This window comes from Phaethon aethereus (assembly GCF_964289735.1).
Source record: "Phaethon aethereus genome assembly, chromosome: 15".
Taxonomy (NCBI): Eukaryota; Metazoa; Chordata; class Aves; order Phaethontiformes; family Phaethontidae; genus Phaethon; species Phaethon aethereus.
Window position 1 is genome coordinate 9,501,626 of NC_138591.1, and position 54,610 is coordinate 9,556,235.

General features: G+C 46.6%; 3 protein-coding genes across 3 annotated transcripts; all 3 read left to right on the forward strand.

Moving 5' to 3' along the window:
- Positions 1–449: 449 nt before the first annotated feature.
- On the forward strand, positions 450–15,690 carry TMC7 (transmembrane channel like 7; the record flags this gene model as incomplete). The annotated part of the gene is given in 17 exon segments (XM_082006656.1): positions 450–924; positions 926–1,016; positions 1,019–1,295; positions 3,919–4,067; positions 4,400–4,567; positions 4,751–4,836; positions 5,362–5,507; positions 6,114–6,261; positions 7,726–7,896; positions 9,346–9,503; positions 10,438–10,555; positions 11,115–11,212; positions 11,526–11,709; positions 12,526–12,656; positions 12,930–13,085; positions 14,553–14,631; positions 15,631–15,690. Coding segments are annotated over 17 exon segments (2,382 nt in total). The 5' UTR covers positions 450–762.
- A 1,493-nt stretch (positions 15,691–17,183) lies between these two features.
- On the forward strand, positions 17,184–22,260 carry COQ7 (coenzyme Q7, hydroxylase). Its single transcript, XM_082006824.1, has 6 exons — positions 17,184–17,346; positions 17,531–17,730; positions 18,182–18,296; positions 18,408–18,547; positions 21,111–21,179; positions 21,877–22,260. Exons 1-6 carry the CDS (start codon positions 17,271–17,273, stop codon positions 21,952–21,954), a joined length of 678 nt encoding a protein of 225 aa, XP_081862950.1. The 5' UTR covers positions 17,184–17,270; the 3' UTR covers positions 21,955–22,260.
- Positions 22,261–42,511: 20,251 nt separating this feature from the next.
- On the forward strand, positions 42,512–44,683 carry ITPRIPL2 (ITPRIP like 2; the record flags this gene model as incomplete). The annotated part of the gene is made up of 2 exons (XM_082006773.1): positions 42,512–42,827; positions 42,946–44,683. The coding sequence occupies 2 exons, from the start codon at positions 42,512–42,514 to the stop codon at positions 44,445–44,447; spliced, it is 1,818 nt and encodes a 605-aa protein (XP_081862899.1). The 3' UTR covers positions 44,448–44,683.
- Between the last annotated feature and the right edge of the window lie 9,927 nt (positions 44,684–54,610).

A 54,610-nucleotide genomic window follows, 5' to 3' on the forward strand; every position in this document is an offset into this window, starting at 1 on the left:
GGGGAGTTTGGGCCCGCGACCTCACGGGAGCTGACCAAATACCAGAGTTTGCACGAAGTTTTTACAGCACCCAACACCTGCACAGACAGAAGACACTGAAACGAAGCCTATGTCTAAGCCAAACGTGTGCAACAGGCACCGGGCAGTCGGAACACCCCACCGCCCTGCACTTGGGGTGCTTGGGCCTTGCCTCGTTCCACCGGAGAGGGGGGTCTGCTAGTAGCGTGCACATCCTGCCCTGCTTCTTCACGGTATTTTTAAAGAAAGCTCTGGACAAGAGGAATAGAAAGACTCTGATGTCCCCGAATCTGAAACCCGTAGTTTACACCTACAACTTTATGGATACAAAGCGATGCCCTGGAGGGAGGGGCCCAGGGCTGGCGGCGGGGCGCTCGGTGCGGGAGGGAGGGGGCCCTGCGCGCCTCAGCCGCTCCCCTGCAGAGGGGCGACGCACGCCGCGCGCCCGAGAAGCCCCGCGCTGAGCGGGGGACGGGCCGACCTCCGCCGCAGCTCCCGCCTCCCCGGGACCTGCCCGAGGGGCGAGCGCGGCCCCGCTCGCCACAACCGCCAGCGGCGGCGGGGGCCGGCGGCGGGCGCCCCCTGCAGGCCAGGCGCCCTGGGAAGGCGGCCCCAGCGGGGAGCCTGGCCCCCGCCCCGCCAGCGCCCCGGCTCTGCGGCAGCCGCCGCCCCACAACTCCGCCGGCTCCGTAGCGCCCGGAAACGGCAGCTCCGGCGCGGGGCTGCGGCTTCCCCCGCGCAGACATGAGCGGGCTCGGGGCCGCGGCGGAGCCGCCAGGCTGGCGGCTGAGCAGCAGCGGTAAGGGTGCGGGGGAGGCAGGTACCGAGCGGCGCGGGGCGCGGACGGAGCGGGGAGCACTCACCGGCGGGCCCCCGCGGACCCGGCAGGTGGCAGGGGGAGGGAGAGGCGCGAGGGAGCGGCGCCGCCCCCCCCCCGCCCCCCTCAGCGCCGCGGGGTCCCGCGGGGCGGCCGGCCGGGTGCCATGTTGTGGCGAGCCCGCTCCGCAGCCCCTGCGCTTCCTCCCGTCCGCAGGGCTCTGCCTTCCCGAGGAGCCGCGCGCCGCCGCACCTGCGGCGTTCCTGCAGGAGCTGCCCAGCTACCGCTCGGCGCTGCGGCCACGCGCCGCCGCGGGCGGCTCGGAGCGGCGGGCGGCGCCGCGGGGCGCCGCGGGGCTCCGCGCTGCAGCGGCTCGGGGCCCGGAGCAAGAGGGAGGCGAACCGGCTGCTCGCCCTGCGAGAGAATACCCCCTGAGTATGGCGGAGAAGAGGAGATTAAGGTTAATCTTTACATGTTTTTTTTTTTCCTTTTTTTAAATTACTTTTTCCTAAACGCGACACAGGTGCGATGGAAGTCTGAAGCAGAATTGGGTTTATCTGTATCTGTTTCACCCTGTGGCACGAGGTTTTGACAAGAAGTTGCCCGGGTTCTCATGCCAAAATGCAGCAACCCCAGCCAGGAGCGTGGCCTGGGGCTCGTGGGTGGTGTGGGGGGGGTGGCTGACTGGGGGGAGGAAAAGGTTGAATTGGAAGAAGTGAGTGAAAACTGGAACTACCCGCAGCAGCCAAATCCGTTTCCCACTAGCTTCCCCCCCCCCCTTTTTTTTTTTGCCTCAGGGTTTTGTGCTTTCCCGGGGCACTGCGGGTCATCTGCCATCAGCAACCCCCTCCTGCTGTGCCAGCGCCGCTCTCCTTGGCCTTCTCAGCAGTTCTTCCAAAACACGTTGCGCTCTCTCTGGTGTGGCTCGATACAGGTGGAAAGAAGCTTTCCACGACGGTTTCCTCTTTCTTTTTTGCTCCATATCCCTTTTTAACTGCTCTTTGCTGCGAGCTGTAAGCGGTTCCTGCCCCCCGGGTGGTAACGCAGCGGGGGGGTTGCGGCGAGCAGGCTTTGCCCTGCCTGCCTTTGCTTGTTGTCTCGGGTGGTGCTGCGGGGCTGAAAGCTCCTTTGAGGAGGGAGGATACGGTGCGTGTTTTTACATGGTCGGGGACCAGCTGCACCTAGAAATCAGGTACTTTGTAGTTGTGGTTGCGAACCAGGAGAGAGGTGAAAGTACAATTAATGTCTGGTGCTCCACAGAGAACAAGAGTCACTTGCTTGCAAGAGCAGTGGGAAACGAGTTACGGCCTGACCCTGGTGTTGAGTTTAACCCTACAGCCTGTACACCAGGAACAGCAGAAGATCTAAGTCACGGTGAAGGAAAGTGCTCAATACATTGAATTTTTATTTGAAGTTGGGTGTCTAAAGCTCAGTCCTTCAGGAAAAAGGCACTGCAGTCCTGTGGCCATGGTGCACGTTAGGAACAAAGTTGGGATGTCCCAAGCTTGTTTAAACGTTTCGGTGCCGAGAGATTCTGGTGGGGCTTCTTGGCATTTTGAGAACATTGTGCAGCAGCTGTCAACAAAAAATGCTCCATATAAATGTCCTGAAAGCTGAACACTAAACTTCTGTAACACAGATGAATATGCAGCCCACGCCTCTATTTAAAATGCAGACCAAACGCGGGCCACATAGTTCTCCAAAGTGTCTGCTTAAAAACGTTACATGCTGTAGCCTGTAGAAATCTTTTGAGAGTAGCTGTATTTACACTTGAAGATGAGGTCATCCACTGCCTGTTTGATTGTTGCATATAGGGTTTAATTCGACTTCCTGCCAAAATGCTAATTTCACGTTCAGCCAAGAAGGATATGGAAACTTTGTCAACATAGAGCACACGTGGCAGTGGCACGGTGTGGCAGCGAGTCACTTACGCACGTCGGTAGGGTTGCGTACAAAGTATTTTAAAACTGAAACCTTTGTCTTCTCTTCTGGCGTCTCGTCCTCATGGGTACTCAACTGCTGCCCTTCTTCAGTGGCATCAGAGGCTGGAACAGCATTTGCTGCATAGAAGTCAATCTTCAAGCTCTGTTTCCAGGAAATTTTGTCTGTTTTTAAGGTTTCTTAAAAGAAAAAATGAAATGCAAACTCTGAGCCAATCAGAATTCTCCTTGATGCTGTTGCTGACCATGCAGCAATTTTTAAAATGCATGTATATGGTATGAAAATCTATAAGTGAGAAGTGATAAAAAATTACAGACAGTTTGTGGCACATCTTTGGTGTTTGTTTGCAGCTTTACTATTAGAACAATACAGGCCCACACATGTTGGCAAAGAAATACTTTCTCAAATTCATTGAGTTGGCACTGTCCAGTGGATTTTTTGAAGTGCTATAAAAGCTGAATAATTAAAAATTAATAACTTTAGTAACATTTTTTCTATTATGTACTAGAATGTGATCTAAAAGTTAAAATTATAAAATCCAAAGGGAATATTTAAGCCTCTTTATAATGCTCTCTGTATATTTTTTCATTTTTTTTCCCCCAACATATTTTGCCATTTCATTCTGATTTTGAGATCTGTGAATTTTATACAAAAAAAAAAAAGAATAATCTTCTATTTTGAACAGCTACATTTATAACTTTAAGAAAGGAAAGCTAAGTATTTTAAAGAGAGGAATTTTTTAAGAGCCTCTTGGTGAAGATGCTCTGGTCAGAAGTTTTGAGGAAAGAATCTTCTCTCCCTTTTCCTGCTACTTGTAAATATGAACTCATTAATGGCAGCTTCCCTGAGATCCCACTGGGAAGTTCAGCTATCTGTGTTGTGCCGATTCTGTGTCAATTGGATTTTTTTTTTTTTTCTCTCCCAGAGAAGCAAGTGTTTTCTGTGAGAGGACTTTCTATATTTGAATTAACTTGACGTTGCAGTTACCAGGAGGAGCAGATGGGGACCGGTAGCCTGTTACCCCAACTTTCAGCTCTGCGCTATCCCGCTGAAGGCTGCAAGCAGGCTGCATTGTGCTAGGCCCTGCTACACGTAGTGAAAAGTATTTCTTGTGCTCTGTAACTGTATTTCTTGATTCTTAGGGATTGTCAGCAGGCTGATATAAAATATTTATCTGAGTGGAAGCAGTGGAAGAGAACTAGCAGTAAATCATTGAAAAAAGTTCTCAATGAAGTCAAGGAGTTGTCCTCTTACCTGGAGCTTTGGCGACATGATATTCACAGCATAGAAGGTATTTATTGCCTCATGTTGATTTCTCCTCTTTAAAGTTGCTTCTGTTATTGGTAGTTTTATGTGTGCGAGTGTAGTTTCAGATAAAGCTTGTATGTGTTTAAGAAGGTACCTTCTTCCCTTATTATTGCTGATGTAAAATCTATGATGCGGTAGAAGGAAATACAGTGGAGAAAATTATTAAAAAGTCACATTTCCATTTTGCTTATATTGCTAAAAGCCTGCAGTACTTAAAACTAGCTTTAGTAATGTTTCTTCAGTTAACTTAATGTAACTGAAATGATAATCTGCTCATTCTGTGTTTTTATTGGCACGTGTTTCTTTTATTCCCAGGGAAATTTGGTACTGGCATCCAGTCCTACTTCTCCTTCCTGCGTTTTCTGGTCCTGCTGAATTTTATAATTTTTATCCTGATGTTCAGTTTTGTTACCCTTCCCAGCATCATTTCTAAATATGGAATATTCAACAGTAGTTTTGCTAAAATTCCTCCAAAGAACATAGGTAAACATCTTCTCTATGCACTGCTGTTGTTTGTAAGATTCCTCCTTTCTATCAGCTTCTCTTCCACCTCCCAGGACAAAGAAATACTTTTTTTATAAGAACTTGCCATGGTTGAATTAACTTGATCTTGCAGTTTAATGGGCATTACCATTTGAGTGACTTTTCTTGCCTTTCTTTTGACAGAGCTTCACTGCACAATTTATAAACCTAGTGGTAATAAGGGACTTATTTACTTCTACACTTACCTCAAAGATTTGCTCAGTGGCACTGTAAGTAATTAGATTTTTTTAATTAAGTTTCTGTGTCTCGCATGACATGTAAAATGTGAAAACATTTTACTTGGGGAATGAAGCTTTGTTAATTCTGAAAAATGGTAAGGCATATGCACCACTGAGGTAAAATTAGCCTTTATCCGTCATCTGTGAGAAGGGCAGTTTTCAAACTGACTTTTACTGAGCGTCCACAAGGCCGGGTTGTCCATGTGCTGCAGCCTGCGCCGCTCCTCCCCAGCTGCTAAACATCACATATTCTGGAGCACGCTGCCTGTTGTGCTAATGTGTGTCCTTGTCACAGAGCTCTTTGGCTGGAGCGGGGAGGGATTTGCGGCACGCAGTCTCTGCGTCACAGTTTGGTAGAGGCAATGGCAGTATTTAGAAGCTACAGACTGTTGTAGCTTGCTGGAGGACCCAAAAGTAATTTTAGATTTACAAAATGATTGCTTAATTCCAGGTTGGATGTAACTGGGCAGTTGCTGCTACTGTTACAAATTCTATTTAAACTTCATGTTTTCACAGGGGTTCCTTGAAGTGACAAGTTTGTTTTATGGCTATTACACGATAGATGCTGCATGGCTCAGTATCCTGAGGTACAACTTGCCACTAGCATATCTGCTGGCTACATTTGCCTACCTGGCATTAAGTCTCCTTTGGATAATAAAAAGGTAAAGATGTTGGTATAGTTTATTTATTGCTACCTATTGCACAGTTTGCATTGCATTCTTACTTGTAGGGAACATGCTGTATTCTAGAACTGTTTTATATGGAAATGGAGAATCTTTTGCTTGAGGACGCAGTGCAGCAGTAGCCTTTGTCTGTGTTTGGGGAACTGAGCCGGCAAAATCAAAAAAACTAAATAAGTATGAAGTATTAGTTTTTCGTATGTACACATACCTATAAATAGAAGACCCTCAACTATACAGTAGTTGTTGGAGGATTTTCTTTTGGGTTTTCTGTGGGTTTTTTTCACCATCTTACTTTCCCCGACCAGCTCTTTGCAGTGTCAGAGAAGCACTGGGTGAGGTGAGAAGGTATGGCTGTGGCTAAGTGCAGAGGGAAGTCATGGCTTCAGCTGACTCTGGTTGCTGCAGAACCTCACACTGAAAGCTTCCCGGACACTGGCTGACATAAAGCAACTGTGGCTGTTCGCTTATCGTGGGGGTCGTTTAGTCTCTGATGAGCCAGGTTGCTTGAGATGTGGCTTTTTATTTCTTTTTCTGTGGATAAAATGTGTCTTCCAATGAATGAAGTAAAATTGCATTTTTCTCTAGGTCTGTGGAAGGTTTTAAGCAGAACTTGGTGCATGGTGAAGATCAATTTCAGAGTTACTGTAACAAAGTCTTTGCAGGCTGGGACTTCTGCATTACAGATCCAAATGCAGCACGGCTAAAACATCGCAGCTTGCAATATGAGCTCCAAGTGAGTAACTTTCGTTTTTCTATTGTTACGGTTTCTTATGGCTTAGATGGCTAAAAAAGAGAGGTGTATAATCTTGCAGATAATGGAATAAGGATAAGAAGCATTGAAGTAGTTTATATTGGGCGCAGGGCAACCCGCATCCTCTTGCATGCTTTCTAGGTGCGACGTGAGAAGGATTGACACTGAGGTTGACGGCCGTCCCCCCATACACTGGGGACTGAAGCCAGGCTGTTATCTGCTTGTATTATCTGCCTCTTCCTCACACTCCAGTCCTGTTTCCTGTCTTAGTTTCTACATGATAGAATAGGAAAAGCTACCCCAGCTGTGGGCAAAACCCTTGTACTGTCAGGAATCAGTTTGAGTATTCTGCATTGTAAGTCTACAGTGTGGTAGGCAGTAGGTTGGGGAGGGATGACATTCAGATGGTACTCTTCAAACAATTTGAGAGCATGTGGCAGTAAGAAGATACTGAAACTTTTCCACGGCATTTCTTTGACACACATGCACATAGAAAATGCTGATGCAGCTAATTAGATTTCCCAAATCATAAAGCTCTCTGAAAAGAGAGTCTGAAAGGATTTCTGGTGAAACCAGTGCCCTGTTTTTGCTCTCTGCACAGTGGAAGCAGAGATTTGTGTAGTGAAACAATTACGTCTGGAAAGATATTTCCACTTCAAACCACAAAGCACTAATTACAGATTTCATAATTACAGTGAGTTGCTTTCTGCTCTAGTAAAGTTCACAGTCATCTTTTTTCATCATATAACCAGAGCCTCCTTCACGTACCACACTTTTGCCTCTAGAACTCACATCTTAGAAGAACTTGCCCCTTAATATTACTGTTTGATGGAAATAAGTCCTCAGAAAATACCTGGGTAATATGTGGGTTTGCCCAAGTTAAATTGCCTTCACAGGCAATACTGTATTTTCACATCCGCTAATGTGAAATATGTCAAGTTTACATGACAAGCTGCTCAAGACTGTACTACTTTCTCTCTGCGCCATCCCCCAATTTTCCTTCACGAAGAGTAAGAGAAGGAAGTTTGAGCCATAGTTGAGGATTTGTTGCTTACCTGCAGAAGAAAGGAGATGAGTGGGCTGATTTACCCATGTCAGAGTTTAGTACCAAGCTGACTGAGATCAGGCTCTCACGATAAACAGGCAAGTTGTCTTTCATCCTGAAGGAGATATGTTACTGATAGAGTAGAGATAAGGTGATGACAGGACCTCAGCTACAGGGCCCTCAGCCCGAGGGCCTGAGACTGAGCACACAGTGGCTTCCACTCCTGCGTGGACCTGCTTGTGTCAATGAAGAGGCACTCTCAGTTCAGTGTGCTTGAGCAGGCAGTGGAGTGACCCTCCTAGAACAGGCTATGGATTTGCACACCCCAGAGGTAGAAGACATGGTCTCAAGTGTTGTATGCTGCACCAGAAAACTACACATCCTTTTTCTTTTGTTTGTAGACGGACTTGGAGGAAGAAAGACTGAAGCGAAAAATAGCCGAGAGGACAATGAAAGAAAAGCTACGCATCTACTCTCTGAGAATATTTATAAATATAATTGTCATTGCAGTTTTGTCAGGATGTTTTTACTCTATTTATAGAGCAACTGTGTTCTCTCAGGAAAACTCCAATGTAAGTATCAGACATGACATTAGGAGGGATTCAATTTGGGCTGGTGATTACAGCAAGAGGAACTGTTGTGAAAGAGTTGAGTATCTTAATATAGCACCTTTCATGCAAGGGATCTGAAAACGCTTTCTACAGACTTAGAATTTTTTTAGTAGGAGAGACTAAGAAAGATTGAGAGTCACGTGCAAAACAACCTCAGTGCTGTCCGCCTTTGATGCAGAGGCTTCAGTGTTGTTTGCCTTGGAGCTACTGCAGACAACAAGCAAAGCAGCCCTCACTTCCCTTCCCATGTAGCTGTCCTCACCTCTCTGGGATCCGCTAGTACAAGCGCTTGTGTGTCTGGGCAGGGAGCTGGCTGAGGGAACTGATCTGGATAAAACAAGCTTCATCGTGATCAGTTTCTGGATACAGTTCACTGCTCAACTGCAAAAACTAACGGCAAGGGAGGGACAGAGTAAAGATTATGATCTGTATTGTGGCTTGAGTTACAACTGTGTGGGGAAACAGGAAGGCTTTGAACATGGAGTGCTTTGCAGAAGAAAAGGTTCTTGCATCAGTAGCGGGAAGAATCAGGTTGGGTGGGGTTGTTGCCCCCTGGCAGGACAAGCAGATGGGAAGGGTGGTTCAGAAGCAGAACGACAAGAGCAGACAAGAGGTTCAACAGTTTTGCAACAGTAATTTACTTCTCGGTAGGACCCCAGGGTTGAATTAGCCTGATGTGAATGGGGACCGCACTTTGTCTCTCCGCTCTGTTCATTGGTGATGCGATGGGCGCTGGCTGTGTACGGGGAAAGTTCTGCTTGTGGCGGACCTAACTCTTCGCTTTTGTAAGCTGCCAGGATTGCAGAGAGAGAAGCAGGAAATGGGGACTAAAGAAGTGTTTGTGTCAGAGGTATTGTTTGAGGGCAGAGGAAGAGGATAGCACAATACTGAACAACTTGAAAAACAGCTTCGCTTACTGTGGGCTTTATGTATAAGGGCTGATATCTTGACCTTCCCTAAATGGGTAGGTAGAGGAGCTTGTTAAGATGGTAGGAAGGTCAGGGAAGCTGCTTGGCACCAGTGAGAGCAATTTGAAAAGTGTCTGCACTTTGACATATGTGTAAAAGCTGGTAGCCTTAGTGCTGGGTTAGATGACAATCAGAACAAGCCTTGCTGAGACAAGCCTCTTCAAACAGAAGCTTTGGGGAAGCACAAAAATACTCCTACTTGGAGGTGGAGGCAGTTACTGGTGAAGGGAGCAGGAGAAAGCTAGGGTGTGGCACAGCAAACTGCAGAGATAGATAGCAGTGGTCAGGCTTGTAGTTCCAAATATAGGTGGAGGATGAAGACAGAGTAAAAGGTGCTACCTGAATCCTGGATAAGAGAGGCTGATGGGTAGCTGGAGGGAGCATGATGTCAGGAAGTTGTCTTTCTCTGAGTGTTGTCTTTCTCTCATCTCCTCCTGTACAGGACATCAGTGATATGAACTTCCAGGCTAATCTCTTAGTACAGTATTTGCCTTCCATGGTGATCACATTGGCCAACTTCATTGCTCCTCAGATCTTCTCATTTCTGATCAGATTTGAAGATTATTCACCAGCCTTTGAAATCAGGCTGACACTCATGAGGTAAAGACATTTTTATTGTGGCCTTGGATGTTTCAACAACTTGTTCTTGGTAGGTCATAAGTATTGTAAACATTGAAATATCAAGAAGCACAGAGGTTGGATTCTATGCGCTGGAGGACCTGGGCACTAGAAGCCAAGCAGGCATTGTTTGATTTATGTGTAGTTGGAAACTCTATTTTTTTAAATCTGGAAACAATCTCCTGTTTTGATGACAGTACAGTGCAGTCATTTCAGTGTGCCAAGTTTTCATCTCAGTCCCATTTAGCTGTGTGGTCTGGATATCTTCAAAAACCTGCATAAACAGTCAGTAGAGAAGTTGTGGCTGCAGAGCTGTGGATTCACACTGCTTTGTGTGCAGCAGTTCCTTCAATGAACAAATGTGGGTGTACAGCAGTGACTGAAGCACAGCTTTGCTCAAGGCGGAAGTTAAAAGTTTTGGGATAAAAGGTATTTCAATGTGAGCGCATGAAGAACTAGCATTTGGCAGCTTAAGGCAGTAAGGTCTGGGTTGAAGCATCTGAACTCTGTCAAACCCCTGTGCTTTGTATTTTTGATTTGGCTAAGTGCCTCTGAAGGCCTGAAGACATCTCAGAGGGCAATGTTCCACACAGAGTTGTCGCCTGGCCTCTCAAACTGTACTTGAGAGATTGCAGCTCATTGGGGTGTCAAGATCTGCAACTGAAATGACTGATCTAGGAATAATACTGCGGAGGAAAAAACACAAGGGACTGTAGCCTAAAGCAGGGAAGCTGAAAAGCAATTTAACTTACTACTAAGGAAAGAAATGTGTTTATTACCCAGCTGGCTGTTCCGTTAAAGCTCTGTATTGACCCTTTTGTGTTCAAGCCTTCCTTGGACTCCTGTGCAAGTTGAGCCAGGTGTTAGAACGGCTCTTTTTTAGCAGGTTTGGAATGGGGTTTTGCCTTTCTTCCAGGTGTGTCTTCGTGCGGTTGGCCAATATCGGTGTTCTTTTGTTCTCGCTGTGGAGTCAGATCTCCTACTGTGCCACAGATGAGTGTAAGGCCTGTGGATACAATTACAAACTCTATCCTGTAAGCAGATTTATCTTGGTCTTTAATCATCTGAACTTGTGAATAGAGATTTGCTTTCCATGAGACTTGCTTGTCCAGAGGTATTCAGAATCAGACCTGGGGTTGCAGTTCATTTTATACCTGGTGCTGATTCTTACTGTTCAGTGCAAACCAGTACAGTTCTTATGTATATCTTTCGTTTGTCTAAAACTCTGATTAGGACTAGCCCAGTGGCAGATTATCATTTAGCATAGACTTTCTGACTACCGTGAGGAATGTTTGAGGTAGCTGTTTTGGAGACCATTGTTTTACTGCCTTTGCTCCAATAAGGCAAATGGTCTTTCCTCAAAAAAAAAACCAACCAAAACCAACACCAAACAAAACCCAACAAAACAAACTTAACAAAAAGCTTGGTATGGGAGCTCTGAAATACTTAAAATATTTTAGGAATAGGAGCTAATACAATTTGAACTTTATGGTGTTAAGTGACTGAGACATTTGTTGCTGTAGTGATTGAGAGATTTATTTTTCACTTGTTATTTAGACCCCTAATCTTGTTTTTCCTGACTTGTTTTTCTAGTGCTGGGAAACTGAAGTTGGGCGGGAAATGTATAAGCTCATGATATTTGATTTTATTATAATTCTTGCTGTGACCTTGTTTGTGGACTTTCCTAGAAAGTAAGTATCTCTGCCTTTAGGGCATACTTCTGCAAATAATGTATGAAACATTTTCTTTTTTGCTGTTATTAATTCCCCATATTTCTAACCAGATTACCAGTTTTAAAATAAAGCGTAAACATATTTCTGGTGGCTTGAGCACTTGTTTGCTATTCAGATGGCTGTATAGTTTTTGATGTTTAAGTCTTTCTCTTTTTTCTTCTGTTATGTTGTCTAATGCTCAAATGCTAAATATCTGTGTGTACCAAATGTGTCATAATTTAGCTAAGCTCTGTAACTTCAATTTTGACCTAATGATATTCTTTGTTTTTAGGTTGTTAGTTACTCACTGCTCTTGCAAGCCAGTTCAATGGTGTGGATTGCAGGAGTTTGGAATTTCTGACAATGTCCTAGAAATCATTTATGGGCAGACTATCTGCTGGATTGGAACCTTCTTTTCACCACTTCTCCCTGCAATAGCAACTATAAAATACTTCATCATCTTTTACATTAAAAAGGTAATGAAGGTGTGTGGTAAACAAACAAAACTGAGCACACCTCTGTGGTTTTTGTAATATAGGTATTCAGTTGATTTAAAACAAACAAAACCCCCTAAAACACCCAGCGGTATGGCATACTGGAAATGAGGTAATGGTATTGCATTTTCTGTAGGTTTTTTGCTTTTAAGAGAAGGTAGAATTTTGCTTTGAAATCAAACAAACCAACATTTTAATAACAACATCTTTGATTATTTGTCTGGGGTTTTTTTTTATAAAGTCTTTTTATGCAGTATAGCTAGTTTATAACACTTTTCTGCAATAATCTATTTACTAGCAACACAGCTTAGAAATTGGACAAAATTTTGCCAGACTGCTAAAAATTTGGAAGCAAAATGGAAAATCCAAGCTGGATTGGATGTTCGGGATGTGATGTCTGCATATCAGAAGCTTTGCTCTATGACCACACAGCTCCTTCTGTGCATCAAATTCCTACTGATGTTTTAGTTCTTACAAGAGGGGATGTATATAGTGAAGATGTGGCAGAACAAAGCTAAAGGCTGCACCGTGGATCATACAGCAAGTGACTCTCTCATTTGGCTCTGTGCAAGTCTACGAGGCCCTCAATTCTTACTCAAAATAGGAGACGTGGACTTATACCAGAATGTAAAGCGTTCTTGTCTGAGCCTTTTTCAGTCCATGTACATCAAAGGAAGGATGGTTATGTGGTAGCTGGTAGCATATTTGAGAATGGAAAATTCAGTTGGTGGGGAAAGTATAGTTGGACATGTGTATATAGAGGTACTGGTAACACTCTTGCTCACTTTCCCTCTTCAGATCAGTTTGATGCACACATGTAAACCCGCAGCTAGACCTGTCAGAGCATCAAGTTCCAATTTTTTCTTCCTGGTGGTGCTGTTGATCGGGCTCGTCTTGGCTTTTATTCCTTTGGGAATCAGCATAGCACAGTAAGTGACAATTTAACTTCTATGAAGTTGACATTTTGTTCTAAGGTTGTCAGTTCCCTAAAAACAGACACACAACTTTGGAACGGTAAATTAGAATAAAATATGTAGTGTATAATAAATCAAATTATAACTTAGTTCATATAAACAAAAATTACAGTTTTAAAGATAAAGGACATTTTTACCCCATCAGCAAAATGGTGCTGGGCTTGTGTTGGATTGTTTTATCTTTACATTTTCGTGTAGCATCTCCTGTCTGTTCTGCTTCTTTGACAGTATCCCCTCCTCCAAGGCATGCGGGCCGTTCAGGAGTTTCAACACTTCATGGGCAGTTGTTCCAGATACAATACTTGAGTTTCCAACAGGTCTGCAGCAGGTCCTGTATGGCATAGCATCAGAAGCCTTTGCAGTGCCTTTTTTTATGGTCATTTGGTGAGTACTGTAGAGACCCGATTCAGTCATGCAGCTGCATGGTTCATTTCCTTCCTTGCTGAACCAAACAACTATTAGACCAGATTTTCCACCTGCAGTCAAAAGCATCACAGCCTGTATGAATCCGCACCTCTTACGTCTTTGCCCATGTGTTCACACTCATTAGCTTTATTCTGCTTCCTCTTGCATGTCTTATATCCCACACTTGTCTTTCTCAAAAGTGTTAACTGTGAATCATTCTGCAAATTGGTATTGTAAGCCCTGTGATCACAAACCCTATCTGCAAACCTTGGTTTAAACAAAAACCCCAACAAGAAACGAACCCTCCAAAACAGTCGTCCTTGTCCTGGTTTCACCGACAGTTCTGTAAAATAATGTTCAATATAGAATCGTAGAATTTTTAAGGTTGGAGGTCACCTGTAGAGATCATCTAATCCAACCCTCCTATTCAAGATAGGGTAAAGTAGAGCAGGTGCTCAGGAACTGTGTCCAGTTAGGTTTTGAATATCTCTGAAGATGGAGAGTCCACAACCTCTCTGGGCAACCTGTTCCAGTGTTCGGTCACTCTTGCAGTGAAAAGTGGTTTGGTTTTTTTTTTCCCTTAGTTTAAATGGAATTTTTTGCATTTCAGTTTAACCTGACTGTTTTCAGATCTTGCAGCCTTGTTACCTGATACTTTCTACAACTTCTATGTGTGAGAAACTGTGCAGTTTATTTCGCACTGCACCCAACCCTTTCTTCCATAACACAGGTTTATGTTCTCCTGAATTGAACCTGTTATTGCGTACACAGGAAATATCAAATCCTCTTTTGGGGTTTGGGTGGGTTTTTTTCTTTTTTACTTTTATGGTAAAGCTTATGTAAGAGGCGGAGGATGACTTGCACTGCTACCCTACTACTTATTATTTGGAAAAGAAAATACATTATTTATATAGGCATTTGTGCTATTCTGGTTCTTGCTACTGCTCCTCATCATTTAATGCACTGTGGATAATTTGGGTCACAGATTACATCTGGAATATGTGTTATAAGGAATGGCTACAATAGTGATCTGTGGCTGCTTACCAGTTACAAACCACGATGGGAGCAAGGAGTTACTCCACTGAAACCTCATTAAACTTAATTTCTGAGGAGCAAAGCCCCCACACGTGCACTTAGAGCAGGGCAGGAACTAACAGTCTAGAGAGAGCTGTCAGAACACCACCAGTAACATCTGCATGTGGCTTTGCCTCTACATCCCCCAGTGCTCTGTCCTTGCCCGCTGGCAGCACAGATATCTCGGCAGATGCTTTTGAGCAGAGGTAGCCCCAGCAGTATTTTGATTTTTTAAATTTTTTTTTTTCCTCCATCAGCTTCTCATCTGAAGCGAATGCACAAACCGACAATTCCTCTAGTCCTTAACAGCCTTTTTCTGACTAACTCTGTTTTGCCTGATGCTAACATATAATGTTGGTTTGTTGTTTGCAGCCTCATTATGTTCTATTTTATTGCCTTGGCTGGAGCACACAAACGAGTGGTTGAGCAGCTGAGGGAACAACTGGTTATGGTAAGATTGGACCCACTTTTCTGTATCCCTAAAGTTTTTTTTGTTGTGTCAGTAATCGGGCATGCAGAGGAACAACAATTTTCATAATCTTCTGGATACTTGGTGTTTGCACAGGCAGTGAAGAATGTTCTACAAATTACACAGGAAAAATAAACTAAGCACTGTAATATTTCTCAGTCTAGCTAGTTTTCTTGGGTATCAGCTGCACCTGCAGCAAGGTCTGGTTACACCAGGCAACGCACATGTATGAGATACACCTCTGAGAAGCAGTGTCCCTGTTCTTCATCTGTTGCCTTGCTTAAATCCACCCATCTGCATGGGCTTTTTCCTGCCAAACAAGAACCTGAATCTTGTGCTTCCTGTCCCCTCCACCATCTTACAGAACGCCCACCTCTTTTTCCTTCTCGACTCTCACAAACAGGCACCCAACTCCCTACCCTTCCCTCCAGAGCTATGTTCCTTCTGTGTCCTGGCTTCATGTCTGGTCCTATTCCTGAGTGCAGGTCCCAGCGCCACTTGCAACAGGTACTCAAGGTGGAGCAAGTCACCACTAACTAGTCCTTTGGAGACCAGTGCCAGTGCAGATGTGCTGCTCTGAGGCCATCAAAAGCTGCTGCCATGTTTGACAGCATTCCTGTACTGTGGTCTGTCAAACTCTGCTTTAGTGAGAACCTAGCCTCACTAGTAACACTTCCCACTTTCTTAGGAAATAGCCCATTTCTTGGTGTGTGCTTCTTCTAGATGTGGCATTTAACAACCAGTCCTTAGAAAAACACTGTGCTGGGGAGAGATTTTTGGAGAGCAAGGAATTGAGAAGCAAAAGCCTTACTGCTTTTTCAAGGGTTCCAAAATCAGTTAGGAATTCTGAAAATTTAGCCACTAACTAAAGTACAATGTGGTGAGTGCACCTATTTATTTCTAATACAGGAATGAACTGTGCATAGATAATTTGTACTACTTCTGTTCATCTAGATCGTACTTCTTATTCTGTCTTTCCAGGAGAGTCGTGACAAGCTCTTCCTAATCAGAAAGATAACAGAAGCTCAGAGGCATCCTTGAAAACCACGAAAAGCCGGAAGAGCTTGGCTTCCTGAAACTCACAGAACCACTAGGTAAGAGTAGAAGCATCTGCAGCACCTAAAATCTGAGCGGCTGACTGGCACCCTGGCACTGCGGTCTGTGTAGTGGACGCTTATGGTCTCAGTCTTGATTATGCTAGTGGGCCTTAAAGTTTCCAAGACTGGAAATTTAGCTAATTTATACTGTGTTAGAACTGTCCAAAAAATTGTATGGTAGGACACTTTATTGCTGCTACAATTTCAGGGCTGTTGGGGTTTAAGGCCCTATTTTTTCAGGGATTTGGGGTAAAAAGTGATCAGAACTGAAACTCTGTGTAAGAACTTTGTACTGTTTTTACAAATTATGGTTTAAGAATCAGGAGAGAGGGAAAAGGTGTGGTTTTACGTGTTTCCAACTCACTTCTCTTTTAAAACCAAAGCAAAAGAGAGATGTATGTCAGTATTTTGAAATACTACATAGGAGAAGAAAATACGGCATGGGTTTGAAATCAGTTTTCTAAATATTTTTAGAGAAGAGAATTTGATATTTATTTTGCTCTAAAATAGCAAGGGCAGTTGAACACTGGATAACTTCACAAAATGGTTGAGAGAAAACAAGCTGATAAAAGAGCTCTGAATTAACACTGGGAGTAGGAAGAGACCACCAGTCAGGTCACCGAGCGGTGCACGACTGTGGCGGGGAAAGCCGTCGCTCGGGTACCAGCCTCACTGCTGTGGAGTAGCCTTTTTCTTTTTTTTTTTTTTTTAAATGTGTTAAGGCATTATTACTTGTGTTTTATTCTTGTACAGACATCCTGACTACTGTTCTCTTTGTTCTAAAATGTGAATATTTGAAAGTTAAGTTATGGTTTGGAAACATGAGCATTCAGAAACTTGTGTGTCAGCACCCGTTAAACTCATGTTTCTTTTCGCTTAAATGAAATGACAGAGCTGTGTGACTTGGAGGGAACAGTATTTCTAAGTAGACTATGAACTGTGTCCTTTATTTAAATTGTGCTTAAGGGTTTTCTGTACAGAATTGCGTTTATTACTTGAAATTTGCCAGTAGCGCGCTGTTAGTTAATATGTGAGACTATTCTTTTTATATAATGTTTTGTAATGTTTTCTGTCATAATTTTAAAGAAATTAACATTCAATAAATTATTTCGGTTTTTAACACAATTTCTGATGTTTTATCAATTAGTTTGCTCCTGTGCGGCCTCGGCCGGGTGTGCGAAGGCCTGTGGGGGCGCAGGGCCGAACGCCCCTCTGCTCTCCCGCGCACCGGGCGCTAACATCGCCTCGGCCGGCACCTCCGCTCCCCCAGGGGGCGCTGTCGGCGGTTGGCGCTGCCCGTCTGCAGAGCACCCGTCCACGCCGCGCCTTTCCCCGCCCCCGTTACCATGGCAGCCAGGGGACGCCGGCCCTGACTGACAGCTGCGCCCTCCAGTGCGGCGGCGCCGGGGAGCTAATCGGAATCGTGCTAGGGCGGGCTGGTGGCGGGAGGCCGGCGCGGAGGCGGCTCGCGGTGATGACGATGCGGCGGTGCGACGTGGCGGAGGAGGCGTCGGGGTCAGCGCGATGGAGGTGGCCGCTGCGGCGGCTCCGGCTGTGCGGCGCTGGCTGGGGCAGCGCCGGCCCCTCCGCGGCGGGGCGGGTAGGGGCTCGGGTCGGCTCCCGCGCCTGCCCACCCCTCATCTGACGGGGCGCCGCCGCCCCCGCCCGCTTCGCACCGCTCGGGGCCGCCTTAGGCCACCTGGCCCCGCGGGTGGCAGCGGCCGCCCGCCTCGGCCGCGGGCTGGGCGGCGGCAGAGCTCGCGTCACCTTTGTTTCTCCGGCAGGTCTCCGGGGGAGATGGCCTTGGCCCGCCGGGGCGGCTTCCCTCAGGCTTTGCAGCACGCGCCTGACTCGGGAGGGCATCAGCAAGCCCATCATAGACCGCATCATCCGGGTGGACCACGCGGGGGAGTACGGGGCCAACCGCATTTATGCGGGGCAGATGGCCGTCTTGGGTAGATCAAGTGTGGGGCCGATTATCCAGGTTAGCGCACCTAAAAGCGATTGCTGTGTTTCTCGTTAATTTGCATTTGGTTAACGATGGTTGAATGAAGTTGTAAGATCGTAGTTTTCATAGTAAGATAGCTGTCCATCTTTTTCTAAACACGTTTAAACATGTGGGTTTAGAAAGAATGGTGGGATTACTTGGTGAAGGAGTTACCAATACTACAATTGCTGTAGTACTGTCACAAAGACTGCTGTAGTACTGTCACAAAGACTCTTATTTTGCAAATGTTTTTGTGTTGCCTATTTACTTATAACTATCCTCATCTGCCCTTCTTTAACATTTCCTTTTTGTGATGTGAGTAGCGTTGCCTCTGCAGTCAAAGTGTGAGTGGCCTGTGCTGTTTCTTTTTTCTTTGTGTTTATTAGTTTTATTGGATATGTTTAATTTTCCTGGTTTTATACTTTACTGTGATCTGGTTCTTTTGCAGCAAATGTGGAATCAAGAAAAAGACCACCTGAAAAAGTTTAATGAACTAATGGTTGCATACAGAGTTCGACCTACTGCTTTATTGCCTCTTTGGAATGTAGCAGGTTTTGTTTTAGGTGGGTTTGTATTATTGCTATTACTGTTGTCTTGTGAAGTCTTCAAATGTGTAAATTATTTTTATTGCTATAGATTTCATTGTTTGTATATGTTTGGTACCACAATCACAGGGGCTGGAAGTGCTTTACTTGGAAAGAAAGGTGCAATGGCTTGTACCGTGGCAGTGGAAGAGAGTATATCGGATCACTACAATAGCCAAATCAGAGCTCTTATGGAAGAAGACCCAGAAAAGTACAAAGAACTATTGCAGGTATCTAACTATGACTTAAAAAGTAGTTTAATGTATTAATTGAATTATTTAATGTGACTTCGGTCTTTTAAAATAATATGCTCATAGAATTTACATTAGATCTCTCTTTGTTCTATCACTTAGAATGCTGAAGCCAACAGAAACTTCAAGTTTCTTTTAAGTACAGGGATGTTTTTTCCTTCAGCAGCACTAGATTGATCAAGCATCAAAATTAAAATAATATGTTGGATTAGCTTCAGCATGCTTTCAGTAATTCAGCATTTCACTTTTGATTGGGAGATCTATGTTTTAATTTTGATTACCTTTAATTGAAAGGAAGAGTTTAGAGGGGAAACGAAAGGAGAAAATGTGATTGCGTAGTAACATTTTGCTTGTCCTGGATATGATTATATGGTTAGAATAGACAATTTCAGTTGGAAGGGACCTACAATGATCACCTAGTCCATCCGGTTTGGGGCTGACCAAAAGTTAAAGCATGTTACTAAGGGCATTCTACAAATGCCTCTTAAACGCTGACAGGCTTGGGGCATCGACCACAGAATCACACAGAATCATTAAGGTTAGAAAGGACCTTCAAGATCATCAAGTCCAACTGTTAACCCAACACCACCATGCCACCTAAACCATGTCCTGAAGTGCCACATCCACACGTTTTTTGAACACTTCCAGTGATGGTGACTCCACCACCTCCCTGGGCAGCCTGTTCCAATGCTTGACCACTCTCTCGGTAAAGAAATTTTTCCTAATATCCAATCTAAACCTCCCCTGGTGCAACCTGAGGCCATTTCTAAATCTCCCCTGGTGCAACTTGAGGCCGTTTCCTCTCGTCCTATGGCTGGTTACTTGGGAGAAGAGACCAACACCCATGTCGCCACAATCCCCTTTCTTTTTGTAGAGAGTGGTAAGGTCTCCCCTCAGCCTCCTCTTCTCCAGACTAAACAACGCCAGTTCCCTCAGCCGCTCCTCATAAGACTTATGCTCTCTACTAGCACCTCTCTAGGAAGCCTGTTCCAGTGTTTGACCACCCTCTCAGTAAAGAAATGCTTCCTCATGTCCAGTCTAAACCTCTCCTGATGCAGTTTTGAACCATCCACATGTGTCCTGTCACTGGATCCCAGGGAGAAGAGCTCAACACCTCCCTCTCCACTCCCCTCCTCAGGAAGCTGCAGAGGGCAGTGAGGTCAGCCCTCAGCCTCTTTTTCTTCAAACTAGACAAACCCAGTGTCTTCAGCCGCTGCTCATAGGTCATTCCTTCCAGCCCTTTCACCAGCTTTGTTGCCCTCCTCTGGACGCATCCAAGGGCCTTCACATTCTTCCTAAATTGTGGGGCCCAGAAATGCACACAGTACTTGAAGTGCGGCTGCACCAATGCTGAGTACAGCAGTACTCAGTACTCTTGTGACTGGCTGATTAGGCTGTGTTTGATGCACCCCAGGATACGGTTTGCCCTTGGGCTGCCAGGGCACGCTGCTGACTCGTATTGACCCTGCTGGCAACCAGCCCTGTTCATGTTCTAGTCTTGGATACTGTTCAGGGCATGTAAGGAGCTAATGTTTGTTAGCCCTGCAAGAAAATTTTTTCCCCAATATTTTAGGCATCACAGTGGGACACGTTCCTGTAGGGTGCTTGTGAGAGACTGACCTGTTTCCCCATGCAGCACATCGAGCTTGTTTGTGCTCTGTTTGGACAGAGTTTGCTTTAGAGTCCGCACGTTCATTTCCAACTTTGCTGACTATCAGCATGTCCGGTTCTGCATAGTTCAACATGTAGCCGAATCTGGTTACTCCAAACATGTCATCTTAAGCAATAGTATCTGAAGTAACCCAGATTGTGCTGACATGCACAAAGGAAATACTACCCCTGAAAATAAAGACTATAAACTGAGAGGGCACAAAATGAAGAGAAAAAGCTAAGCCACAAGGTTATTTACAGCGTCAATGTGAGGACTAGCGATGAAATGAAAAGCGATGTAAACCTGTTGGGTAGGGACACTGCTTGGGTGTCTGTAAATGCTGAGCACTTTATTAAGCAATCCTAGTTATCTGCAGGCATCTCAAGAGAAAATTCTTTAAACCGTTTGTCCCAGTTGAAAAATTAGAAGAGAAAAATAGTGTTCTTTAGAGTATGCTAGAACGGACAAAAGCCCCATTGGCTTACAGGGAAACACCCTTACTGATTATCTGGTGAGGCAGGGACCTTAGTTTCATTATTTAAATTGTCAGAATAATTTGTGTGTGTGAAACTACTTAGTGTTAGGAGTTACTATGACTGTAGGATAGAGGTTTTCTTGAAACAGTGAAGATGATAATGATATATTAAACATCAGCTTAGGTTTTTTTAAGACTTTTTTGAGAATACTAAAAGAACTTCAGGTTTGGGGTAAGCTGTAAATAATTCCCTTCTTCCCGAATTGGAGATTCGGGTCTTTGAGATGCTTTTGAGGGACCCGGGCCTTGGTTGCCTGTCCTGGTGCATGCAATAGTCAATAGCATATAGTTTTGTATACTAGCTGCCTTGATTTCTCTGCAAAGTAGACTTACTAATTAACTGCTATTTTTTAAAGATAATAAAGCAATTTCGGGATGATGAACGGGAGCACCATGACATCGGGCTCGAGCACGATGCAGAAGCAGTAAGTAGAGTGTTAACTAATTGGCACTGTTAGTGAGGATGTAGATAGGATACTCTTATCTTCCTTATCCAGTGACTGTGATGTAGTTCATTACTTGAGAAATAAAAAGTAAAGCACTTGACGTTCTTTCCCAAAGATAAATATGCGAAAACACTGCATATTATAGCTTCCACTTTTCTAGAACAGAATTGAATGCTGGAACTTATGTCAAGTGTTAAAGTGATTGTATTTTTCTGAGAGGTGTCCTCTGCACAGTTTTTAATTTTATTTTAAGTTTAGATTAAATATTTTGGAAGATAAGGTTAATAAGTGCTATCCATACAGCTGGGAACTACATCCTGGTAGATGAACACAACCATGTTAGGAAGCGTGAAATACAAATTCTGTGCTCCCTTGAATACTGTATGAGGAATGTGTGATTTCTCTCCTTTTTTTTTTTCTTGACTTACATTTGTGGAGAAATGGAAACAGCTGCAAAGTTGATCTCCTTTAATTTCGTTTTCTCTAGGGTAGATTAGACTACAAATACAGGCATTTTCTGGTGGTTTTTTATTTGTTTGTAATTTTGCTTTGTTTTGGTTTTGATTTTTTTTTTTTTTTTTTTTTTTTTAGATAATGCTTACTATTCCTTACCACAATCTGGTTCAAACAAAACACTTCATTAGATGTATTTAATCTTTTATTCTTTGTTTTACAGGCACCAGCTTATTCAGTTTTGAAGACAGCTATACAACTTGGATGCAAAGCTGCAATATTTTTATCAGAAAGAATTTAGTGATATTTTCCATAATGTTTATGGCACAAACTGTGACACAAAAGTGTATGGAAATTGTGGAAGTCAATAGTTATTTTATTCAGCCTTTTAAAATTCTCTTCACTAAGCACCTGATTCAGCCATCTTTTGTCACATTGAGTACCTGTTCAAAAAGTATCTATATTAAAGTCAGTTGAGCTAAATGTGAATAAAGATGGCAGAGTTGGGTCCATATGAGCTAAACCTCCTTATTCAGAGACTGTGCACAAGGTGGCAGCAAAATATGTACGTATGTGCATGAGAGCACTATATATATAATGTGTGTGCGTGTACACACACACACAAATGATAAATACATTCTCAGTTGCCTTCAAATTTATCTGTACTTGAAATCAGCTGGAGTTCATCAGCTTATTTTAAAATGGTTAATACTGACTAAGGGTATTTCAATTCCATTTTCAGGGTAAGTAAATGAAGTACTAGTAAGTATTTCTTTTCAGTCTACCTTGAATAAAGATTGGTATTATAAGACTTCCATTTGAAGACTTGTTTGTGGGTTTTTTTGTGGTCTTTTTCAGGCTCAATTCTGAATTCTTTATTTAAGTGGAATTTTTCTTCCTTTGGGTTTGTTGTTGTTGTGGGGTTTTTGGTTTTTGTTTGGTTTTTTTGTTTGGTGGTTTTTGTCCTGAGTGTGTGTGTAAGGAATGGATGCCTCATATAAAATAGGTGGAGAGAGCAACTTGGAGCACCTGTGGAATCGCTCCTAATATTCTGTTAGAGCTTTCAAGTTTATCTACTTTGCTTCTAGTCTTCAGCGGCTCTTGAGTAGAGACACTCTTGCTTTCTTAGTGTTCCAACAATTTTCTCATGCTTTCTGTTGACAGCCTGGCATGGAGCTGTAAAAATAAAAAAGATGAAGTTGTGTATGTCTGTTCTGTTAAATGCTAATTGAAGATGATATCAGTACAGCAATGGAATTAGTGTGTCTTCAACTGGTAGGGATGGAAGGGACTTCTTGCAAGACTGCATCTTTTGCTCTTTGTCTTAAGAACTTGCTGACTATTCCATTCTTTTCCATCGTTATGGAAGTAGGATAGTTTTCCAAATGTACATGGATTATATAGAATCATAGAATCTTTGGGTTGGAAGGGACCTTTAAAGGTCATCTAGTCCAACCCCCCTGCAGCGAGCAGGGACATCTTCAACTCGATTAGGTTGCTCAGAGCCCCGTCCAACCTGGCCGTGAGTGTTTCCAGGGATGGGGCATCTACCACCTCTCTGGGCAACCTGGGCCAGTGTTTCACCACCCTCATTGTGAAAAACTTCTTCCTTCTATCTAGTCGAAATCTGCCCTCTTTCAGTTTAAAACCATTACCCCTCGTCCTATTGCTACAGGCCCTGCTGCAAAGTCTGCCCTCATCTTTCTTATAAGACTCCTTTAATTACTGGAGGGCTGCGATAAGGTCTTCCCAGAGCCTTCTCTTCTCCAAGATGCTGATCTCTTGATATAAACATTTAACATCTCAGTGGAAGACTTCCGTTTTTGTAGCTGAGACACACAATTGTCTGATTTTATGTGGCAAGGCAGGGGAACCCTGTGAATAAAATTGTGGGTCACATTAAAAAGACGTATCCATGCTTTTCCCCTTATATCCACGTGTCTAAAACTTCAGGGAGATGTAGCTTGTTTAGCTGCCATAAGCCAACTTTTGTTTCCCAATTTTACAGGTTTTCCAATTCCTACAGGTTTGTGGGTTTTGATCTGTGTGGTTTTTTTCTTAATAAGAATAGCTCAGCTTGACAGATTGGGGAGCAGAATTTGTTGCATCTCATTTTCTAGTTAAAAGCTATGATGTATTACAAGTATTTCTTAGCCCAAGCAATGGGGTATAACTAATTGAAGAGGTCAGCTGTGGATGTGGGATGTAATGGATATAAACCTACTTGAAAAGAAAAGAGTTGGAATCCAAGAAATAAAACAGTAGCAAGTGTTGCCCGTTACAGTCACGAGGAATGGGGCCACCATTGCCAGTCTTGACTTTTGCCTTATGAGGCAAAGCTACGCAGGTATATTGAGGCCAGTTGAGTGGTTTTATCGAGTTTTGCTCTGTGCTGTCTCCAGTTCTGTTGTGCTGGCCAAATACTATGTACTGACTTTGTAGCTGCTTTGATTCCAGAGGAGGGTAAGAGGTGCAGAGTTGCTGTCAGGAATCCAAGACCTGTGGGAAGATCTCGGAGCATCTCAAATCCAAGCACCTGGGAGCTTGGTGGGGCTTCAGACAGCATTTAATCCAGGTATGTCCGAGTCTACTATTTTGAGTAGCTCTGCTAGAGTTTGTAGGTACTGATTGGTGTGTAATTTGACATGAAAGACTTCTTAAAGAGGATTATTTTCCCTTTTTTTTGTGAAGGAACCCAGACTGAGGTTAAACCCTAAAACAGAAACTCCAGTTCTGAATGATTTATTATGACTGATACTTTGTACATTCTTTAAGAATAATTGCTGTCACTTACACCATTGCAAGTGTGGCCTGGTTATACTCAAACTACTGATGTTATTTACATTGTCCAAAGGAAGTAGCGTTTGGTTCTCTATCTAGGACTGGTTTGCACACCCACTGGAATAACTTGACTCAAGGAACTCCAGGCTAAATCACAGAGTTCCCGGGGACTGCGTAATAAGAAGATAGCTCTAAGGGATTCCCACTTTATGTGCCTCAGCCCTAGACAGTTGTGAGCAGCCTGAATGTAAACTTGAGTTTACTAAAGTTACATCGTATTAGACTAACGCAGTATCTTCCCTAACTTGGCCAATTCTCTGAACAAGTTATATCTGGCAGTTTTCTTGCCTTAATTTCTCTAAAGCAATCAATGTGCTGGCGTGTGGAAAATTCCTGGGTGATTTGAAGAGAGGAATCGGCACAAAAGAACAGTTAATTAAGGTGGCTAAAGTGGCGTTGAAAGAACATGCAGTGCAGTTGAGTAAGTCATGGACATTAATAATTGAGTAAAAAGAGGAAGAACGATTGCTTGGTGAATAGTCCATTGTAAAGTCTTTAATAACAGAGGCAGCGTGGGATGGCACCTTTTAGAAGTCCTTTACTAGAACTGGGGAGGGAGGGGCACGGCATGGTTTGACTCAAAGCTGGAAGCTGCGCGCGCGTGCGTACAATGGTCTTGTGATACGAGCTGGAAACCGAGCCAGACGGTCTCCCGGTCTCTGGGCCGTTGCATCAGGATTGAATACTGGACAAGGCATCCATGGGGCTTTCCTGGGTAGCCGATACTCAGCTGGAGCCTGATACTCTCCAAAGCAGCGGCTTACAGAGGGATTGTGTGAAGATGTCTGCGGTGGTGGGATTGCTGCTGGCATAGAGAAGCGTTCCTGTGATCCTTCCTCCAAGATGTGGCTGGCCTCCAGGACCATCACACACTGCTCACTTGGGGCAACGACATTTAAGAGACAAATCTCACTTTTAGTGCGTTTAGTCTGGCCAAAGGCTGGGAACATCAAATAGCCGGAAATCACTGTGTGAGGTCAGTGCGTTTGGCCATGTCTGCAGTAACCGTGAGAGCATTCACAGCGAGTTCTTAGTCCTCAGCAGCCGAGAACATCCTGCAGATTTGAGCAGGCCGTCAGACAGTAATACTGTCTCTGGCTGTGAGCATAAAATACCGGGAGAACAACTCTGCCTTATGCTCCCGAGCAGGATTTGTTCCTTCTTTTTACTGGAGCAGCGTATTTGCACCCATCCGTTACAGTGTGAGTGAGCTGTTCTGCCGCTTCCAATGGCTGTGTATTTCCCTGCTCACTGGCAGTTACTCTTTTTTTTGTTGGTTTACATAGAAAATGGAGTTGCCTTTCAATTTCCTCATGCAAAAGGGACATTTTTTTCTGTAAAAACATGTTTCAGATTTTGAAAGACTGCAAAAGGTGGTAGAAGGTTACAAAAGGACTAGAGATGCTCAAGTGCTGTACAGAACTTCTATTGTACAGCTGCTGCAAGGCTGTAGTTTATATATTATTTTGAGGCAGAACTAAAGCTGACTAATGTCACCCATCCCAGCAGGGGTTAATGGCAGCTGGAGGCCAAAGTATATAGCTTATACAAATCTGTTATCGTAGCGATTCTGGATGAACTCTGGTCGTGTTGACAGAGGACAAGGAACTTGGATCAGACAGGGAGGCTGTGAAATGCTGAATTTTCACAACAGGGAGCGGGGAAGATGATGGGGTCTTCACTGCGCCCTTGGGTTTTGAGGCTTTCTCCTGGACCTGAAGATAAACCAGGTCTTGTAATACGCAGTGGGATGAAATCCTTCCCCTCAAAGTAATGAGGGCTGCCGCTAGCTCCTGTGATAACCAAGGGCTTAATCCTGATTTTCTCCTCCAGAAGAGAGAGTTTCATTCTGCAGTGGGGAGGAGCGGGGGGCATCCCCCCGGGCGTGCGCAGGGGCTTCGGGCCGTCGCCTGCGGCTTGATCAGTGTCTCGCCCCTCGCCGCGTTCTCCTGCCATCGCTGCGGGAACGGTCTGGCCCTTGTTCCCCAAAGCTGCTCTGAATTGGAGACCGAGGTAACGACAGCGCTCGGAGGCGGCGAGCGACGCGGCCAGACGGTGCGGTCCTCGCGCTGAGCGTGCGGGGCGTTTTCTGCCGCGCTGGCACCTCTGAGGCAGGACCTCTGCTCTTGCAGGCACCGCTGCTGGCTCGGGAGGAGGAAAACCAAGCAAAGCAAACGGGCAAGAGCAGCTCTGGCTCGCGAAGCGAGAAGGATGGCTATGAAAATCCAAAGTGGCTCAGAAGATCCGTGGCGTGTCGGTAACTACTCTAGAAAGCTGCTGGGTGGCAAGGCGCGGGTGATGCGGCAGCAGCGTCGGTCTGGCTGCGCCAGTGCGTGTCGCGGCCTCGCTGCCGCAGCTAGGCTAGGCAAAAATCAAATCCCCGCGGCTGTAATTAATGCGGTGATGCTGACATAAGCTGAGTGGACTTAGGCCACAAATTATGTAAAATGGGACTCGTAAGATTGTTTGGCAGAGAGCTAAATCATTGTCGGAGATGATAAATATTACAGATAGAAGAACTATCGGGTCTAATGGGCTTGATCTTTGTCTGGAGTAAATCTGTGTGGCTCAGTTGAGCATAATAGAGCTAGGTTTGCTACAGATTGAGGATATACCATGCAATTCCTATGCTGCGGATGATGTGGATTGTACATCCTTATTTTTTCTTAGCATTTAAGGGTTATTTAATCTATACAGGCCCGTGTCTGCCTCGTTTCTTGCCTTTAGGGAAGATATAATTTCAATTACTGCGTTGCCAGTAATTTTTTGTCACTGGCTTCAAAGTTGTGGCATGTCACTTGCATTGAATTCTGCACATATTTTCAGCTTGGGGAGCTTAAAGAGGTTAAGTCAAAAAAAATTGGCCAGTTTAAAGGATGAATGTGTGTGATAAGGGAGGAGATGGTATAAAGGCACCATTTTTCTATTTGTTCAGTTCCCCCAGAGCGGCTGAGATGAAAAATCTGAATAGATTCAGGAGAATGACAGCAGCTTGGCAATTACTCTCCCAGCATGGCAGAACTTAACTTGGCGTTGAAGAAAGCTTCCTGACACGCCTGTTTAGAGCTGGGGGGCTGATCTGATGTTGAGTAAGTGAATTAATGGTTAATGGGAACAGGTTCAGTGGGTAACACATCTCTAAAACAACTTGGCTGTGTTAGAAGGAAAATTCCGTTTGTTGTCATTATGCGCTTCCAATAAACGTAGCCTCATGTTCACTTCAGGTGTTTTCAAAAAGTACCGACTTATACTACAGTTTTACAGAGCAGAACCCAAACCTGAGGAGACCAGGGCATGGTACCTCTGTCTCCAGTAACACAGCTTATGGCAGCAGCCTTTCAGCGTGCTAAGATGCAATTAATACACCTATGCTGATATTGAAAAAGATTATTTTTTTGGTGCTAAGTATCTTTGTTTCACAAATTAAGGCCATGGCCCTGCCTTTACTTGTGCTTGCTCTTAACTGGAAGTAGTCGAAGTTCTGACGGAAGCCCAGGAATCACGCAGCGTTGCTCGGAAGGGAGCTCTGGAGGTCACCTTGTCCAACCTCCTGCTGGAGGCAGGGCTGCGGCCAGCTCTAAAGCAGGTCAGCCGTGATTTTGTCTAGCCGGGTGATGAAAACTTCCAAGGACAGAAATTCTGCAGTCTCTATGGGCAGCCCGTCCTGGTGCCGCGTTACCCTACCAGTGACGCTCTCTTTGCCTGATACCCATCCTGAACCTTCCAAGACTGTGGCTGCTGCTGCTTGTTATGTCGTGTGGCACCACCAAGAAGAGGTTGGCTCCGCTATCTCGGTAAATACTCTTTGAGTAGTTTTAGGCAACTATGAGATCACCCAGCTCTTGCCTTCCCAGTGTAGATGCCCTCCACGGAGCCCTGTGCTAAAGAGCAGCCTGGGAGGCGGTGAGCGAGGCGGTGGGAAGCCGGGCACGGGTTGGGGTGCACATCTCCTCTGTCCAGCTGCATCGTTCCCGCTGCCTTTCCATGGCAGGCATGGCTTTCACAGCAAAAGGTACCTGCTGGCAGGACTGTGTCCCCAGGAAGGAGGCTGCAGAGCTACAGCTCTCCTTGCAACGCCTGGTTCCTGAACTGGCGCAGAGGAAAGTAAGAGATGCATCTAGTGACCACCTTGATACTCCCGTTATTTGTTTTAGACTCCAGGCTTCATATGAATGCCTGAAGCTGTCGTCTTTCCCTGCAGGTATTTTCTACCCAACTGTTTGCATGCCAGTGATTTGGTTTTTAATGTTACCTGTGCCTAGGACAGACGGATTTATTGACTTGACGGCACAGATGGACATGTGTAGGCCAAGGTATTGATGAAAGCAAGTCACACACACACCGTGGGTGTTCTTCCTATTTAGGATGTCTTTTCTGGACTGCCGAGGAAAAAGATTCTTTCCGGCACCAGAAGTGCTTTTCTGTTTTCTTTGTGGCCCCTGGGCAGCCACCGGCCGGGGACTGCGTGGGTCAGAGCAGAGGCAGCAGCAGGGGAGGGCGATTGGAACTTTTTTGCGATGCATTTTGAAGGCAAGCTCTGCCAGCTGCATTTTAGCAAGCTGTCATGAATTTCTCCCAAGTTTGTGGTGTGAGGGCAGCCGTATAGTCAGAGGCTGCTAACTGTGCATGCAAATGGCTAAAACATTTAGTGGAGTGAAAAGCATTTGCTTCTAGAAGACAGTCATGCACTGCCAAGGCCGATGACTCAATCATGTTGATCTTTGTTGCTATCTCTGGGTTAAAGTAAATTCCCCCTTCACACAGCAGCCCATGTCTGATTTAAAGCCATCTCCCATCTTGCTGATCGATTGTCTCCTCCCTCCTGTGGGACCAGAGACACGCTGCAGAGCTGGCGCCCGGCTCCTGAGGAAGGAGAACACCCACAACTTGCTTTCCCAGGACTCGTGCCCGAATGCCGACGTGCGGCAGGGCCTCTGCTCTGCGGCCGTATCGTCCCAGGCCGCCCTACGCCAGCGGCTGTGGATCCCCAGGCAGGCGCGGCAGCGTGCCGCTCTCCTCTCGGGACTGACCCCGTCGTGTTTAACAAATGTCTCGTCTCTACCAGCCCGTGAGAAACGGGCTTTGCTTTAGGGCTGGGCTAAGGGAAGGCTACGGGGTGCAAGTCTACTAGAGCTGTAAATTTATGCCTGGCTCTAAGTCCAAGAGCAACAGGGATAATTGGATGCTCCAGGCTAAACTTCTGAGGCTTCAGTGACTTGTCACCTAACAAGTCCGTGGCAGAAACACCCTGGAAATACAGTTTGAGAGGAGCTGAACCTCCCGGGCATCTGCGCTAACCATACAGCACTCCTGGTACCTGGCGGAAACGTGCAGACTTCACTGCTCTCAAGTGGTTTTTATCCAGCAAAAGAACAGCAGCAGGACATAAAATCACTGGTGAGGTTGTTGGGCAAGTGTAGCTTAATGGCTCAATTCCAGCCCTGACCTGGGAAGCTAACTGCTAGCGACCGATGAGGAGCTGTCTTCCGTGCCTCCTCTTGTCAGCCCTCATTGTTCTAACTTGGGCAAGAAGAATGCAGTTTAACCTGAAGACTTCGAAAGCGGCTGAAATGTTGTGATTTAAAAAAAAAAAAAAAAAAAGTAACAACTGTCCACTTTTCAATTCCTCTCACCCAAATATTGTAGCAATACTTGCTAATGAGAAGTAATTACATCTCAATTTTAAGTGACACAAGTGCTATTGTTTATACAAAATGTGAGAATATAGTAAGACTTCAGGCATATGGTTAGAGGGATAATGCATGAGAAATCGGTTCCCTCTTCTCAGGGAGCTGAGCCTTGCAAAGGAAGATGACAGATACATGTGTTTATAGACAGACTCTAGAGCTGGTTGTATTTGCTTGTCGTTTGTCATAAATGCGGAGACGTGCAGCACAAAGTACTAGTACAGCGTAAGCTGGAACATGTGCTCCTCTCCAGCAGATGTGGCACCAGTTCTAATGCTTACTGGACATTTCAGGTGGGCGACCAGCAAGAGGATTTATCCCGGTCAGCTGGTATGAGGAACCTTGAGCCTTCCTGTGGACTGTTGCCTAATCCATGGAAAAATCCCAAATGGAGCAGGCAAAGATTGGCCTGGTTTTCAGCTGGCATCGCTGGCAATTCCCAACTGCTGAAACAGCCCTCTGGGCCCACCTGATATGTTGCTTGGGTATGATGTTGCAAACGTGTCGGGATAAAGAGACTTACTAGAAGCTATTGCTTTGAAGTGACCTGCAGAGTGACCTGATAGTTCAATATTTCTTTCTAATTAACTCATCGTTCTCCACAGCCTTGCTATTCAAAGAGAAAGAACTCTTTTGCCACTCACAGTGGTGAAAGCCCCGTGTCTTGTTTTCAGTCACTTCCCTAAAAAAAATCCGCGGTTATATTTTTCCCTCATTTTATCTTCCCTGTACTTACCAAAATACATGTGCTACTGATGCAGCCTTTGTTTTTAGAAGATGTGTTTTAATACACCCTCCATATGTTATCTTGTACTGAGTACTTATGTCAGGCTGAGCTGTAGTGAGTTAAGAATAATCGGCAGACCTCTCTAATACTCTTGTCTCTCTCATTTAGTGAAAAAAAAACAACCCCAAACATTTAACTTACAAAGTCTTATTGTCACAGCCAAGAGAAACTAATAGGGCAAATTGCATACGTAAGCTGCATGCGTGAGGTATGAAAATGTAGCATAAAGCCAAGAGGAGAAGTTTACAGAGGAGATTTGCTAGAAAATATTCATCCATGTTGTAAAACTAATGATAAATTTTGCTGCATCTGGCAATTATTGTGGCACACTCTGCTCTTACTCAATGTTCACCCTGTTCATCTTAGGCAGCACTTACTCATTCTTGAGTTCTCCCACATACCAAGATATTAATCTGCTTCTCATGTAAACAGTCAACAATCTGCAATAGCTACAACACACCATCATGGACTTGATTCAGTAGCTGTCTTGCTTTCTTTTGGTTATTGTTAAGGATAAAGAATCCAGAGTGGACCAAAGTCCGTTTGGTCTCTGGAGCTGGACCCACGCCCCTGCTTCTCACCCCTTTGTTTAGACTTGCATGCTATGAAGTTTCAGAAGTATTTGCCTTAAATCAAGCAACTTCTTAAATGGATTTTAGATGTTTCATTTTTCTTTGCTTTGCTGGGCATAAGTAGGGTCTGAGTTGTCTGTGGGCTTTGCTTTCCTTGGCTACTAAAATAATTTTATAAGGTGTTGCTCATTCGAATCATTAGGTCATTGGGTGAGTCCAGCCGTGCCCCTTATCCAGGAGTGCTCTGCTTCAGGGGGACTACAGAAAGGACCAAACTCTTGTGCTGAAGGTAACGAATTACAAGTGTAAGTATTATTGTGACAATTGCTTTTGGTTATCGATGGATGGGTGGAAGTATCTGTGCAAATGCACATCAGTGCGTGCCTCTACTACTGCTATGGCTCTCTGCTGAGCTGAGGGTGGGCAACGTGCCTTTTATTCAGAGTGTTCACAGAGATAAGGGCCGCCGCGGCCCTGCTTGCATCACCAGCGATGAGCCGCGTTCGGGTAGGCGGCGAGTGGGACGTGGCTGTAGATGAAGCCATTTACATCTAGGAGAGCTGGCAAGACCATTTTCCTGGCTGTGTCTCCAGGTCCACTGGGTGCTCTCTGCTGGCTCTCCCGGGATGCAGAGAGCGCACAGGCATATTTATGCCTTTCCTGGACTCAAAGCCTTCCAGCCCTTCTTGGTGAGCGGGTGACAAATGGTGCATTCACTCCGCTGAGCAGGAGCTGGGTTTCTCCGAAGCAGAGGAGAGGTGGTTTCATGCCGTTACGATGACTCGCCATGTGCTTGGGGACCAGGAGAAGATAACCTGGCTGCCGTTGAGCTTCCGCATACCAGGCCACCATGCCCTGTTCAGCTATATTTTGACCTGGATGCCTTGCCTTTTGCTGACAGATGAAGATGGCCACTAAAACTAAGTTATGTTTGTTTCTACTCTTCTTTTTTTTTCCTTCTTTTTTTTTCCCCCCCCTTCTTTGATCAATGGACAGGGTGTAAATGGACTTGTTGGCTGGCTGTTTGGGTGATAGCTATTCTTTGTAAAATACCCGCCTTTGATTAATCTTATGTTATTAGTTATTTAGTCATCTTCTGGGGGAGCTAAATCAGTGCTGTAGCACATACACAGCTGTATGTGCAGCAGAAACTACAAACGACAGAGGATACTGGGAGCAAATGGTGTCCAAGAAACCCACTGGTTCAAAATTGCTCGTTGAAAGTCTTTGGTGAACAGCTTCAAGTAAGATAAATGTCCAAAAATCCATGAATGATTCATTAAAACAATGGAAATAAATCCAATGAAGTGTTCAATCATCATGAATAATTCATTGTACTCTAATATGTTTAGGAGTGATATTTAAAATGTATTTCCTAGGATTATAATTCATAAATGTGTCAAAAAATCTGATCTAGAAAGAAGGGTACATTATTTATTCCCGAGCCAAAGGCTGGTGCTGAAATTGTGTGAACTGAAATCTCTTAGTGAGTTCAGATGCAACCCTCAGTATTTCATACTTCTTAAATGACTAAAAATCCTCCTGCAGAGATGAGCTGTTGAAGCTGCCGTCAGATCAGATCCCGGAAAAGCTGTAACCACAGCGGAGCAAAAGGTATGGAAATTTCAAGTGTGTAACTTTCAATATCAAAGTGCTCTCAGAGAGAGCTCAAAATTCGTTCAGCCTGAGGCGTCTCTCCCCGAGCCTCCATCATCTGTCGCGCCGCGGCAGCAGACGGAGCAGGGAGATGGGAGGGGGGTAACGCGTTCACACGAGGACAACGTCATGTCACTTACAGAGCGGCGATCTGAGCAGAAGTCTGGGGTTTGGGTGGGTAACCGTTACTCTTTAGTTTTCAATTCTAGCTTTTAATTCTTTGGCCACCATGGATATCCCTTTTTTCTGCTACCACGAGGATCAGCAAATTACTGGAGGGGCTGGTGCTGTCTCCGCTCTGCAGTGCCACGTCCGTGGTCCCTCACGTGTGATGCTGCAAAGGTGCCTGAGTCTGTTTCACTTTAACACCTTCCATGTGGTCTTTTACTGCTCCATGCTTTCTCCAGCATTTACGTCCTCCTTTAATTACAGGCATGCTCCTTTCCGTTCAGAGAGGACATAAGGATCCCAGAGGCAGCGGTGACCCTGCTGCTGGGGCGGGGGGTGGTTTTGGGCGCTGCAACGTGAGCCCAGCGCTGATGAGAAGCTGTCGGTGGGAGCCAAAGGGGCCTCATGTCAGTGGAGATCAGGTACCGGTGGCTGCTGAGGAGGACATCTCAGCCCCCTCCTTGCTCCTCGGGAAGGTGCCCTGCTGTCCCATCTGCAAAACCTCCTCCTAGTTTTTCTGAGTGCTGTAGAAGCACCCAGAGAGGGATCCACTCGCTTGCGATAGCAGGACCTCAGCCAGGTCACGGATGTGTTGAGATAAGGGAAAAACAGCCTTTTGCATTCACCGTCCTCCTCCCCCACGTGCAGGTACTGCTTCAGAGATGGCAAACGGAACAGGAGACGGAACGTGTTCCTGGAGGTAAAGAAAGAAAGAAAATGCAGCTGTGAACGAGCCTGTTGTAAAGGCAGCTTGGGCTTGATTTCAGCCTCCCTTACGTGAGGCTGTGCGGTTCCTGTTGTTCCGCTGGGTTTGCTTTGCATTTGTACCTATGTGGGATGAGAAGGTGGACTTGTATTTTACAGTTTCAGGGAGCAAATACGGTGCCTTCTGTATGGAAAATAAAAAAAAATAGATTTAAATTGAGTTAGGAAGAACATGACAGATGACCCTACCTCTGTTCAAGAGGTCAGCACTGTAGTAATAAGGAAACCTATGACACCAGATGTAAAAATAGCTGTCATTTAATGAGCTTGTCGGACTGGCCTTAAACAAAGACAGGTATATGCTGCACTTGCTGTCTTGCTAATGAAGTAATTGTGTTGCTTTGCATCGATCTGTGGAATGTTTAATCTTAGTTAAAGGGCGCAGCCTGAGAGATGGGTGCGGAGGGGTGCTGGGAAGAGGCCAGGTTTCGCCTCCCTGGCGGGGTGTCAGGCTCCTGCGCTGTGATGCTGGTCCCCTCGCAGGGCAGCCGAGCGGGTAACGGACTTCCCTTGGAGCAGGAAGATGGCAGGCGTGAGGCTGGGGTTTTAGGCATGGTTTAAACAACTGCACGTGCAGACATCTGCTATACCAGGCACTGTGCTGCAAGGTTTGCGTTTCAACCGATGAGGTGCAGTGCCTGCAGCGTCCCCCCAGTACCTTTCCACCCAAATCGGGTGGGCCGGGAGCAGCGCGGAGTTCACCGCCCTGCGCGGGCTGGTGTCGCTGGGATGGCCCTTCCCCGTGGAGACGCTGCTGGCTGGCGATCGCTGCCGGGCACGGCGGGGGTGAAACCTGCCCGAGCCCAGGGACCTCTGCTACAGTCCCTCTGGGAACACAGGGGTGAGAAACCGTGCGGGCTCAGGCCCTTTCAGCTGTTTTGGGTTGCTTTTTCTTTTCTACAAGCCACTTTCCTTTTAAGCTATTAGCTTTGTCCCTCTCCGTCCTTGATGGGACGAGGTAATGGCCTAGGACAGGGCTCCCTAGAGCCACCTCTGCCCTCCAGCCCTGCAGAGCGGGTGCTGTGAGCCAGAGCATCAGCTTTTCCCACCTAATTGCTGAGTGCTGATAAGCCGGTTTCCCTGGGCTCATCCTCCCTCACCCCGGTTTCCTCCCACCCATTCCTTCCCTCCTTTTCCCTGGGCGGGTGATCCAGCCCCGGCTCATCAGGAGCGTCAGCTGAGCCAGGATTGTCTCGTTATTTGAGGCCGCAAGCCGGTAACAGCGCTTGTTCCTGTTGTGCGCTCGCCTTTGATTCTGCGTGCTCGCTTTCACCGCTTCGTGCTGCAGTTTCATCTTTGCAGCTCGCTGCTGCAGGTTATTTGTGAGGCACGAAGCCCCTTCTCTAATTTTGTGGCAAGCCTGGGGGTAGAGAAGCCCAAAGCTGAAGGAGCCGGAGGCCAGGCAGGCTCACGGCTGGGACGGGGTGACGAGAGTCACTGTCAGGGCGGCGGCTGCTGCCACTCTGCTGCTCTTTAAAAGCCACCGGTGACACAAGACACGGCGCTGCTGAGACCAGCGGAAAGCTGCAGGATGCGCCCGAGGTCTTTCCTCTAACTCCCTTACACCGGTTGATGAAAAACAGAAGCCTTTTTATTTTTGTTATTGTGGTTAAGGTGATACGTATCACCAAAGAGCTGTTTTCACTCCGTCACTTGAGACTCTCTGCCAGGATAAATTCACAAATGCTGGTAGATGGAATTTATATACATGTAGTGGTGAAAGTGAGGGCAGTTTTAACCTACTTTACGAACACTTGTATTTTTAAAGGTAAAAAAGAGCAGGTGATTCTCTGAGCAGACGATGAGGTTTTGGCTTTATTCCTCTCCAGTGGAATGAGCTGGCCAGGCAGTGCTGGCGTCCTGCTGCAGGATAAAATTGCTAAGTTAATGCTTTGGACTTCTGATCTCCTTCCCAATGGCCAATTTCAACCTAATTGATTGCAAAGTTTTTTGGAGGGGTAGTGCTGGACAAGCCACATAATTTCCTTGGGAAGCAAAAGGAAAAGTGTGTTCCAATAATGCCAGCAATAAATAGCAAGTGGAAATATGTGTTAAATTCTCTTTCTTAAGTCCCCTGCTAGCAAACAGGCATTAAAGATCCAGACCTATCTAAAATGGTCCAATCTTGCTAAATTGATTTTAAAATCGATCAAATAGTACAATAACCCCAAACTGGTATAATAAAACTGTTACAATCCTCATTTAAATTACTCTGCTTTAATTAGTAAATTAGGGCTCAGCTATGAGACCAGTTTTCATTAGTTTAGCAAGTTACAGTGCAGACACGCGTTTATGTGACTTACCATTAATTAAGCTAAACCGTTTCAGTCGGCGATTAACTTTACATTTGAATACACACACGTCCAGGTTTAATTAGGTTGGTGTTAAAACTAGTTTAACACAAGCACAGGACGCAAGATTTGGCTCTGCCTGTTGCTTGTCAAACCCGGGGGTCACCTGGCTCCGTCTTGGGGGTCCTCAGACCCACGAGCTCTGCTGCGCCCGGGGAAAGGGAAGGGCTCCGGCGCCCCGGGGTCAGCCCTGCGCGGGCAGGGCGAGGCGCCGGGGCCTGGGCCTCCGCCCGAGCCGCGGGATCCGAGCCCGACCTGCAGCGGGTGAGGCAGGGCCGCGGGGGCGGGTTTTGGCAGCGCGCTCCAGCAGCGCGGGAGCCTCCCCCGCTGCGCCGGGGGGTGCGCAGAGCTGGCTGGAGCCTGCAGAGCCGGCGCGGGGAGCGGCACGGCAGCGCGGCGGCTGTCGTTCCTGCGGGGGCCACGCCGAACGCCGAGCTTAGGGAGCAGGTGCGAGGCTTGTGATCTTGACCCGGAAAGTTTTCATGTTTCCATTTTCCCCGCAAGAAGCGCCTCCGGCGGAGACACCTAAGGGGATTTCCGTCCGCGGGTGCTGCTGACCCCCTCCGTACGGTGGCTGGACGCTGCGCTCCCCCCGCCCAAAGGCCTTTCCTTGCCGCGGTGCTGCGCTTGGCTTTCTGCGCCGCGGCAGCGACTTCACGCGTGACGGCCGCCTCCCGTCCTCACGGCCTGCCCGACGGAGCGCGGCGTGCCCGCTGACACCGACCTAGGTAGGCTGGGGTTTTGTTCCCCTTTCGTCGCTCAGCTGGAAACACACAGGCTCGGCTCCCAGATTGCCAGCGTGGTGGGGAAGTGTAACTGCCCTGCTCACACAAGTTCCCGTGCAAAAACAGTCCTTGAGGGTTTTCAGACGGTATGGGACGAGCTGGAGAGGAGCCCACTGATGCTGGTACTGTGTCTGTCCGTAATAAGGAGACTGTTGTATGAGTTACCCAGGAAGCCATCCTTCTACAGCGGGCAAAGCCGGTATTGGATGGGATGTGGCTCGTAGCAGCCGGGTCTGCCTGCAGGCTTTCTGGTTAAGAAGTGCTGCGTGCTGCTGATGGCTAGCGAGCAAACAGGCTGGCCAAGGTGGCAAGAACACCGCACTTAGTAAATGGGAAATATTTTAAGAGAGAATGTGCAGTAACACCCCTATCCGCAAACTCCTCCGTGTCCATGCCGGTGCTCCGGAGGTCTGGCTCTCCTCAGTCCCGCGTTGCTCGGTCTCCTCAGCTGCCTGTAGTAGCAAGACACCCTCTATAGTTTTCCCACCCCTAAACGGGGACTCAGTTGTCCTGCTGCTGTGGCTTGCAGAGATTCCTTAGTGCAGCAAACAAAATGGATTCACGTCTGCCTGATGGTGTTGGTTTGTATTGTAATTAATAGTGTCCCGTAAAACCTGGCAGTCAGAGGAATGGCAGGTGACGGATGTTCGCTTTGGGCACGGCACCTCCCGGCGCAGGACCACCGGCTTGGGGAGGAGATGTGCTAGCAGCTTTGCTTTCAGGGGAAATCCTTGGAAGAGTAACAACTGGGGCATGAAGTCAAGGGGCCGATCTTTCAGACTGGTATTTCCTTGGCAATCAAGCATGTGCTCTTCTGCTATAGACTGTTTAATAGTGCGTTATAGTAAGTTGGAGGTATAACCCACGCACTGTAGGAGAGCCGCTATACGTCACCGGTGCGGGAGGGCACCCTCACGTATTTCCTCCTGCACCTGCAATAGGCTACATGCAGCTCGGGTTCATTGGGGCAGGCACTGGCCTGGCGCGAAGTCTAAGGCTTGTGTCTCGGGCACATCGTGAAAGCACCAGCCGAATGTCGTCGCCTCCCTGTGCCTTCTGTCCTTCTGCCACTTCCTTCTACCTACTCCGATGGTGAGCTCGCTGGTGCAGACTGCTCTTCCTACACCTCAAACAGTGGCTGGCACACTGTAGTATTAACAGATCAGCTACACAGATGTATGAAGTACTGCTAACTGTGGAGAAACTTTAATGGATGCTATATACCCAACACTTCCTTTTGCCTGTGCAAATATCCCCCAGAGATATCATGCAGCTCGTGTATACTGGGATATCTATTTTTAGCTCAGACTTGTACGTGAAGAAGTATAACGTTATTCCTTATTTAGTGAACAGGATATCCTGGGTATGGGACATTCTGAAGCAAGTATTTAGATAACAGATAACATCTATTTAAACAATGGGTGATTTAAACAATGGTAGTAAAAATTGATGTTGTGAATTCTCTCTGGTCCTGATTTTGAGGTCATGGTTATTAGTGTACAGCCTATTATTTTTCTGAAGTACACAATTACTATTAAAAACCTCATAAACTTTTTTTTTTTAAATTTTGTACAGGAACAAGCAGACCACTGCTTAGGCGAAAGACAAGGAGCATCAGCATTATAACTTGCCAGCAGTGGAGTTTATAGATATTTTAATCCAAACAAATGAGCTGCTACTTCTTTGGGAGACACAGCAAATCTGATAGCCACCACAGAAATAAAGGTATTGCATGTGGTCCAGCTCCTGGGAAGTGGTGAAAGACCATGCAGGAGAGGTGAGTTGCATCGCTGCGACTTGTTCTCAAGTTCAACGTATTCTTGCTACTAGAAGTGACAAGAAGAGCAAAGTACTGCAGACAATGTAAAATGGTTTATTTCTTTTCCTCTGTGATGGGTTGAAAAATGCAAACTACAGATAAAGTGTGATAACGTGGAGGAACTGTATCCATTGCAAAGTAAATACAGCCCCTGCAGTGTAGTTTCAGTAGGGCTGGAATGAGGGGTAATGAGGAACGATGCTTGTTGCTATTTGGTAGCTGAAAGCAGTTTTGCATTTATGACCACTTCCATTCTGGTACAGCAGCCATCACATGCCCTCAGCTTGTGCAAGCAGGTAGTCGGAGTGGCTCTTAAATTGGCTCTTTCCAAGTGAGGTGTGGATAGTAAAGCTGAGCAGTCGCTCACCTCTGTGAAGTCTTCCCCCTCTGACATGTTCAGCATTGTGCCCAGGGACCCAGCCTGCGCTCAGGGAGTCGTGAAGCAGCCAAGGTCCCAGAAAATAGGCCGTTGGACGTCTTTGATCAGCCCCAGGCTCTACAGCACTCATTTTGCCACTGGCTGAGGAGGTGAGAAAGGACTAGCTGGTAATTTAAACAGTGGTAGTAAAATCAACGTTGTGGACTCACTCTGGTCCCGATTTTGAGGTCACGGTTATTAGCGTACGACCTGTTATTCTGCAGGCTGAGTGAGGCTGCACCAGCATCGTTTGGCGTGTGTGGAAGCACGTGCTGAGCCGCTGTTTGCGCCGGCGGGTCTGGTGGGGCTGGTCGCACGCGTTCTGCCAGCTGGCCCCGGGCTTGACCCACTGGCTGGGGTAACATCTGCTTTTTCTCTTGCCTGTGGGGCCCACAGCTGGCTGGGAGGCTGCCACCGTTCCCCTGGGCGCAGGTCCCACAGTGATAATCGCCGCGCTGCTGAGCTCTAGGTCACCCCATGGGCAGCAGCTGCCTGACAGGCAAAGGGCTGTGCCAGCTCCTGCAGATGTATCTGTCCGTCTCCTGAGCATGGACGTGCAGCTAATCAAATCAACCTTGCATGAAGAGGGAGCGCAGGCTGTCTTGAAAAATCAGTATGCTTGTAGCAAGACCTGAAGGCATGTGAAACATGCTGGGCTTGAGGGTGTAAAAAGCACAGGCTAGTAAAAACCAAACTTACGGGCCAATGGGTTCATAGAGTTCAGCAGTATTTTTCGATAGAACATCTTGAAGGATGGCTTTCATACCAGCACAGCTGTGCTTTTAAACATTTTTTGGGTTTTGGGGGGTGCAGAACAAAGTGAAGCGATGGGTTGCAGGCAATAAGCAGCATGATGAATGTTTTTGTCCTCTTAACCAGCTTTGTGAAGAAATACAGGAAAACATGAAACAAGGAGCGAGGAAGAAAGATGCTTTTCACTTCCTGTCTGTTTTCAAAGATACGGCTGTTGTGGAATGACATTTCTGAGTAGCAAGGTTGTGGCTTCAGCTGTCCCACAGCTGTCAGCAAACATGCTTTTGGTCCTAAGGCATGGAATATCGTGCTGATTGAGATGTTATAAAATCGCCTATGGTTTCTTACCTTTACGTCCTTTATTTTGAATTAAAAAAAACCACCACCAAAACTCCTGATTATAACTCCAAGAGTCAGTGTTCGAGTTGTTAGGACATCTCTCTAGCTCTCAAGTATACTCTTGACTCTCATCCTGGTTTGGTTGCCTGAGAATTAATTCAGGCTGCTCGACCTTGGTTACCTAGTTTGGGTGCAGCGTCTTGGCTATAAAACACAAACTTATTTTTGTGAAGTATGATTTTTATGTACTTGAAGACATGTTTTATTTCATATAAGGAAAAATTACATAACCAAACATTTGTACAGCCTTTCTCTTGCGCTTGGTTCTCTGACCAGTTCCTTGTTACAGCATTTTCAGCTTTCAGGGTTTAGTCTCTGGTAATTCAGGCACTGCTCCTTCGCTTTCATGGGGCCACTCATGACACTATGCAGATGCAGCAAGTCGCAGTAATGTGGTAATAACTTGATCACCTGAAATTAAACCACAATGGAATGCTTATGTAGATGCTCGTCAAACTTCAGCAAACAGCTTCAAAACTCAGTAAACATTTATTGAACAAAGAGAAGCTGAGGATGATGATCCTGTCCCCATCAACATCTGAGACAGAGCTAACATATGTCCAGCAAAATACATGTTTAAAAATTATCTCAAGTATCTGTGCAGAAAGCATGGGGGGACAAATCCTAGAAAGAAAACAAGAGCAATACACAATCTAACCCTATGGTCAAGAAATACAGTGACAGAAAATTGCTATATAAAGAAGTCTTGCCCCAAACAGGAAAAATGTCACACCACCCTGATGACTGGGTTTATGTGGCACAATTTTTCTTTTCTCTAAATTTGAAATGCTGCCTTCCCATCTTCCTGTAATTGGAATCTCCAGAGACTTGCAGCAGCAGGAGCTTGATATGCTCATTTCTCGGGTTTAATCACCACCATTGTAGAGGACTCCTCAAACTAAAGCTAGTTGGGCCACAAAAACACATCCAGAAATACAGCTCAGCTACAGTGGGGATGGTACAACCCATGAGGGAGACCTCACATGAGATACGAGGAAATGCATGTCCTGAAGATCTCTTCAGTTCTGCAATACCCCGAAGAAGTAGTTTGGATGAAGGAGTTTTAATGACCGACAAGTCCCAGTGATTTCTATGGAGTTTGCTCAACTCTCCAGCAGTGCCTGGAGGCTTTGCATATGCAGTGATGTTTGTGTGCCTGTCTTCTGACCTGAATGCTTGGCTCTGCTGTTTGCAGGCTTGGGATGATGCCCGAGGCAGCCCCGTGTGTGTATTTCTGATGGATCCTCAATTCTTCATTTGTGTTTGTGCTCAGGGTGATGCTGTGGGCAGAAGCGGCGTGGCAGTCGCAGTTAACAACAGCGGGTTGTGGATGGTATCATACGGGCTCTTGTACAACAGATGAGGCCAAAAGTCCCTGTGCAACGAATTAGGAACTTCTCCCAGGGCTTTTTCTTCCCTTCTAGTTTGTCAGCATCTGAATAATTTGGGCACAAATAAAAAAAAACATCTGTTGGTATGGGTAATGACTTTGCTGTCCTTTTGGCACTGAGACCCGCAGGCAGAGCTGTGGTGGGAGAGACTCCCCGGCGGCAGGACAGACATTTATTTGAAGAAAAAACATGCAACATGGAGCTTGTGACAGGGTACCACTGCCCAGGCAGCAGCACTCCCCAACGACACAGACCACCCTCTGATGTGGGGATACAGAAATACTCCATTTTAGACCAAAAAAAGCCCCGCAGTGTGCTGTTGCTGCGAGGGGGGACATGGAAAGGCACGTTTGGCGCACACAGAGAGGCTCACGCTCCGCTTTCGGGGCCAAAACGGGCAGGCCGCAGTCGGAGACCCGGGGCGACGACCGGAGGGGCTCTGCCCTGGGGGCAGGAGCCGCCCGGGATGGGGTGGGCCCGGTCCGCCCTGCGGCGGGGCGCGGTTCGGCCCGCAGGCGCCGCGGAGCTGGGCCGCGCGCCCTCAGCGCGGCGGCGGCGGGACGGAGCGGGCGGCGCCGCTCCCCGCCCCGCGGGCGGCCCCGGGCCGGCCGGCCCCCGGGCGGAGAACGCCCCCGGCCCTCACGCGGCGGCCGGGCCCGCCGCCCGTGGCATTTCCTCTGAGCTCACTCGGCGGCTGACGCGGCGCCGCTTCCCTCGGAAGAGGAAGCCTCGCAGCGGAGCGGCGGCGGCAGGCAGGGGGGCGCGCGGCGGGCGCCGTGCCGGTAGCGGCGGGGCGGGGGGCGGCGGCGCGGCCCGCGCTGGGGGCGGCCGGGGCGGAGGAGGGGGGCGGCGGCGGCGGGGGCGGGCGCGCCCCGCCCGCGGGGCCGGGCGGCGGCCACCCCCGTGGCCCGAGCCCCCGCCGCGCCGTGCCCGTCTACACCCTCAACTTGCGGGTCTTCTGGCCGCTGGTGACCGGCCTCTGCACCGCGCTCCTCTGCATCTACCAGGCCCTGCGGGGCGGCGCGGCCGGGGAGGGCGCGGCGGAGGTGGGCTCCGTCCCGCTCCTCAAGGGCTCGGCGCTGCTGCTGCTGGGCTGCCTGTTGGCTCGCTGCTGCGGCGCGGCGGGCGGCGGCCCGAGGCCCGGCGGGGTCCGGGCGGCGGCGGGAGGGCCGCGGCGCAGCGCCCTGGAGAGCTTCTACGTGCGGCAGCTGCGGCTCTCGCCCCATGTGCTGGGCCACAGCAAGGCGCACGTCGGGCGCGTCGTGGCCGAGCTGGTGCGCGCCGCCAAGGCGCAGGGGCTGCAGCCCGGCCCGCTGGCCCTCAGCCTGCGCGGGGACTTCGTGCGCATCGGCAGCGCCTATGAGCAGCACAAGGTGCGCAGCCCCGACTGCTTCGACATCCTGGTGCCCCTGCGGCTGCCGCCCCATCTGCAGCCCCAGCCGCGCTGTGCCGACGGGCTGGGGCCGCGCGGCGCCTTCGTCTGCGGCCTGCGGGCGAGGGCTGGCTGGCCGCGCCGCTACCGGCCCTTCGCCGAGGGCTTCTGCGTGGAGCTGCAGGGCCGCAGCCACCTCTCCTCGGGGCTGGTGCTGCGCTGGTTCCAGGGCCACCTGCAGCGGTGCCTGGGCGCCGTGCGGTACCGGCTGCAGGAGCGCTGCCGCGTCAGCCTCTCGGCCTGCCCCGGGCGCCCGCCCACGCTGCACATTCTGCCCTGCTCCGACTACGTCTGCTGCCACATCTCCATGGCTGTGCGCCTCATCCCCGCCATCCCCCTCGGCGACGCACTCTACCTCACGGCCCTGCCGCCCGAGGGCCCGCAGGCCCCCCCGGCCCCCGAGGCCCTCTGGGGCCTCAACGCCTCGCGGCAGGAGCAGCGGCTGCTGAGCTGGCTGAAGGAGCAGGCCCCGGCTTCCTCCTGCCACCTCAAGTGCCTGCAGATCCTCAAGGGCCTGCGGGACCTCCGCGGGCAGGGCCTGGAGGAGCCCTTCTGCTCCCAGTGGGGCCGGGTGCTCTCCTCCTATGTGCTGAAGACGGCCCTCTTCTCCCTGCTGCTGCAGGGGCCCCTGGAGGCCTGGGACGAGCGGTTCCTGGTGGAGCGCCTGGAGGACTTGGTGCTGTACCTCAGGGACTGCCTGCGCAAGCAGGTGCTGATGCATTTCTTCCTGGGCAACACCAGCCTCCCAGAGGCCGTGGCGCTGCCCCGGTTCCTTAAGGAAGCCGCCCCTGTGAACTTGCTGGCCGCCTTCGATGGGCCCACGCTGGACTTGGCTGCCTTCCAGCTGATCAACACGTGGATCCAGGCGCCGCACATCATCAGGATGTACAGCAGCCCCCGGTACTTGCGACCAGCGCTCACCCCGTGCCGGCACGTCGCAGAGGCCAGGCAGGAGCCTCCGGGAGAGTGAGCCGGTGGCTGGGTGAGCCAGTGTCGCCTGCGGACTCTCCCAGCTTGCCGGTCCATCAAGAGCCTGCATCTGCCTGAGGAAGGTGGGATCCATTTAAATTGTGGTTCTGTGGTTTTGTCCCTGACCTGAGAAGACTGGGAAGCCAGAGGCCAAGACTTAATGAAATTGTAATTCTTGTTTTTAATCTCATTCGTTGGTTGTGGGAAAATGGTGAAATTTCTGGGGAAATGCCTTAGGCGAGAAGTGTTACATTTAGTCGACGGTTTGGAAACCCAGCTTTAACAGGCTTAAACTGACATTTCTGGAAATCCACGTTAACTTGTTGTCTCAGTGGCAAAACTGACCTTTTCCTGAGATTTGCTTTTTATAATACAGAATTTTTAAAGCCCAAATGGATTCTGTAAGTGCAAACAAAGCCCCCTCAACGTGCCAAGATGCTCTTAAAATGTGATGAGCACTAGAGCATGGGTGTTGATCACAGTTTGAAATGCTCAGTGACATGCTTTAAATTTCCAGTGTAATCGAATACATTGTGCTGAATAGAAATATAATACACATGTTAATGTAACATTGAGGGAAGAAGCAAAAACTCTCCAACAACAGTATGAAGAGTCTAGTTGCACGTTTTTTTTCTTAAAGTGAAGGTTATACTGAAGGATTGAAATACAGATAAAAGGAAACGAATAGCACTTTATTTTTACAACGGCCTTCTTTTTAGGATAATTGGCTGCACTAAATACTTGCTATGGAGGAGGCATTAGTATTTTGTTAAAATGATGCTTGCATCATCCTGAGGAAAACCGTCTTTTAAGGAAATACTCTGAGGTTTGTTTGTTTGTGGGTTCTTGTTGAGATTTATTTTTTTTCCAGCTTCGAGTATGATTTTCATAGAATTTGCTTTACCTCAAGGACCAAAAACGAAACTAAGAAGTTCTGTTTGTTTTGTTTTGTGTTTTTGAGCGAACCTTAAACCAGTCCAAATCTCAGTGCTGTAAGCCGACTGCTGTGCCCTCCTGCTCTCCCGTAGGAGTTTGGTGGGATTTTTGAATGACTGCCTAACCAGTTGTCTGATTGTGGCAGTGTTTTGACCAAATAACCTGATAGGATTTTCTAGTGCTGTGCTATGGCAAATTGTTATCTTATTGCGGGGAGGAGGAAGTGAAATATTTCAGGGTACTTCAAAATTATTTAGCACTACGTCATGGTACAGTGGGAGTTTTAGGCTATGGATTCTGGTGTCCTCTAAATACAGACATCAGCCAGGTAATTTCTGCTTCTTGCCTGGTTATGTCTCAGTTGCTGGAATAACCTGGTGAGCTGTAATGCAGCCAGCTCTGCAAGTGTCCTTTCTCCTGGTGCAGGTATGTGGGGTAAAGGGTGTCAGCAATTTCAGAATTTCAAATCCTTGCCTTACTGGGTCACTTGCTCAAGTGTTTGATGTATTCATACCCAAAATGTGTTGCTGAATTGCTGTTTCTCAGGAAGCTGAGCGTGTGCCTTATTGCCCACTGTACTGTGTCCTAGGTGAGCAGTCTGAAATGAATTATAAATGACCAAGTGTAACTTGGGAAGCTTTAGGATAACTTGAAGTTACTGATATACTCCTTCTCTCCCTGATGTACATAGAGATACCGGTGTGCTTCATTCACAGTTCTATGCAGCAGAGCACAAAACAAACATTTTTGAAATCCATGAAGCTTTATGAAAATCTATTTTTCTAAATGGAAACACTCCCTAGGCAGATGTTTGCCTACTTCTGTCTATTTTTTTAACTGCTCTTGCAGTCTTATTTTCAGGTAATTATAGCCTAGGTCACACCCGCAAGTTGGGTTATTTTTATATATGAAGCACTGTGCTTCTTTCTACAAATACAAATAGTGTATTTATAGGTAGTATTGATCAAATGTTCTTTGCACATGGTATTTAAGGCTAAGTGAGCTACCTTGGTGTTTTGATTTTTTTTTTTTTTTTGGTAGTAGACCGTGATACATACTATTTTTGCAGACTTGTGTTAGTTGGTATTTGAAGTAAAATGCAGTTCTGCAATCGACGCCATTGAATCTTCTGCCCAAAGAAGGACTAGTTGACCAGACCAGGGTATTGTTAATGCCTGAACTCATGACATAAAAACGCTTTAGCTGTTAATTCTGGCATCATAACCACTTCAGTCAGCTCTTGGTTTGTTTGCATCACTATGCATCCCTGTCTCTGAAAAGGGGTGCATGTTTAGTGTATATTTAGTATTGCTGCGATACATGGAAATCTGTAATAGACTTGGTAAGGAGTTTCTCACTAAAATGTAATGCCAGGAAAAGACAGTTGCATCAGGAAATGCAAGACAAGGAGGTGGAGAATATAAATAGTTTAGAAAACGAAAGTTGGGCTGAGGGGTGAATGAGAATGATGGTAAACTCTCAGCGAAGGCGCACTGCAAACAAGCCGAAGGACGTGGGGATAAAGTTGGAGGAGAGCTATTCAAAGCAAGGCAGATTTGGAGTGTAGGGAAAAGAGATTTAAATGGGTTTTGCTTTGACAATAATTCCAAAGTGGTTGAATCCCTCAGGGCTGAACAGTGAGGCAAACCCTCAGTTTATTAGCCTAGCAGGCAGATCTTCAGCATGAGTTCTTGCTCAGCAAGGCATTTTTGAGTTTGTGATGGCTGGTGATGGAAGAAAATGTATGCATTTGCTTTAACCTTAGGCTTGGGCAAGCTATTGAGGAGAGGGGGCTTCCTGCCAGTAGGGCAATGTACGTGCAGTTGGTGGGAGGTCTGAGAAAATCTCTTAGACTAACTTGTAGCTCTGTTGTACAGCTAAGATATTAAGTGTGTTTTCTTCTATAAAGCATGCGTTCATGAATATGATTGACCAAAGGAGCTGATAGAAGTTGGGTTTTGTTATGGTATTCATTTTATTCCGCAACAAACATGACAGAACTGGTACCTGCAGTGTCCTGGAGCTATTACAGGCTCTTGTCTGCAAGAAGGCATACAGAGAACGTGACCCACATGAGTAATCCCATGGGCCTTTTTCCTCCTTCTTTTCCCGGCCCATGGATACTGTATACAGAACAAGGTTATGAATATGTATTTGTTAAGGATGTAACTGTTATAATGTACCGTAGAGTCAGCATCATTGCCTGTGTGTGTGTAAACTGAAACACAAACACAGAAGAAAGAGTGTGTTACTTAGCACTAATGTGCGTTCTTGGTTCTCTTTATCTGCAGCCTAATTTTGCAAAGACTCTGTGCAACTGAAGTTTTTATTGAACATTGTTTGGGAAGAGGAGTCACACCTGCAAGAGAATGAGCTTATTTACAGTACCAAAATGCATATATGTGACTTCATTTTGTATTGAAAAATTCTGTGTATTTCTCAAAGACATCATTATTTCTTATCTAAGTATCTTGAAAACATTCCTCTTTTGATTTTTGAATCTCTGCAGAGCAATGTAGTTTTTAAGTGTCTGTTTGCAATGGACATTCTTGGTACACCTATTCTTTGCTGGTTAATAATCAGACCAAAGATTAAACTAAAGTGTTCAGCTGCTATTTTTTTTTTAAAGTGTTTATAGGCTCAAAGTGTCAGCCCATTTTAATGAAACGTTTATAAATTCATTTCCTATTTAATAGCAAGATACATTTGCACTTTTATTGTTTCCATAAAAAGTTGGTGGTTTTGTTTTAATATTTCACTGTAGTAATAAACAGCTGTTTCAAAGCATCTATGTCTCAAGATTTAAATTCCTTGTTATCTTTTTTCAGTTAAGACTACCTGCAGCCACAAAACTGTGATCAGCAGGTTTGTGTGCTCTTCAGGAGGAGACTACTGAAGTGGCAAAACCATGGGAAAGCAGGAAGTCCACACCTTTGGAGTTGTGCAGAGGGATATGGGAGGAGAGCCAGGAGAGAGACTAGAGCGTGGCTGGCACTGTCTGTGGTGTTGCTGACTTTTGAAATGGAGCACGTTGGGGTTTGTGGCTGTCTTGCTCAGAGGTTAAGAAGGCATCAGTTCTTGTTTCTCTGGCTCCAGTTTCAGGTTGCTGCATAAAAACTGCTTTTTCTGGTGCTTAATGAAGAGCTAGAACTTCCTGTTCATTTCACCATATCTGTGTGAGCTTTTCAGCGTGGGATATGCAGACATATCTCCATTCCAAACCGCGTAGGTCGTGCTTTATTAAATATGGAAAAAGTCCTGCTGAAGCCAGCAGGAGTTTTGTGGATGGGCCAGCAAGTTACCTGTTCTTTATTAGTCTTTGGTAAGATGCCAGCACTGTACGCTTGTGGCTTGTGCTGTTACTTCATTCTATTAAAGAATGAAGTAACAGCAAGACCCCGAGCCTTTTAATCCTTAAATCTAGGCTGAAAAGAACTATCTCCAGATCTTTGTGTGCCTGCCTTTTAACCTTGCAGGGAGTAGCTTCTGTAAGAGTGGCAGCAGTCGTCGGTACAGGGCCAAGGCAGCCCAGCTGGCTAACGGACTTCTCGCTGGCAAAGACTGGAAGAATGTCATTCCTTTAGTGTCAACACTCAGTCACTCGAGTCAGTGCGGAGGAAGTGTATTTAGATCTTTTGCCTCTTTAATAGCCTTATCTCATATTAATGGCTTCCTTTAAAAGCAATAACCATTCTCTGGTCTCCTTTCATTCCTTGCTCTGAAATATTTCTCTGCTTAAAGCCTGAGTTTCTATTCAGCAGAAAATCATTAAAGAAACCTATATAGGAGTTTCCTTTCATGATAAATCTGTTAACAAAAAATTAACTGGCCTAAGGACTTGTATGCTTGGTGTTTAAAGAAAAGCCTGTTTGCATCCAACTCATTGGATAAATTGTTTAAAATCTTTCCATCCCTGTGCAAATACCTCCCTTGTAATGCAGCCAAGGTCAGTAGTGAATTGCTGATGAAGTACTGCGAATGCAAGTTAAAGCTGCCTGGAGGGAAAGGGACTCTTACTTGTGCATCCCATTTTCGTAAGGCTCCAAAAGAGTTCAGACACGAGAAATTTGCTTTTCTAGGCTGGTTTATTTCCAGTGTCACCTCTTTAAATGTCTGCCTGGTGAGTCTTCCCTGAGGTAAGTGACCTTCTGACTGATGATAATTCATTTGAGTAGCTGGCAGAAAAGCAGCCAGCCCCGCTTTCGTTGGGCTGATAGCACTGGGAAGCTGGCAGTCAACATAGGGACAAGGACCTGCCCCGCTTTAAGCACGTGGATTCACCTTCAGTGCTTGCTGACGCTTCAGAGCACAGCGCTCTGCTTACTCGAGGGGTCTGAGTAGCTCACAACTCCCAAATAAGCAGGCTAGGGAGGGCTGACCGTACATAGATCTGCCTGTATGTTACATTCTCAAACATATGGTACACCTAATTAAGACTACCTGCGCTCTGGTGTGTGTGTCTGCACTGTCCTATTCTGAATATGTAACTAAGAATCGGCATATTTGCAGCTGCTTTGTAAGAGATTGAAAGCACCGTAATACCTGACCAGCATCGCAGCTATGGATAACCTATGTTCTGTAGCTGTGTGACATAGTCTGTTAGGATTCAAATAACAATTTATACGCAGAACTCTTAAAGGTTGTTACAAATGTGTTCGCATCAAATGTCATCATATGCCAGTCTTCTGTGTTAAGGAAGCCTTATTTTTGCCCTTTAAAGAATAGCAATGTTGATTCAGAGAGTCAGAAAATCTCTGTGTACTCAAGTTACAGGCATGCATTTCTTGAAACCCCTGGGAATTTCCACCCCCCCGTCCCCAAAACCAAAGGGACCAAAGCTGCATACAGAATAATCAGTTTTTGGGGCTGGACTGGATGCAATAAGGGTTTCCTAGTATTTTTACAATACTCGTGTTGTTCTGTAGGTTCCTCTCCCTGCCACAAAGAGTCCATACAATAATCTAGGTGGGAAAACAAAAAAGGGAGGTAAGGAATCAAGATGACAGGAGTGACGGATTATGCTGTGAAGGTTGCTAGCTATCAAATTAAGGGTGAAAAATTACCCTTGTGATGGATTTAGAAAGTGGCAGAGTTGCTTTGAAGAGTCTTGCTGTTCTGATAGAAACCTGCCAGCTGTAGAAACGGAGGAAGAACAGTAGCAAAATCCAACAAGATAGCCCACTTCTCCACTGCTATTTTGGTCTGCTCCTTTCCAGTTTCAAGTAGGGAGGAAGAGAAACTTGGAGCTGAATTTACTGGCAAATCAGCGTGCTCACTAGCCACGCTTCAGGGGAGGGCAAGGGAGAGAGCAACTCTTGGCTTACTCTTCCAGTGTTTTATTCTGTGCAAAATTAAAATGCTGGAATACAATGCAATCGAGGGAGGGAGTGCCAAGGAACCATTTGCGAATCTGTCTCCTCTGCTATCCCAGGTGACAATCGGGGATCACTGGCTTTAAGGACAACTGCCCGCTGAAATTCAGCTAGGTTTACGTGTGCTGGAAACCGCTCCTGATTTTCCCAGTTCCTGCTGGCATGGCACAGGGAAGCGCTCCACTGCCTGTGCAAGTGAAGCGCCGGAGCAGCAGCTACAGAGGAAATGAGTCATTCCTCTATTTCTGTTGCAAAAGACTTCTCTGTGCTGTACAAAGCGTTGAGGAATATATTCTTACGGCTTTTTGGAAATTCGCCTCCTAGGACCGCGTTTAGGTGTACAAGCATCAGTGTATGTACAAGCACATTACAGACTTTCACTTGACTTTAAACAGGTTGTGCAGGCTCGGCTTCCGTGGGGAGGTGTTGCCCAGGGTCTTCCTCGAGCTGGTATTCCATGCCGCTGCCAGCTCTGGGTCTGTCCGCTGGTGGAAGGGCTGCTGCTAAAGAGGTGGTTGTATGAGGGTATTAGTGTGTCTTCTGAGCATCTTACTTTGTCACACACGCTCAGAGGCTTGTTTAAGTGTGTTTCAAAAAGAAGAAACTTGCTAGTCATAAGGATTGTGAATCATGGGTGCTTCTCCAAAAAGTATTTCTGGAGGGAGCCTGTCAGTGTTTTCCCAGAAGCTATTTGAGCTCAGCAGCCATTCAGACCCTACCAAAACTAACAACAGCTCCTGAATATTAGGAAAAAAAAAAAAAGGGCAGTGCGTGGGAGAAGATCAGCAGTAGACTCTGACAAACCAATAAACCCATTTCTCCCCTTTTGTTTCAGCATGGTGTTTTCCAGAGTGCTGCAACCAGACTTTAACTGGGTGTGGGCAGGATGGCTGGTTTAAGAGGCATGGTGTGTACGCGGCATTACCTGGTAAGAGAGCATCAGTCCTCCCTCGCTGTCTCCTCACTGCTGCCCTGGCAGCTGGATGACTAAACCAAGTGGACTCGCGCTCAGTTTTAACTTCTGCTGCGAGAGCACAGGAGAGCTCGGTAAGAATTTGGCAAATTGTCTATTTTCAAATCTCTCAGGAGTCTAATTGGTTTAGGAACAAAGCAAGTCTTGGATGAAGCTTTGTATATGCCTATGGATGAGTTTATTCTAACAGTCTGCTCATCTCTTGGCTCCGTGAGTGGCTGCCAACCTTGAAGTGCAAAGTCTTTGGGATGTCCCACTCATTTCCACCTGGCTGAGAGCACCGATTCCAGCAGAGCAGCAGCAAAATATGGGGGCAGTGCAACTGTCCAACTGTCCTGTGGCATCTACGCCTCACATTTTACAGGTGCTCCTTAAAATGCACCTACTTTTAGTATAAAGACTTGGTGGATGCCAGAGGGAGACTGGTAGCAAAACACGCTGACCTGTGTGTTTTCTCCTTGGAAATGCTAGTAGTACTTCAAGAAACCATGCAAATCCAGAGCTTGTGTGAGCAGTGATGTTTTAAATTTGCTTCTTGAAATCATTCTCATTACCCAAAACATTTATAGGGGCACATAATGAGCTTTCAACACTCAAATAATTCCTCAAGGAAGAATTGTTACGGTCTTCCAAAATGATCCCTGTGTTAAGTGGCAATTAAGAGCTAATTATAATGAGATGCTGCAGGAGGAAATTGTTATCCAACTTAGAGCGATGACAGAAACAGAGGGGAGATGGTGAAAGAAAGGGGGAAGAGGGAACACAGCAGCTATGCTGCAAGGAGGGGCAGCTGCATCACCTTGGAGCAGATGGCAACTAGCAGGATGGTCATCAGAAGAATCAGCCCCCCATGGAAAACGTGATGGCTTTTCTGAGGGCTGACTCTGGGATTTGCATGAACTTCTTTGGCCAAAGCTTTCAGGGCTTGTAGGTTTTCTGGAAGAAGATGTGGTTTGAGTGCTGCTTTCTGCCTTCCGAAACGTCAGCTGGAGAAGGCGCTGTTCACCCGTTCTCCGGCAGCTGGAAGGGTATGACATCTGCTACCTGAAAGAGAGTTGTTTTGGTGGTCAAATTAATCTCTATGGATGATAAAGACCTTTATAATGAGACTTGCACATCAAAGGGCTCTGGGAGCGTTAGAGTTTGAGTATCTATTTGCCTAACTGCCATTGGAGTAGCTGCATCTGAAGTGCACAGGTATTTTATTTGAATAAAAAGCCTTGCCCTCAGTGGTTAGCAAACACAGCTGCCCCAGAAACCTGCAGAAGTTAATTTTGGGTAGATAATGTGCCGCTCTGATTGAACGCAGGAGCCTGTGCATATGAGGATACGCTGCTCTGGCAGGTCTTTGCCCCTCGAGAGCAGCTGGGGTTTGTTTTCAGCAGATTGTCCCCCTCCGTGATGGGTCTGAGCTTGCAGAGGAGGCAGGCCCTTGCAGCGAAGGGAGCGGACGGATAACTCCCTTCTCCCTCCCGCGCAGTGTTTTCATAACCTTTTGGTGGCATCCCGGCGGAATGGGGACAGGATGGTGACTGCACGCTGGCCACAGCCACTCCGTTTTTTCCAGTGGGGGAGGAGGCCAGGGCAAGATTGGATTTACTTTCCTGCTTGGAAACTTATTTGTGTTGCTAACGAGGTCCCCAGTTCAACGCCGTAAAAGGGATGCTGCAGGGAGGGGGACAAGTAAGCTTCCTCCCTTGGGAAAGGGCTAATACGTCCTTGACTCATATAAACTGCTTTTCTGAGGTCAGTGGGCAGGCCGTTTGTCACCCGTGGTGGCAGGTGATACTGGCTGAGCTGCTGGCACAGCGGGATGGGGCGGCAGGTAGGGCTGGACCCACACCAGGACATTGCTCAGGAGCAGAGACCTCTTCCCTGACGGCACCGCTTGATCAGCTGCAAGCTGCTGGGCACGCTACCGGAGGAGGAACGTAACGTAATATAGGGAGCAAACCCGAGATTAAATGTGTTACCGTCTAATCTATAAGAACAGGTTTCTTTGGTCAGACATGCAGGGGAGTGCCCAGCGGCAAGGAGGAATTTTATCACCTGGATTTGAGCAGACTTTTGCACATGAGGTTGGCTTGGTCTGCGATGAAGACAGGTTTACCTTCCAAGTACGGCTCTGAATCTGAACGGCAGAGAGCACAGTGTGTTGCTCTGTGTAGTGATTTTGGTTTCCATAATATCCAGAGAAGAGATTCCTCATGAGAAGGAAATTTTAATTTGGAAAGGACTTGGTTCATTTATATTGGTTTAGCTGGATTTACAGACTCCCTCTTCAGCAGAGCTGTGTCCTAGTAAAAAACACCGCAGGGTAAATGCACAGGAATGGGGAGTAGGGAAAAAGAATCGAACAACAGAAACAGATGGGTGAAACCAAGGTCCCTATGAAGCAGAAACATTCAGTAATTCCATGTATTCCTCAGCTACAGCACTGCAGTGCTTTAGAATGCAAATTACTCCTTTAACCCACCCAGTTTAGCTCTACTGTGTAATACAGTATTTTGCACATCTGCTTAATGGGATGGGAAAACCAGATGTAACAGTCTCTGCTGCTGTGAGGGGATGACTGGAAATGGACTCTTTTGTAATAAAAATAGTCCTGCCCTTTTGAACCTGTTGAATTCTGAAGTTGACATGGGCATGTTTTATCAAATAATAATTTGGTATTTGTAGCTGAATGATCCTAAACTCATCCCCGTAAATGTTCCTTTGCAGCTCATATTGCTGTTCATACTGGTTTTTTTTTCCAAAAGCTTTAAGCAATCTCTCTGTTTCTGTTTTGGTCATTTGTTTCATAATTTAAAAGCTTTTCTCTTACCAGCCATATTTAAATGGTTTTGGATAACTTTTGCTACGTTTTACAGCTGCACAGCCCCG

Bases quoted from the DNA above. Each gene is read 5' to 3' on its own strand.
- COQ7 (XM_082006824.1), top strand. From the start codon at position 17,271: ATGGAGGTGGCCGCTGCGGCGGCTCCGGCTGTGCGGCGCTGGCTGGGG. The intron at 18,548-21,110 runs GTATCTAACTAT...TATTTTTTAAAG, and splicing joins AGTACAAAGAACTATTGCAG to ATAATAAAGCAATTTCGGGA. The intron at 21,180-21,876 runs GTAAGTAGAGTG...TTTGTTTTACAG, and splicing joins TCGAGCACGATGCAGAAGCA to GCACCAGCTTATTCAGTTTT.